Below are 72,089 nucleotides of genomic sequence, written 5' to 3' on the forward strand. Positions count from 1 at the left end.
TTTTTCCACTGCTCAAACGTAACAGATGTATGGAAACTAAAGCCGTTTTCAGGACTGCCAGCAACCATTGTAAGAAAGCAATAAGGAACACAAGAGAGTTGTATGCTCAATCTGTTAAGTCCAAAGTAGCTGAGCAGTGGCTTGGTTCCCACCAGTTTTGGCAAATAGCAAACAGAATCCTGAACAGAAGCGTGTGCTCCATCCCAACTATTATCAATGGACCTGAGGTAATCTCGTCAGCATCAGACAAAGCCAAACTCTTTGTCAAGAACTTTGCAGCTAATTCTACCCTTTGCGACCAAGACCGCCAACCCCCAATATTTCCTCCTGTATCAGAAAACACGCTATGTGATATACGTATATCTGTACGTGATGTTGCGAAGCTAATCAAAAACCTTGATTCGAGTAAAGCAACTGGCCCTGACGGTATTCCAATTATAGTACTCAAAAAACTTCAACCTGAACTAGCGCCCATACTTACACAACTGTTTAAACGTTGTCTTAAGGAGCATAGTTTCCCATCTCCCTGGAAAATTTCATCAGTATGCCCTGTATATAAGTATCCAGGTGATCGCTCAACCCCCTCTCAGTACAGGCCAATAAGTCTCCTGTGCGTCATGAGTAAGTTGCTAGAATCTGTGTTAAATACAGAAGTAATCAAACATCTCAACAAAAATAACCTTCTTAGTGACACTCAATATGGTTTCCGTTCTGCTAGATCTACAGCAGATGTCCTTACAGTTATATCGCATAGGATTAGCAAATCTCTCGACGGTGGCAATTTTTCTAGGGCAATTGCTCTTGACATATCTAAAGCCTTTGATAGGGTATGGCATAAAGGTTTACTTCATAAGATCGCTAGCTATTGTATAGCTGGAAAAGTCTTCTCAATTATTAAATCATTTCTTTCTGATAGGTTCATAAGAGTAGTAGTTAGGGGGCAAAAATCAGAAGCTCACAGTATTAATGCCGGTGTCCCTCAGGGATCCATCCTGGGCCCAACTCTTTTCCTGATCTACATTAATGATCTTCCAAATCATATCCTTACATCATTTGTAGACATTTATGCTGACGACACTACCATTTATGGTACCACATCTAAGACAGTAAACGACCAAGTTCTCTCCAATTCTCTCTCCTCTGATCTTGAGCATGTAGTACAATGGGGAAAGGAGGGGCTGGTTACTTTTAATGCATCTAAAACCAAGCTTCTCTCTTTACATCATCAACATTCTAATCCACATTTGTCATCAATTCAAATGAATGGCTCTCGTCTTCAGGAGGCCTCAAGTTTTGACAAGCTTCTGGGCTTGACCATTACTCCTGATCTTAAATGGAACACGTATATCAAATCTGTTGCCAAGGCCGCTGGAAAAATGGTGGGATCTTTCTACCGATCCGGTAAATATCTCACTGCTGATGCAATTCTCTATCTATATAAGAGCCAGGTACGTCCAAGGATGGAATACTGTTGCCACATCTGGGCAGGAGCTGCTAGAAAGGACTTGTCCTGCCTTGATAGAGTTCAAAATTGACTTCGTAGCCTCGTAGGAGATGTCCTTTTCTCCTCCTTGCAACCTCTATCTCACAGAAGAGATGTTGCGAGTTTGTCTCTGATGTATCGTTATTTTCATGGAAAGTGTTCAACTGAGCTTCAATCTATGGTCCCCCCTCGCCAAACTTTCACAAGAAACACTCGTCTAGCTGTAAACACTATCAATAATTTCCCCCACTCTTTATCTGTGCCTAAACCTAAACGTAGATTCCATGAACAAAGCTTCTTTCTTATAACTGCACGCCTGTGGAATTGTCTTCCGTTTTCCTGCTTTCCGGCTGACTACAATATGGTTGTGTTCAAGTCTAAAGTAAATAAGTTCTTGATGAGCCGTTCCATATAATTTATCAAATTTACCGAATTTTCATTACTAATTATTACTATATTGACCAATTTCTACTGTACACTCTTTAACCCTTATCCTTGAGTGGCCTCTGGGCCTTGATAATGTGGTGATGCCTATGTAAAAAAAATCGTATTTTCCTCGATTTAGCTTTGATGAATTAAATTCATTATGCTTTTTGCTCTGTATTTAGCCGGTGTAAAATTCTTTATCCTCTGTAAAATTGTCACACACACACACACACACACACACATACATACATATATATATATATATATATATATATATATATATATATATATATATATATACAGCATAATCACATTGATATACTAGTCTTTGTCAGATCACCGAAGTTAAGCAACGCTGAGTCTGGCTAGTACCAGGTCGGTGACCGTTTGGGAATTCTAGGTGTTGTATATATATATATATATATATATATATATATATATATATATATATATATATATATATATATATATATACGCTGTACGCTGCTTTCGTCAGTTTTTCACGATATATCATGATATCAGTTCAGATCACTGATGTCTATAGAAGAGTGAGTAATAGTAGAAGTGAAAGAAAAATGTGGGGGTTTCACTAATCTAAAATCGATGCACCAAAACTGTATCAAACGTTAATGATATCGTTATGATTTTTTTTCATATAAAAAATGCACGTAGTGCCTCTCTTAATTAATAGTGGATTTTCCTTTAACCTTTCTAAAAGTTTTCATGAAAAGGTCATCTAAATTTATGACAAAATGAAAAAAAACATCTTGTTGATACAACATATAGAAGGGAAAAACATTCATTTTTTTTATAAACGTTGACTGTTAATCAAGCCGATTGTTAAAAGTTCAGTTTATTATATATATTTAATGGTGCATATCTTTAATTGTGTTTTATAGGCTGGGAATGTATTGAGTTAATTAAGGTATTTTATCAATAAATTATATATAAACGGTGAATTTACTTGCTTTATGCTGCTAATCATATATTTTCTTTATACCTCTTTACAGAAGCACAGTTTTAATGATAGGGAAAATATGGCTGTCCCTTTTCCATGTAAATAAACAGAATTGAGATAAGTGAAAATGAGATAAGGATAAGCCTAGAATCGAACCCTGTCGATTGTTCGATTCTTTTAAAAATCTGAATATTAAAATGCCAGTTTAAAGAATGGAAAATGTAAATTCAAAATATATTGTTTAAAAAGTGCGTTAGGTTAAAAATAGGTTAGGCGAGGAGTCTTTTGTTTGCCAGAAGTGTGTTACGACACACATACGAAAAGCCACGTGAAATTAGTCACGTTTGAAAACACACTTCTGATGTCATAGACAAAGGACATTTCTCCATATAGGATTATATGAGTTCGGATTTTTGAGTCACTCAGAGAGACAGAGAGAGAGAAAGAGAGAGAGAGAGATAGAGAGAGAGAGAGCATAATTTTTTGTGATATGTGGTGCTAATTTAATACAAAGACAAATAAAGAATTTTACTGAGGGAATGTGCTTATATTATTTATGTGTGGACTAAAACGCATGAATTAAACCTAATGATAAATTAAGAAAACCAAAGGAAATAAACATGAAAAGTAATTGTTACTGAATCGGAACATATTCATTTATATGATCATGCAATGAAAAAATAAAATAGTTCAAAATATAAAATGAATGATAATAAATTTCAAGTAAAAATATTAGTGTTACATTGGAATTCAAAAGTAAATTATATATCCTTCTTCAAACTTAAACTGATTATTGACAATTAAGCACATACTGTTATTATCTCTTTAAATTGTATTTTTTACCATGAAATTTTTTATTCACAAAACTAAGTACGTATATACACAGGAAGACATAATTTTAAATTGCTTGGATTACGACTTAATATAATTTGATTCAATGAAATGATAAAAGATTAGAGATTTTGAAATTATTTATGTAAAGAGAAAATAAATTATAATTGTCTTGCATCTAAATAATGTAACAACAGTATTAATAATAATGATAATCATAATGATAATAATAATACTAATTATTATTATTATTATTATTATTATTATTATTATTATTATTATTATTATTATCATTATTATTATTATTGGCTCACAAGGAGCTTTCACACAGGCCATAAAGGAGTTATGCTTGGGAATAATTGTTGTGTTCCCTGGAAGTTGGGTGACAAAAAGTGTCTCCAGATTTTCAGTACTCTTTACCTCCCTCGACAACATTTGCAAATAAATTGGCATTATCGCTACAGCCACTTACCATTGAATTATCGCTAGCAGCCGCCATTGGTCTCCACTGGAGTTTGAGTTGCAGTTTCTATTCTCTTGCTATTTGTCCATTATTGTTTTTGTTGTTGTTGTTGTTATTATTATTATTATTATTATTATTATTATTATTATTATTATTATTTCTGTTGTTACATTTTGTGTCTGGCTTCAGTTATTACCGATTTTATGTTGGTAATAACAAATGACCATCGGTTATCAGCACCTACGTATATCAGGCCTCGAGTGTTTTCCGAAAAATCTTTCTGTTCCAGACAAGGCAGCTCTCTGAAGCACTCCAGCATTGCAATGGATCACAAATTGTACAATTCACTTGTCACATAATGCTGTCATACTCCCAGGCTTCCCATCATAACAGGTACAGTTTCTCCCCATTTTCAACTTTCACAATATTGTTATCTCCCTCTTCAAGGTTTGTTTTTCCCACTTTCTCGATTTGTTTTTCCTCCCTATTCTAATCAGCTGGTACTATTAATGATTGCTGTCATGTGTTTCTTTTTTTAAGAGTGTTTTTATTTGTCCGATTATTATTATTATTATTATTATTATTATTATTATTATTATTATTATTGTTATTGTTGTTAATTATATTATTATTATTATTTTATTTTTATTTTTATTATTCTATTTTTATCTTTATTCTTTTTCTTCGTATTATTATTATTTGAAGTAAGAGTAGAAGGAAAACAAATAGCTATAAAATAAAGCATGGTTTTTATTGTCCCTTTTCTGTACTTTAGCACGTGTTTTCGATTCTCATTAGCAGTTAACTTGATGTTGCATTCTGCTTGCTTGTTGTTCAGAAACGATAGTCTTTCCTAAATTTTAAAATAGTATTCCGCTATCCCAGAAATTATTATTAATATTTACCAGCAAGCGCCATATTAATTAATAATTTATGCGAAAGGTCGATTTTAAAATAATTATAAAAAGTAAAGCATCATATTAGAAATATTGTTTTGATTGCGTTTTTTTTTATTTTATCTATTTTTTCTGCACTGCTTTCACCTTTAATAAATAGTTACTTGAGCACACTCATATATATATATATATATATATGTGTGTGTGTGTGTGTGTGTGTGTGTGTGTGTGTGGGTGTGGGTGTGTGTGTGTGTGTGTGTGTCAGTGTATGTGTGTGTGTGCGAGAAGAGAGAAGTTTTGCTGTATTTCGGTAAAGTGTAGATAACTATCATATCTCAATACTATAACAATCGAATACAAATATAAAATCACATGAGGAGATTGTACTATGCAATTTATTATTTAAAGTATCCAAAAACACAATGGATTGATTAGTTAATACAATAATATACTAAATTATTTATTTTTTGGCATACCCATTCATGATTTATTAATAAAAACGACAGATATTTTACATCTATCAGTTTTATCATTTATATATTACTTAGCAAACCGCCCGGCGTTCTTCGGTCGTAAAATACACGTATTTATTATATTTTAATTAATGCAGATTTCTCATGATTTCTCGAGGAGAAGTACCGTAGGTATAAAAAGTAACGTTAAATTTATTAATGAATATGAAGTAAAAACGAAAAGAAACTGAGACATATGCATGCGAGTATTATTTTTCTTTTTAAACAGTTCATTTCTTGTAAGTCAAAATAAAATACGCGAGTTGAGATCGAAACTGAAACCTAAAAATAGTGAGGAAAATAAGATACCCATCAGACCATCTTGAAACGACCTTAAAACGTGTTTAAAACCCACTCATTCTTTACATAAGGAATCTTTCATATGAACAATGCACGCATGCGCATTCGTGAAACAATTAACAAGCAGATTATAATTTGATTATTCCAATGTAACACATTTTCAATTTCGACTCGTTAGCAATTTTTCCGGATGAAAACCGATTAAAAAGTTTCCCACATGTCTGATTACTCCATATATAAACTTTAAAGTTTGTAGAGGACGATTAAGTATATAGATAGAGAATATCTTCTCACATATATATTCTCACTTTTACAGACATATAGATTATATTAATATATCTTTTCATGCTTTTATTTGAGATTTTTTTCAATGTGGATTTATATGAAATTATGTTCACAATCAAACAAGGTCGCGGTTCACACTAGGAAGGAAAGCCACAGAACGAAAGTCAAAGAATTGAGTTTTTATTTAATTGGATTCAGAAGTTGTGCGTATTCCTTTTTAAAATTCTACATAATTATGTCGAATATAGAAATACAATCCATAGTTAAATGAAACCAATATTCTAATAAGAAAACATTAAAAAATTGATTTTGAAGGTGTATGCAAATCAGTTAATATTCATATAGTCGTTTGCACAATCATAACTGAGTATATTAAGAGGTTGATTAGAAAAATTAGGTTTTTAATATCAAGGTCGGAACAACAGAAATCATATATATATATATATATATATATATATATATATATATATATATATATATTGCCTGGTCTAGTTGGCGATCCACCGCGGTGCATCCCGACAAAATTACACATACCTTCATGTAGTAACTTAATTCACAATACATTCTGTTAAGAAGCTGCTGTTGATTTTATAAAATTATTTTTATATAATCGTTTGAAGATATGTTTAAACAGCAAAAGACAAGTATCAAAGACTTATTCAGCTCTAATGAGAAGAATTTATTACGGACACGCCCCTGTCATATCATGCTGAGACATTCTGTCTGTGCGTTAGGAAAACTTCACAGGTAAACTGATATAAATCTGGATAAGTCGTAATATTTATTAAAGATCGATTGTTCCTTCATTTTATCTATTTTCGAATATCGATACTTATCCACTACATTTTCATATACATACCATCTATGAACATTGCCAGGCACATGAATACATTTGTGTGGATTTTACACATAAACGACCCAGCCGTTTAAGAGATGCTAGGAAATGATCCCATACATACAGAGACAAATGTTTTTAATATAATAGTAGAGATACGTATATATATATATATATATATATATATATATATATATATATATATATACGAGTAAACAGTTAATAAAACATGTTAAAAACACCTTGAAATGAGTTAAAACATATTTAATCTGAAAAGGAAACACTAGATGTGGATAATCCTTAACAAGATGCAGCGGGCAGCACAGCTCATAGCTTCACTATATCTCACTCCCTATCACAAATTGTTACGTTTCCAACCCGTTTCCCTGACCAGGAAGAACAACACGCATCACTTCTAGATCTGTTTTTGACCACAGCTCCCGATGACTGCATAACGAAGGCCCACAACCCACTCGGGAACGCCGATCATGCACTGATAATGGTTGAAATCGCCCTAAACTCTAGAGCCAAAACTGAAGAGCCAGTGCTCAAAACAACGAGATATTATAAAAAGGATGACTGAGAAGCCATCAGGGAACTAATCAGAGATGCCCCATAGAGAAATATTTTTCTCTCCCTGCTGAACAATGTGCAAATCAGACCACTGACTGGTTCAAAAAGTGCAATCGAAGCGCATGTTCCCATGCGGAAATTTTATAGTAAGCCCCACTCTCCCCAATGGTTTACGTCGACTTGCGCAACTGCCATTGCTCAAAAGCAGCATACATACCGTAGGTTTAACCGACATAAGTCCAGTTCAAACAGACTGAAGTATATAGAAGCTAGAAATAACGTTAAGAAAGAAATAGCGACAGCTAAGAGAGAATTTACTGAAACAACTAAAAAGCGCATCGCAGCACAAAAACTAGGAACTCGAGACTTCTAGAAAATCTACAACAGTTTAGTAAATAATGGGTAATCAACAATTCCTCCACTAACCAACGATCACGAGGTTGTCTCCTCAGCAACCGACAAGGTGTACATGCTGGCCAGTCGGTTCGCCTCAAACTCCACACTGGACCCTTCCAACAATCTCTACCTGACTTTCCTATGCGGACAGACACCAGGCTAGATGATCTGAAAACCACCCCTGCTCAGGTGCATGCTATCATAAAAAACCTTGCCACTTCAAAAGCATGTAGACCCGATCTTATCCCAACTGTGCTATTAAAAAGGTGCTCAGCCGAAGTAGTTCCAGTTCTCTCCAAACTCCAAAACAAATGCCTTAACGGAGCTTGCTTTCCGGGCTGTTGGAAAACTGCTTCTGTGGTACCAGTATTCAAGAATTCTGGCGAAAGGACTGACCCATCAAATTATTGCCCCATTAGCCTCCTCCCACTTTTTGCCAAAATATATGAGACCTTAATTAACCATGCTCTAGTCCGTCAACTTACAGATGCTAAACTTCTGACTGACAAACAATATGGATTTAGACAAGCCCGTTCCACAGCAGACATCCTAACTGTGATCTTTGAACGTATATACCATTCACTGGACAAAGCGGGGGAGGGCAGAGCGGTAGCTCTAGATATATCTAAGGCTTTTTACAGGGTATGGCATGAGGGTCTCCTCAGGAAAATGAGATCATACGGTATCACTGGTAGAATACTTAACATAATTAAATAAGATAAGAGAAAAATCCAGGTTGTCCTCGACGGTCGTACATCTAAATAATATGATATAAATGCGGGGGTGCCCCATTGTATCCGTGGACCTCTATTGTTCCTGATATTCATAAATGACTTCCCCGACAAAATTGCCTCTGAGATGGGTATATATGCTGATGACACTATACCCTATGGGAGGCACGACAGGAAGACGAATGAACACATTTCTAAAGAAATGGCAGAAACACTAGAGGAAGACCTCCAATTTGTGGTGGAATGGGGACAAAAGTGGTTGGTCGCGTTCAATGCTGCCAAGACTAAACTAGTTTCATTCAATAATTACAAGAAACCCTCTCTACCACCCATAGCAATGGCCAACGACATTTTATCTGATAGTAAATCTTTCAAACTCCTTGACCTAACGTTCACAGGAAACATGAGTTGGAAAAATTACATTGAAGGCATTGTCAGGGCCGCTGCAAGAAAGGTGGGCTCTCTCTAACGTGCTAGAAAACTACTTACATCCGAAAGTATCCTGCACCTCTATAAGGCCACCATTCGCCCATGTATGGAGTATTGCTGTCACATCTGTGCTGGTGCATCTGCTACTAGTCTCTCGCTCCTTGACAAGGTTCAAAAGAGAGTCGCAAACCCGATAGGTCCTTAACTGGCATTTAAGCGTCAGCCTCTGTCCCATCAACGAAATGTTGCATCCCTCTGCCTTTTCTACAAGTATTTTAGTGGTGAATGCTCTGACGAACTGCAATCACTTGTGCTTCCACGACGTGAGCACCCTCGACAAACCCGACAGGCTGCTAAATCCCACCCCCAACACTGTAGAGATCCCTAGATGTAAAAGATCTTTTTACTCCAACAGTTTCTTCCCCAGAACCGCTAGACTCTGGAATTCCATTCCAGGTCCCTCCTTCCCCAACAGTACTGACGTTCAGAAGTTCAAGTGTAACGGGAACCGACATCTTGCTGCCAAAATCACTACATAGTATCCCAGTAGTTGTTGCCCCTGATAGTAGCCCCCTACACCAAAGTGGCAATTTGCCTTGTTTGGGGTTAAAATGTAAAAAAAAAAAGTTTCGAAGAAATACTTTCGTTCTCATCAGAGGGTAGGAATTAGCAAAATACGGTATCGGATTTTGCATGCAAAGTATTTAATGAAACAAGTAAGTAAATATCTTACTTGATAACAAAAATTAAGCAGAGGAAATATGGTGAAGAAATAGGTTATTGCACGTGAATGGATAGTCTGATGAAAGATAAATAATCCAGTAACGGTAAAATCTAAATATATAACTTAAAGAAAGTTAATTGAATTTCAATTTGTACAAGTAAAATCCAAGGAAATCCCGTAATTGGAAGATGGTCCAAAGTAATCCAAAGGCAGAAATCCATGGAATAATTCACAAAAATGTGTACAAGGGAAAAAAGATAAAACAATTCCAATAATATTAATAAAATAAAAATAAAATATGCTTTTGACTATACTGCAGAGACATAAATTATTGTTTCATGTATATATATATATATATATATATATATATGGGTGTGTGTGTGTATGCATGTAAATATATGCAACTGCATATATATATATATTTATATATACATACACACATGTGTATATATAAGCATCTCTCTCTCTCTCTCTCTCTCTATATATATATATATATATATATATATATATATATATATATATATATATATATATATAAAGTGCGAAAATGAATGATATATAGAGATGCGAATATATTTGAATTAAAAATCTAAATCAGGTAACTGCCCCAAAGATTGAATTAGCCAACTGTTTGAAATGCCTTGACTCTTCGAAATAAAAGTGTCTAAATATATTCCTCAATTCGCCAGGAGTTAATCGTGTGTGCACAATAGACTGTGTAAATCTAACAAGGTCAGGAATAGACGTCGTTTCAGTGGGTCATTAATAGCATTTTAAATTGAAAGACACAATTAAAAAGGTCTTACAATAGAAAAATCTAAATTGAAGACAATGGATAACATGAAATAAAGGAAAAAAGAACAAAAGCAGACCTTAAAAGTAGGGAAATCGAGAATATATCAGGGGGCAAAAGAAAGAAAAGGATAGATAAAGAGGTGGAGGATAAAAAAAATAATCGTGTTATGCGGTGTAGAAGAAAGAGTTAAGAAGGTGCAAAGATAAAAAGCGAACAAATTAAAACGAAAAAAAAATAAATAAAAAACAGTAAAAAGATACTACCAACCTGAACGTGTAAGATGTGAAGAAGAAAGAAGAAGAACGTACAATACATACACAATAATAGAAGCCGACATTCGCCCTCTTTTTAGCTATTCAAACAAGAAGTAAGTATATATATCCATATATATATACATACATATATATATACATATATACATGTATACATATATATATACATATATATATACTTACTTCATTTAATCACATAAATTAATATACGTAAGTATAAATTTATGCGTAAATTAAAGTATTTTCTTCAACAATGCTCAATACACAGATAGAGCTAGGTTGTAAGTAAGAAAATATATATTGCCATTAAGCTACACAGAATATTCCGCGTTTCATTTACGCTAGGTTTCATCAGACAGGAATTTTAAGTGTTTCGCGTTTTTATATACGCACATTCTATTGAGTTTTTGTTAGTCAATCAGATTTCTAGTTTCCACCGTACCCTTCCTAATCAGCAAATGAGCAGGCACTTACAAGACAAAGGCCCAGTTGACCTCCGGCTAACTCCTTCCTTTGTGTGTACTATTTAAGCGTGGAGCGTATGTAGCTAGTGTTCTAACCTATTTTAAACCTGGGTTAAATGTGTGTTTTTTTTTTATCTTATGTAAGTTTATATATATATATATATATATATATATATATATATATATATATATATATATATATATATATATATATATATATATATATATATATACTCATGGGCAAAAAATGGACCAGGAGTAAAAGAAGGAAGAAATCGAGTTTTCAATATTTTTCGATGAATTCTTGTTAATTTTAACTGAAAATTTAGATTTTTTCAGATCATTATTATTATTATAGCATATAATAATAAGTGGAAAAAGTAATCCTAAAAATGGTAAGACCGCATCTTGGTGAATATATGAAAACACCTAATTGTAGGATTAAAGCAGTCCAAAACTACTTACAACCATATTTTTGATATTTTAAGAAAAGAAAAACTGAAAACATCTCTTTCTGTAGTGAAGCGAATTGGTCAAAGGTTCGAAGTCGAACGCTTGGTAAAAAGCAAATCTGGATCTGGTCGCCCTAGAACATCCACTTTGAAGGACGACCACATGCTTAAATTAACTGCTTTGAAGTATCAAAAGAAAACTTTTGTTGACCATAGCAAAGAATTCAAAACAGCGGCTGAAAATTCTCTTTCTAGATATACAATATCTAGACAAATGAAAGAAATGGGATTTTCTTGAAGCCATTTTTGTCTAAGAAGAACATCAATGATAGAAAGAGATTTTGCTCGTGTAATTGCAATAAAGATACAGACTGATTCAGGAATGTATTCTGGTTTGATGAATCAAAATTTTGTCATGTTAGGGATGCTCCTGATGCTACCGAACGGTGCAATCGAAGAACTGGAGAAAGATTTTGAACAAGTTACATAAACATGACAGTTAGACAAGGGAATGGAGGGATAATGGTATGGGAGACTTTTACTGCAGCAGGAGTTGGCGAACTTATTAGATATGAGAAGTCAATCAATGCAAAGGAATGCATTCGAATATTAGAAAGAGGACTGTTACCAAGTATCTAGAAGCTGAAAATATCCCAGAACATTATTTTTCAACATGATAATGTCCCTGCACTGCTGAAGTCACAAAAAATGTGTGTTTCTGATAATTCAATTGATGTGATGTTTTGGCCAAAGGAAAGCCACGATTAAACCCCAATTGAGAATATTTAGCCCATAATATCTCGTGCATTGGCTGGAAGAACTTTTGCGAACAATGACAAACTGTGGGAAGCTGTGCAAAGCGAATGGAATAACATTTCATCTTTACAGTGTTCCACTTTGGGTTAAAGCATGTCTAAATGGATTGATCTTTTAAAGAAATCAAAAGGGAATGCGATTCCATCCGAAGCATTTATAAAAGTAAATGTCTTGTTCTGTGTTATTAGTATCGATATAGTTTCCTTGTTCAATTGTTTATAGATAGCTTTTAGTGCAATAAAAGGTATAACATTTGTTTGCCCCATTTTTTTTGCTCACGAGTGTATATATGAAAATTTATATATATGCACGTTTATTTTATTTATTCATTTTCTATTGTTATTGTTAATTAAAAATTATTTTGCCTGGCTATCCTAGAGTAAAGTTTATCCTCTGAACACAGTTGTTCGCTATTTCTCTCCTACAGTTTAATAGGTGTTGAGGTTATTTAAAGTATAGGATAGCAAATTTTTCATGAAGGCATAATCTACACGAAGAGACGTAGAGGATCCATGTAGATTATTCCTTGTATATTTTACTATCTATCAATCTCTCTCTCCCACAATAAAATATAAAATACATTATGTTCAAACGTTTAATGTTTTGTATTGTACAAAATGTAAAGTATTAAATAATGAAGGTTTTTTTATAGATTCATCTAATTGCATATGTGGTAAAATGATGTTTATTCTGACGTATTACTTTCATAAACTCTTATGAGGAATCGAACGTTTTCATTCAATAATACCACCTGCAAAATATGAACAGCTAGTCAAGCATTACAGCAAGCTACCATATCTATACGGGCTTCCTAAAGATGAATTCATAAAGACGGTATTCGATAATGCCATAGACCGAGGTTCAGCTTTACATCTCTTGGGCCGATTCCTTGTAGTTATAATCAGTCTAAACATAGGCATATCTCCATCTTATGTCTAGAATTTAACTAGCTTTGTGGAAATGATCAACAATGCCTCCAATCATTCTTTCCTGGTTGTAACCTTAGATGTAGTGACTACGTTTAAAGGAATATATACTCCATATAACATAAGAGCATTATAAAAGAGCGATTCGACTCTCATTAAACAGCATGTATATGTCAAGCCCCCCCCCCACTGAAAAAAACTTTACTAAGAACTATGTCTGTGAAACCCCATAAAAATATCGAACACTATACAAAATTTAGCCACATCGCCCACTATTAGTAACTTAAGTAAAACATCGAAAAACCGCAATATCCAGAGAAATGTAAAAGTTGCATATTGGTGACCATATATCGAAGGAAAATAGAAGCAATCTCCTATTGCTGGACTATAATATACAAAATATTCGCAGTGGCGATTTCACCTGAACATATGATGACAAACGTGTTTAATCTTTCATATCGTACGGTTAAATCGTTTAATTTATTTTTGTCTGTGAATATGCAACCGTGCTTTAGCAAGCAAACAATTCGTTTAATCCTCCACACAAAAAACAGAATCACCAATTCACGCTATATTTACATTTTTCCTTATAGCTTTTTGACATTCACTTTTCATCAGATCTATGGAGGCCTAGAAGAGAACGGATTTACTTCATTATCATATGCGCATCGATGCCGTATAAAAACTATTTGATTCAAAAGATTTCTCTATGACAAATTTTTATCAAAAATACAAGATTTAAACTCTCCTACATTTTCACTAAACATTTTAATAAACAATAATACATTCAGAAAACGTTGTTTGTTAAATTGTATGCTGGTGTTGCAGATCGTTTAATTTCAATTAGATTCAATTTTGTTTTCATAGATTTAAGTGTTATATATATATATATATATATATATATATATATATATAAACATATATATATATATTGTAGTTATATATTGTAGTTATATATTGTAGTTTTTAAATCTTTATATATATATATATATATATATATATATATATATATATTATAGTTTTTAAAGCTTTTAAATGTGCTGTTATTAGGCAATTCTGCTTATTTTTTCTTAGATCTAAAATGAAAAAAAAACTCACATATGAAAACGAAAATTTTCCCAAATTAAACTAAACTCGGAAAACACGGGTTTACTCTTCACTATGCATTATTTTAAACTAGTCTAAACCTAATACTTAACCCAGACTGTATTACTTTTAACCAGATTTTAAATGAGTTCTTCTGATCTAAATTAATAGAAAATAATCCGACTTCTCAAATTGATAAAAGATCCTTATTATATTTTAATTATAAGGTAAATATGGCCTTAACTCTAGAAATTAGAACATTCTAACGCTAGAGGTAGATGAAACCAAAAAATCATAAAAACGTTGACACTTCAAAGACTTGTGGACTTGATCTCATCCCGGCTGTGCTATTAGAAAAATGCTCTTCCGAAGTAGCTCCAGTTCTCTCCAAACTTTACAACAAATGCCTTAACGAATCTTGCTTTTCGAACTGCTAAAAACCTGCTTCTGTGATACCAGTTTTTAAGAATTCTGGTGAAAGAGCTGCCCCATTAAATTATCTGCCCATTAGGCTCCTCCCACTTTTCGCCAAAATATTTGAGTCCATAATTAATCAAGCTCTATTCCATCATCTTACAGATGCTAAACTTCTGACCGACCAACAATATGGATTTAGGCAAGCCCGTTCCACAGCAGACATCCTAACTATAATCTTTGAACGTATATACCATTCACTGGACAAAGCGGGGACGGTAGAGCGGAAGATCTACATATATCTAACGGTTTTGACAGGAAAATCAGATCATAAGGTATCTCTGGACAAATATTTAACATAATAAAATCCTTCTTAGATGAGAGAAAAATGCAGGTTGTCCTCGACGGTCGTACATCGAAACAATATGATATAAATGCAGGACTGCCTCAGGGATCTATCCTTGGAACTTTATTATTCCTAATATTAATAAATTGCCTCCCCGACAAAATTGCCTGTGAGATGAGTATATATGCTGACGACACCACACTCTATAAAAGACAAAACAGGAAAAGAAATGAACACATATCTAAAGAAATGGCAGAAGCACTAGAGGATGACCTCCGATCTGTAGTTGTTCAATGCTGCCAAAACTAAACTGGTTTCCTTAAATAATTACAAGAAACTTTCTCTACCACCAATAGCAATGGCCAAAGATTCATTGACTGAAAGTACTTCTTTCAAACTGCTTGGTCCAACGTTCACATGAAACATGAGTTGGAACAATTGCAGTAAGAGCATTGCCAGGACTTCTGCGAGGAAGATAGGTTCTCACTAACGTGCTAGAAAGCTACTAACGCCCGAAAGTATTCTGTAGCTCTATAAGGCCACCATCCGTCCATGTATGGAGTATTACTGTCATTTGGGCTGGTGCACCTACTACTAGTCTCTCGCTCCGGGAAGAGGTCTAAAAGAGTCTCCAACGTGATAGGTCTTGAACTGTTATCTAAGCTTCAGCCTCTATCCCACCGACGAAATGGTACATCCCACTGTCTGTTCTACAAGTGTTTTAATGGTGAATGCTCTGGCGAACTGCAAGCACTTATGCCCCCAAGACGTAAATACCCTCGATAAATCCGACAAGCAGCTAAATCCCACCCCAACACAGTAGAGATCACAAGATGTCAGAGAGCTTTCCACTCCAGTAGTTTCTTCCCCCAAACCGTTAGACTTTGGAATTCCATTCCGGGTCCCTGCTTCCCCAACTGTACTGACATGCAGAAGTTCAAGTGTAAAGTGAACCGCCATCTTGGTACGCAACTCCCTACATAGTGTCCTAGTAGCTTATGTCCCGGATAGTAGACCCCTACACTAAAGTGGAAATGTGCTTTTTGGGGGTGAAAATGTAATAATATTCACATATACATATATATATATATATATATATATATATATAGAGAGAGAGAGAGAGAGAGAGAGATAAATATATATAAAAGTGAACGTGTATCTGTGTCTCTGTCTGTCTGTATGTCTGTGTACATTTCCCTACCCAATGACTCTGTCAATTTTTAGTTTACAGACTCGAAATTTAATATACAAGTACTGAGATTTGGGTAAATCTACGTGATCGGTTTTCGGCCAGAAATTTGGTTGGTAAGGGTCAAAGTTAAAAAATTTGAGCTTTGAAAACTCTACCAAACTTTTCCGCCAATTTTGGGTCTAAAAACTTGAAATTTTAGATATAGGTTCCTAGGACATGGATCTAACTTAATAACTTAATTTAAGCCCAAAACAATAAATGTTAAGGGGTCATAATAGGGGTCAAGTTTTAAAAAAATGGCCATTTTTTTATCACATCCACCTCCAAACACCCCGGCAACGCCGGCCACCCATGCTAGTATATATATATACCATTGTGCCCGATATTATTCATACCCCCCCCCTTGAAAATTGAGTTTATTAGGTGTAACTTTGTAAGAATTTATTGTTTACGTCCATATTGATACATATTCTTAATAAACCTCTTCTGATCATTTTCGTCATTTTAAAATCTCGGGATACTTGTAATAAAAGAAATATACAGTTATTTATAAAATTTGCAATGTTCAAAAATAATCATACCCCCTTTTTTTTCAGTATTAATCGAGTTTCTGACTATTTGTTTCCTGTTTGATTCTTATTTTGAATGCTTTTATACAACCTTTGATTAATTTCATTTCGTTTTTTTCATTTTTCAGAAATTAAAATGATATCAACTGAAAACCAATAAAAGAATAAAAATTATTAGAATGGGGAAGAAAAAAGAGCTTAGTAATGATCTTAGGACTAAAATTGTGAATTCACATAAGGATGGTTTAGGTTACAAGTCAATTTCCAAGAAATTTGAGGTCCCTACAGCAACAGTACAGAGCATCATCAAAAAATTCCAGAGCCACCACACAACAAACAACTTGATTGGTAGAGGAAGGAAAAGGAAACTGTCTGCTAGAGCCACCAGGAATATTGTAAGAAGTGTTAATGCAAATCCAACCACCACTACTAAGGACATTTTAGAAAATCTGGAGTCTTCTGGCATAAAAATATCAAGGCAAACATTGCAAAGGACTCTGCATGAAAATGGTCTGAAAGGAAGAAGACCAAGAAGGACTCCATTGCACACCGGAAAACACCTTGCAGCACGTCTAAAGTTTGTTAGGACCCATGTGAATTCTCCAGAGTCCGTTTTCTCAAGTATTTTGTGGACTGACGAAACAAAAATTGAATTGTTTGGCCATATGGATGCTTCTTACGTTTGGAGGAAGAAAGGAGAAGCTTACAACCCAAAGAACACCATACCCACGGTGAAACATGGTGGTGGTAGCCTAATGTTTTGGGGCTCCTTTTCGGCTAGTGGTCCAGGTAGTTTGGTCAAGATAGATGGAACCATGAAGAAGGAGCAATATTTGGAGATACTCCAGAAAAACATTAGACAGGATGCGGAGAAGCTCCATTTAGGACCAAACTGGGTCCTTCAACAGGATAATGATCCAAAATATACTGCCAAAATAGTCAAGAAATGGTTTGAGGATAATCAAATTAATGTTTTGGAATGGCCTAGCCAGAGTCCCGACCTGAACCCTATCGAAAACCTCTGGCACATATTGAAAACTGAGGTTAAAAAGCGGAAACCTAGAAATTTGAGGGATTTGGAGAACTACTGCATTGAAGAATGGTCAAAAATCAGTGTTGATGCTTGTAAAAACCTTGTTGATAAATATCCAAAACGGTTTCAGGCAGTTATTAAGAATAAAGGGCATGCTATTGACTATTAGTAAGAGAGGTATGAATAATTTTGCACTAGTGCCATTATTGTTTTTCTTTGTATAATGTTTCAAACTTGCATAATTTATTTATTTGTTGAGTTTAAATTAAATGCTTATGCTTGATTTATTGTTTGAAATCCCTTTAATATTGTCTACCTTCTGGTTTGAGCAATATTCTTATAGAAATCTCAAAGATCCGAGGGGTATGAATAATATTTCTTGTCCTGTTTTAAATCTCGGTTATGTTTTTATGTTAGTTTATATATATATATATATATATATATATATATATATATATATATATATATATATATGTACATACATATATGCATATATATATATACATATATGTGTGATCGTTCATGTTTATTTAATTTATTTATTTGTTTATTTTCTATTTTTTTTAGTTTTAAAACTATTTTGTTGTTCGCTATTTCTCTTCCACAGTTTAATAGATTTTGGGGTTCTTTAAAGTACAGGATAGCAAATTTTTCATGAAGGCATAATCTACATGGGTCATCTAGATCCGTACACGTGGTAGGTTGTCTTATTATTTTCCATTCGACTATCGGCGAATATCCGCTTTCCTTGAGTTCCCAGTATTTATTCGCTAGTGTTGTTTTCATACGGTGGTTTTTATTGTTGAATGTACTTTTGTGGTAATAGTATCGAGGTTTGAAACCTAAGGATGACATACCTACGTAATATTTCTTCTTATTCGAGTTTTCTTTGCAAATATTGTGGCCTGGTAAACTACGCTTTTGGTGACATTTATTTTGAAGTAGGCTAAGTGTGCGGTGTATGCAGTTGCATTTATCTTGTTCGTCATTAGTATTTTATTTCTAGTATGGTTGTTCTTTTCCAGGGTTGGTTTATTATTATTATTATTATTATTATTATTATTATTATTATTATTATTATTATTGTTAGCACTAGCAGAAATGATAATAATAATCATAATCATAATCATAATAATAATAATAATAATAATAATAATAATAATAATAATAATAATAATAATAATAATGGCTCTTTGACGGCTAATAAAAATACTTCATTTTTGGGACTATCTTACCATATTTGTCTAAAATTTTCTGTGTATGTCTATTAAGCAGTTTTGCATTGTGCTGAACTCAAATTTAAATGTGTTAAAGCCTAAATATACCGGGAGGGGGAAAATGATGGACACTCATTTCTTTTTCTTTTTCTTTTTTGCATGGTGAAGAACTCAAATTTACGTATATTAAGGCCTAAATCTTCACCGTTTGTTCATTTTCACCAGGATTTTACGTCCCTGAGGATAGTTGGGGCTTAATAAGGGGGGGCAATGCTGAACGTAGTAATTTTTTATGCCTCGTTAACTGTTAACTCACAGGGTACTAAGTATGATTCACTTGCTTTTAAAACTTTTCGTCCCCAGATACCGTGTTTTTAATCATTCCATTGTTTTCTATATTTCAATTCTTTGTTAGTTTATTATTAATTTCAAATATCTAGATTCCTTAAATCGATTCTTAATTTTTCTACGGAATCTGCATTTCCAGTCTCTTACTGTGTGTCTAAATTATCTCTTATGCACACTAATCTTTCGGGCATGCTTAAATATACTAACACAATCGACGTATTACTAACACATGGAATTATCTGGAAGATCTTCCTAAGCGAAAATACTACTTGGAGTTTACTATTCGCCTACATTACCCTGGGGAATTATGTTTCGTTTTTTTTTTCAGAATGCTATTCAATGCCTTAAATGGACAACTTACAAAGTATGAACTTTTTCTCTTTGTTTTCTTTCTCACTTACACCTCATTATCCATGTTTTCTCTCTTATTTTGTTCTATATAATATAATAATATGATAATGCTTTTTCCCCTCTACAAAAATGCATTATAGTATGTGAAACACGAACAGCGCATAAAAATTAAATATGTTTGCACTAGATGCCTGTATTTGATCCATGTCTTTCTGTTGTTTCTCCCACCCAACCCTTTCCCGCCAAAGACCTAGAACTGGTACGCTCTTCCTTCCCCATGATACTAAAGAACCCTCACCGCCGCTAGCAGACCCATTAACCCACACTCGCGCCTTCGCTCGCAACCCAACTACTATTTAAATAACTCTAGTCATAATTTCCACCGAGTCTCCAACATAGATTCCTTAAGATGTGTAGATGATTATAGTTGAAATAGTTAAAAGTTAAAAACTGCGGACATTTCGAGAAGAAAAATAAGTTTAGACCATACATCCATATCTTTGACGTATATACAAAAAAGGGTAATACGAAAAATCGAAAAAAATAAATACGGTATTACAAAATAGAAGCTTTATGTTGCCTTTAACAACGTCTGTTTATATATATATATATATATATATATATATATATATATATATATATATATATATATATATATATTATACTAGGAATCATGACATATCACTCTAAATATTTTTTTAATAATTAATTTAAAATTAATAATTTCAGCATTCTTCTCAATCTAATTGCATATTTGTTTATAATTGCGAGCAAAATGAATGCTGACGCTAAAAATATATATACATTTTGACCCCTCTCTTTACTTAAAATTTCACCAAAAATAAGAAAATTTACCCATTTTATAAAATTGTCAGTATTAATTAAATAATGATCGCGAAATATCAACTAATTATTTTTTATTCAAATCTTAGTGGAAATATAATATTTTTTTGTTTAAACAAAATAGTATATTTCCACTAACTTACTAAAGTTATAGCTTTCAGTAGTAACTAAAAACGCAAGAATTTATTTTTGCTTTTTTATATAAATAAAGCTCATAATCTGTCGCAATGAAAATAAAATAAAATAATTTTTACAGGAACATTACGAAAAAAGCCCCTAAAATCCGTATTAATGAATTTGAAGAATTTAATGACTTTCTCGAATGACCGATATTACCATTAAATTAAGCATTGTTTATTTAATATTTTCATTAAAAAAATTATAATTGCAAAAAATATTTCTACCTTTTTAAAATTACAGGTTTCGTATAATTTTTATATGCAAGCTTTTAATAATTTCCTTGCTCGCAAGCATGCGAAACTTTCGGCGTAACATATTTTTTATATAATATTGAACAATAATTTAAAAAAAATAATTTAAAAAGAGGAATATACAAGAATAATAAAATAAAAAAATGGAAAAATTTATATAAACGTTGCATGTCATATACTCGGTTGCCTATTCTTGAAAAGAAAAGGAAACCTGTCCGTTTGACCACTCCACATCTGCCCCTACCTTTTCCCTTCAACTACCCGATGTCATTTTCAGATATGTTTCAAATTGTGTGAAGTCGACTTTAAATTTCACGTAAACATTCCGATTAATTATAACGTAATTTGCATTTTTCAATTTAAATGTTAATTTTTTCAATAATTATAAATAGTTACTTTTCCACTTTGAATTCTGTATCGATATTAATAAATAATAGTGTTAACTTTTTCAATTAATAAATTGTCAGTATAATTAATGAATTTAATTAACATTTATGGCGTTTAAAGTTTATGAAAGTTTAAATTCTATTAATAATTGTGTGAACTTTTATAATGAATAAATTGTCATTGTAACTTCCTGAATTAAATTCACTGAATTTAATTGAGTCAATTAAATTGGCATTCCAACACTTAAATTAAAATACATTTGTAGTTTTATTAAAAAAAATAATTCATCGACAATGCAAAAACGAGGAGAAAAAAACAACAGAAAAAAAAAACAAATGAATATTACCAATACCAACCTATGTTTCTACATAATTAGATCATTTTTTTTTGTGTGTGTTGTAACTTATTTTTAAGTGTTTTTTCTATTAAAAAATAAAGCTATCGGAAAGCCTGCAGAGTTATAACTGTTTTGGAGTTGCATAACTTTCGGTCAGATTTCTGGAAAAGTATAATGTGTCAATTATATTATATGATCATTAATTAATAAATACTTTTCATAAAAATTGGTTGGTTTCCTGAATTTTTATGAATTTTTAAGTGCATGGAGGTGTCTGCAACTGCAAAACAATGTTCGATAAGACGGAACATTGTTAAATAATAATAAAGTTATGTCATTAATGTGCTTTCGTGCTTCTTTGATTTTGCCGCCATGACTTATTTTGACACAAAATTAATCTTTTTGCTACCATGGCCATATTTTTTGATAATTATTACCCTTTTTAGCAAAAGTTAAATATTGTATTAATTCATTATTTGAAGACTTTAACTTAGTACTTCACTTGGAAATAATTCCAGAAAACTTATATTCCACTTGCCAGAAAAATGTAAACACGATGTTTTTCATGGTGACCTTTTACGTGAAATATACTGTTTATTATTCCATGTATTTTTTATTTTACACGCTATTTGTTCTTTGATATATTAACTTTAAGCTGTAATCTTTTAAACATAATCAAAAGTAACCGAAATTTAAAAAAAATAGTATGAATAACCGGCGTTAACAACCAGTTTCCATACCTAAGCAGCCATTAGAATACCTATTTATTTAAGATTATATTACTCTGTTTTCAAAGTATAATCGTAATCTTATCGCTCACGTAGATTATTGGTATACTATTAACCTATAATATATATATATATATATATATATATATATATATATATATATAAATGATCCGCATGTTTTTGAGTAGTGTGCAACGAAATATTAACGATTAAGTATGCCCAAATTTTTATTGTTTCTATTAAATAAACTTCTAATTGTTGATATTTACAAAACGAATAAAATCGGACGGTAAGTTCAACCGAGTACATTAATTACAATTTTTGAAATACTGCGAAAATACTCTACAAAAAGATTACCTCAGACCATTTTGTCAATGCGAACTTATCCATCACTGCCATGGTACCGATTCGACTACATCTCGTTTCAAACGCGAATCTCGTTAGATCGTTATCTTGACTGCCGTTTAAGCGAACACTCTTTTGTTGTGTCACTTGGCCGCATGCCACTGGCCGAAAGCCAGCAGTTAGACAACGTTTATGTAGATAATCTGCCTCTGACTACCAACAACCATCTCACCCATCTGCTGACCAGTCACCCACTCGACACCACCGTTGTAAACGCTTTTCTATTGCACTTCTCATTTCCGTTTTTAGCCTGATCAGAACTGTAAGCCAATGCAATGTACATCGTGTGTTGACAAATTAGTTAACATTAGACGTGATCGAAGAGCAGCTTAGAAAAGAGAAGATAACGACAGGAAAGAACCGTGAAAGAAACTTACGAAATAACAATGACACAAAACGCAGAAAGATATAATGATTCAAATTAACCATTGACTCTTCATCCTTTGGTCATTTAAATGCTTCACCAGATTCTGTCCATTTATCTGTCAGGATTTAGCTTGAAATGACATTTCCATCAATATACACACTTGGTTAACAGCCACATCCTTTTTACAAGTGTGCAAACATCTATTTAAAAGCATGGCTGCGTGGCTTGACTTGTAAAATATTAACTTTTAAATAGCATTTCCCAAACCACTAACCGGGAGTTTTCGCTTGGCAGAACAAACCCAACACATCATTACTGAGATTTCATATTCTCTGTTGACTGAGATATGTTTCTGGTACTGTGTAGTTCTAGGAGGTTCTCATTCCAAAAATATGCCTCCTCCCATTGAGAAAATGACGGCTGTTACAAATCATCTGAGGCTTCGCTACCGGAGTATGGTGACATGCATTTTTAAAGGCCAGAGAACTCTTATTCAATGATGGTGGCTTTTTAAATCCAAATTCCAGATTTTCATCTCACATAATCCCACCCTGTGATGGAAATAAATCGCATGGTAGTCGGATATAATTTTACATGCGGATAAGAAGCTCGAGAGTATGGTGGGCCCGGCTGGCTAACACTTGTTTTGTGAAATAATTTTCTTAGTTAATTACGTTTTAGTTTAAAATGAAATCTTTACGAGATGTTAAAGAATTGCCATTTTGAACTCTTATTTTGATGTATAATATTAGTCCCTTCTGGCGATACATAAATCTTTTTATCGAGAGTCGAACTTTGTAAAAATTCGTCGAGTTGTACTTTATGAAAGTGTCGTCGTCGTCGAAAAAGGCAGCGATTAAAATACGATTTGGGTTGTACTTTGTTAAAAGTGTCGTCGTCGTGAAATTAAGAGATTAAAATATAATTCTAAGAATTTATAAAAATGCCGTTATTGTAGAAATCAAACAATTTTTCGATCGGACTTTTAAGACGAGCGTCGTATAGTTATGGAGAGAATAAAGTGAAAATTCAGGCCGGATAGGCGTCGTTATGTAGTGAGTTCACGTTGTGTCTAGCCGTGTAGTGAGTACTATCTGTGTCTAGCCGTATAGTTTGTGTTAGCTATGTGTAGCCGTATAATGAGTGCTAGTTATGTCTAGCTATGTTGAAAGGGTCAGTTGTGGCAACTGTGTTTGAAAATTCTAGCTGTGTCTAGGAGCCCTGAGGATGTAGATTGCGGATCTGGGCACTGGTTTATGGAATAATTTTTAAGAAAACAAAGGGTTGTGTATTTTGATATGCATTCATTTGCATATTAAATTGCGAGCACTGGCGTTAGCGGCCCAAAAAAACATATGGTTTCTACTGTTGACATGGCTGGTAGTAACAGCTGGCGGAATCAATTGTTGGCGCTTGTGGTTACTGGCGATTAGTGTTACTTTACGGCGGTAAAGTGCATTTACAAGTGTCACTGGCGGTGCATAACACTGTAATTTATTGCTATATTTAGGCGGTTACTCTTGCCCAAGCAACTCGTCGTCACTGCCATCAATTGTCAGAGAATGGCCCGAATCGAAAGTTATATTTCTGAAAATCTTATAATTCATCAATTTCTACCTGAGAAATTGTTTAATAGCTTTAGGCAGAAGAAGCTGAAGTAGAGAAAGGAAACACAAGTAAACAGAAAAAGCAAGGAAAGAAAATCAGAAGAAAAATAACAACCGAAAAATAAAAAGAAGAAAAGGAATAAATAGAAGCAATAAAAAAGCAAGAAAAGAAACAGAGGAAGAAGAGAAAAGAGGGTTAAGAATAAGAATGAAGAAGAAGAAGATGAAGAAGATGAAGGAGAAAGAGAAAACGTTGCAAAAGAAGATGAAGAAGATAATCGTGAAAACGAGCAACAAGAAGAATACGTTGAATAAAAAACGATGATGATGATGATGATGATGATGATGATGATGATGATGATGATGATAAAATCTTATCACAACTAATATTAGCGGTTTTTAATGATGATGATGTAGACTCAGAAAAAGCAAAAGAAAGGGAAATTGACATAGTAGGAAAAAAGATTTAAAAGAATTCAAACAAAAAGGAAAAAAAGAATTCCAATTAAGAAATGGCAGCCTAACAAGAAACACAAGCAGCTGGTTGATGACCAATTATAAACAACGGGTTTGTTTGACTACGCGCCTTTAATAGAAATCATCACTCTCGCAAACGCCCTCGTGTTTGCTAGGCATATAAATGCCAGCAGAAAATGTAGAAAAGAAAAGGCAAGCATAAGTTTGTAAGTCGCTCATTGGTGAACGTACACCATTAATTTGCACATGTACACAATTGGTAACTGTTAAATCGGACGAATTCTAAAGCATAACGGTTGAATTGAGTTTTCTGTTGGAAAGAGAATGAACGGTGGAAGATGATATCGAATACACGAGCATTTATTGCAAGTTGAGGAAAGAAAGGAAAAAAGACTTCCGTGCGTTGTATCGAAAAGAGGATTGTTTGACACTGCTAGCTTTTTTGTTTGTTTGTTTTGTTTCCTTTCCATTTTATAGCGCTCCAACCAAGAAATGATTATGCGCCATCTATATTGTGATGTATTCCACTTAACATAGATAATTCACGATAATTTAAGGTTAAATTTAGCCGGAAGAATTGGGGAAAACTTGTAAAAACGATAATTTATGTATTTTAAGTTGTGAGAAAACTTTTTCTTTCGGGTATCGTGTTTGATAGCGATACTGAGGAAGGCGTAGCCGTGGTCCGAAATCGTATTCCGTTAATTGAAGAATGACTGTTACTAACGCTACAGTTTTTCCATCATTCTGCTGAACTTAAATTTAAAGTAGAGTTCCCTATTTCCTTAATGCTATGCGAACGTAATGTTTATGAGGCACACATTTAATAAGTTGGATAATAAAGCGGTGTCTTGTAATTGCGTATTATTTTTTCATAAAAAACGGTGAATTAGAGTTTAGTGGGAGGGCTGACATAACAGAGAGATAAAATATTTGCTACTACCCGTGTGAGATTACGTTAATGAGAGTGAGTCAAAAAGGGGAATTATAACTTTTATGGGAAGATGTGCGTATTTTTGCACGCTGCGATATAAGTTTAAAATAGTGAAGGAGAAAGTTTGCACAGGAATTGCCTAGTTGGGTTTGGAGGAAATATGTAATCATTCTATAGAGATAAAAGTGCTTGTTTAGTTTGTCATAGTGTGTGTGGTGCGATTTTCCCTCACAGTTCTGACACCCGAAAATTGTTAGTTAAGAAATAGCGCAAAATACTCAAATAATGACGAAGTTGGAAACAATATGGATGAAAGAGTTAATTATAGTTTACAGACAGAATCACGATTTGAAAAGTAGGTGTTACCTTCTGAAACCGAATAAAGATAGAAAGTCTAAGATGAGGAGGAAATTGGAATTATTTAATTCCGATATTCAGCTGATAGAATCTGTGAAAACTCTTAGTATTTCGGGCGAGGATAAATGTATTTAAGGAACAGAGTAAGCTCGAAACATTAGACAGTTTCAGCAGATCATTTCGAGGAAAACTTCTAGAGAATTCCAGAATCAACGGCGGAAGACATATCCTAGCGGCGGGGAAAGTCGTCACTGGAATCGACAGGAAAGGATAATTGTTAATAGACAGCGGTATAGGTCTCTAGCAAAGAGGACATCACATACACTAACACTAAAATCTAAAATATATTAAGATAAACGTACAAATGTATATATACATATATGCATGCGTTGAAGAGCAGTTTAATTGCTTGCAAATGTATTTCTTTAAAGTATGACCCCTTAATAAGTATTTTAATAAGATAAAGACTCACAATAAAACGGTCCACAAGGAATGCAATTATTTGAATCGCCTCGTGACGCTATGCGACCTTACGTCTCGGGGGACAAACAATTCGAAAAAATAAGGTTATATTGACAAACAGGCAGACAGACAAACATAATGAGTTTTATTAATGTGATTTATGTGTCAAAAATTTATTTCTCTTAAATCCAGCCATATATTATATAGGTTAATAATTTAATATACATACTATTTTGGACTTAAATTGTATTAAATGTGTGAAGAAAAATGTTTTAAATGGAATTACTATTTGAAATAACTATTTGAAATAAGTCCTGGGTTGTAAATTTTTAACTTACTTGGGTAAATCACTAATCTTACAAAACGAATTGCCGTGTTCCGTGATATGAAATAATTGTTTATATGATCTAAAATTTATTTGTTCACATATAATCATAATTATAAAATGTGCTCATACTCGACAGAAAGAATATTTAAATTCCCATAACTATGCGGTTTACCAAAATATAACATTTTATCACAACTAATATTAGCGGTTTTAAAACTCTATTTGTCTTCTTGTTTTTCCAAGATAAGCTGTCAATTGTTTCAAACCAATATGTTAATATGTTGCTTATTCAGTTAGATTCATCATCAGACCAAATTTAGGGGATTTTTTTTAATCGCCACCCGTGCAAAAGAGGTCATGTATAAATCAGTCACTTGGTACAACTAAAAAAAAATTAAGGAAAATGGTACAATGAAAATATAAACATGTTTTTCTAATATACATAGAGTAAATATTAAACTTTCTCTAATTTCCATTCACTGCCAACTGGTGATTGTTTAAATTAATTAGTTGTTACAATAGTGTAACTGAAAAAATCGTTTAGAGCACTGTACTAAATGGTTTCGCCTGCTGCTTAATAAGCGTAACACTAAGCTTTTTGTTTGTTTGTGAATAAATAAACAAAAATAGTGGCGAAATGTGTTACATTAATAGACATTTGTTGAAATCATTTGCTAGCACCAATTCCAAGAGTCAGAGGAGAGAGCTGTCGACGATCAACTAGATGATTGTAGTTTTGATTCCTGGCTCGAAACGAGTGCAAGACAATCTGCACAAAATAGTTGATATTGTTACTCCTTTTCCAAATTATTGGTAACAACTTGCATACGATTGTTTCGGCTCTATGTTGGCATTTAAGTTCATTAATTGTAATTTTATACAATTTGTAAAATTATCAGCCGATAAAACACAATTTTACAAACTTCCACATCTTATAAAAAGCACACTGTATACATTTTTTTACACAACGTTTAGGTCATGCTTAAAGCAAACTTTATAAATATTTTATAATTAAAAGCATTCGCCTTTACATTAACCCGACACATGTACGAGTACCATCTTTTCTTCGATTGCATTTGGCAATGATTTATATTTAAAATATTCGCTAGATACGGGATTATAATGCCAGGTTCGTGGCATCATTTTAAAAGTCACTTTGTGGGTTTGAGTTCCGACACGGCTGACCCTATCTTTTGCAATATTTACACAAACGTAATGTATATGTCTGGCAGTGTTCTTCGAGATGTTTTGTACAGAAATTAATCCGATAAGTATCAAAATCGAAAAAGCCTGACCCTAAAAGTGTCTTTCTCATAAGTGAAAAGAATTTTTATAGAAAAATATTTTACGTTAGATCGACAGGGATGATAATAAATCTAAGCAAATAATTTCTTCCTAAAAAAAACACAGGATTATTGAGATCTGAAGATATAGCTCAGTGGTAGAGCAATCGATTATAGATTGAATGACCCCTTGTTCGTATCCGGGTGGACATCGCCATTTAAAAAAAATCTCAAATAAATTTAATTTACCATAAAAGAGAGAGCACTATTTAAAATCGCCTGAAATCATTTCTTAATTTGCATATAACAAAAACTAAACATTGATCAGAAGTGACTTTTGCAGAGCATCCATTGTAAAGTAAGAATATGAGCTGATGTGATATAGTAAACAAACACTGACAATTTATGAATTACATTATTATTATTCTTTTCTTTTTCATTTTATTAATTTCTTTTTTATATTATTATTTTCTTTTTTATATTATTATTTTCTTTTTTATATTATCATGTTTTTTGCGAATTAGTCCACCGGGAAAACTATTCCTAATAATATATAATATCCAATAGAAGATTTATTATATAATAATATAAACGCAATCTCAATAAATTAAAATATTATGTTTAAGCGTATTGTAAGACAGGGTTACGCAAGGCGTTCAGCTATATATATAAATTAGTATATTTAGGCGGCATTCTTTCATTCAGCCAGACATTATTAAATACAACCGATATAAGTCTCTTTATAATTTTTTTCACCCGTTTTGCTGTATGAACTTTTTAATATCACAATCCAAAATATTGGTGAAAGTCCCATATTTATGACAGCCATTTTTCTTCTCGGTTGCGAATAATCTACGGGTGTTAATGATGTGAAAGTGAGTAGGATAAAAAACGGAAAATAGAAAATGTGAAAAGCAAAACATGCAATTAATTGGATCGAGTGATGACAGGTTAAAACTATATAAAAACGTCGATTTAAAGTCAATTAAAATCTGAGTCGATCAAAAAATTTAGTATTTAAATCAACTGGTCTGTGGGTTAATGTTAGCAAAGCACTTCATTTACCCGCTACATAATTTAACACATTGCTACTCTTCTCGAATATTATTATATTAGGATGATGGGTCCTAATGTAGAAGGCTTCAAGTATTTTAAACTTTATAAAATTGTTTTCTTGCTGTACAGTTTTTGGATTATCAATTGAAGGGGTTATTTATGTTTTTTTATTAATTGTTGATTAATGATGAAGACTTTGTTTAAATTAATTTGTTTAACGTTAAAAAATTGTTTCAGTTTCTAACCATTTATTACACATATTGAAACAAATTGCGTCTTTTTTTGTGCCGTTTGAATTAAACGCTAATACGTTTAAAAAAAATGTTAAATACAAAATTAAAAATACAACATTCTTCTTAAACAAACAACAAAAATAATATGCGTGAGCTCTTTCGAACATTGTTACCAGGAATGAACCTGTCCAAATTATAAATTTTCAGTTTTTATGTTATTTTTGCGTCTTTCTTTTTAATTTAAATAGTTTTTCTGTGACTAAATTGAGGACCGATTGAAATATAAAATTAAAATATTAAATATAAATTGAATTAACACCTTTTCCATGCAACGAAAAACCTTTATAAACTTCAAATAACCATTCTAGAAGTATATATGGGGTTTTAACACACACACACAAACATATATATATATATATATATATATATATATATATATATATATATATATATATATTTATAGCTTAATGTAAAAGGAAAAGAGAAAATTACATTTCACAATTTACCTTTAATTTTGTCTTTATTTCTATCTTTAATTTTACTTCTATTTTACTTTCAGCTTTATTATTACTACTATTATTATAATTTTCAGTATTATAATATTTCGTACTATTATAATTACCCTACTATTATTTGGTATATTTTTACCACTCTCATAAGTAGTAACTGTTCCTTACTCCTCCATTTTGACATCAATATGTATACTTAACCTTTTAAATAGAGTTAAATACACTCATAGTCATTGCCACACCAATCTCCGACCGCTCCCTTATGATCATACCCCTATATCATAACAGTAGAAACTTATAAATGTATTGCCGCATATTACCTTTCAGTTTTACAACCTTGCATACCCCCCTCAAATTATAAGCGTTTTTATAGCCGCCATTTGCCGTTTAGGTGGCACTAATCAAAATTACAGTTAAAATAAATAAAGACGCAGCAACAATGCACCCCCATTTAACCATAATACATACACCCCTTAATTTCAATACTATGTTAAAGACCATATATAATCTTATATATCATACTATATATAACAGGCTTCTCCTTATTTATTTAGAATTCAATAAAGCTTCCCCCAACATTCTATAATTCCTCTTAAGCTTTTTCGTCCCTAATGAACCTTACGCTAGACGCCGCATCTTCCCCATGGTACCTAGCACCTTATCTACTCTTCTGATGAGAAGCATTAGGCTTCGAGGTGCCCTGGCATAAAGAGTCCCTTCTATCTCCCAAATTTGCCTGTATTCCATTATTCAATAAATGATCCATTCTATATCTACCAATATATAGATGTGTGTCTTCATTTCATACTCCTGTTGTCCTATTATATATATATATATATATATATATATATATATATATATATATATAGAGAGAGAGAGAGAGAGAGAGAGAGAGAGAGAGATTATTATTATACAAATATTATTGGTTACATATGTGCATACATGTTTCAGTGGAATCCAATTCAAGGATTACACTTCATCAGATCAAAGAAGAAACTATATAGAAACGGTTGTCAAACTTACATTATTATTAATTATCAAGATATTAGCGTGTGGTTCACATTCTGGCAGGAAGTGGGGTGTATACTTTGTGCATATGATCAGTAAGTATTTTGGAGGGAGGTGTAGTGAAAAAAGGGGAGTCGGGTGATGGAGGAGGGGAAGGTACGATTTCGCAGTGGGTAAGTCTTACTATCTTTTAACTTTACGGTTGTTTATTGGTCTTTGTTTTCGCTTTAATCTGAAGTAATACTATATTCTTATCGTCGGTCCTTTCCTATCTTAGGTTTTTTTAGGTGTTTTTTTTTCCTTTTGTATTAGCGATTTTATTTTTCTATTGACAAGTTTGGTTGATTTATTTATTCATTTATTTATTTATTTTACTTATTTATTTGTTTGTATTCTATACATCGCTTTTTATTTGTTCATATGATTCTAGTTTTCTAAATTTTTATTTATGTGTTTGTTTATTTATAAGATATATGTCAATATGGTCAAATTAACAGGTAGTTGAAAAGATATATGGACTTATTTATATGATTAAAATAAAGGTGGTGTAGCGGCAATTATATTTTCCCTCTACCGTGGCGTTTGAGAGAATTATCGTGGCAAAAGTATTTATATCTAAATATAAACTTAAGTTCATTGTCAGTTATTTCATTAGAGTTGTTTATCCTGTCTCCTATACAAGAATATGTATATATTTGATAAATTTTATATACTTCGTTTTAGAGATAGGTTCTTCAGACTATACACAGGTAAGCAGCTGCATAACAGCATATATTTATCAATATTTGTGGCGTATTCTGCTCCAAGAGTGTTCTGGTTAGAGTGCTTAGTTATCGTTTGGGATCAATTATGTGATTGGTTTCCTATTGTAGTGCTACTTAACGATAATACTTCTTGAAGGTATCTATTGGCATTCCAATTCGAAGCGTGCCAGACTCATAGGTTATTTTAGTAAATCGATTTGGGGTGTTTAATTATTATATATACAAAGTTTACTCACCTTTATCCAATTGCTGGCAAATTGTGCTTCTGCTCATTTAGTCTAGTATTAAACACAACTTTATATATATATATATATATATATATATATATATATATATATATATATGTGTATATATATGTACATATATAAAATGTTGCAGCTTAGCATTAATAATTACTACTAAGACATATGAACCTTTATAATTACTTTTGTTACAAAACAGTTTTCTGTAAATATTTCTGTTATTTCACAACAAAAATATATTATCTTTTAATATTGTAATTATTTTCGTAAAACCGAAAACATATGATGTTCAAATTATAACTGGACTATTTACTATATATGTGCCATTAATATTTTATTTTAATAATCGTAGCGCATATACTCTCATTGGCAATACGAATATAAAGTGAGAAAAATCAGTACTAAATTAAATTAAATGTAAAATGCTACATTTATAAGAACATTTATACATATCCACAATAGGGGGATATCCATTTGTTTAGTTAATCATACACTTTATTAAAACCAGAAGGGATTTCTCTGTTCGGATAATGTGATAGAAATTGGTTAGATTTTGAACGGATAAATCTTTGCAACTAAAGCGCGTCTATCGAGCGAATGCTCATGTGTTTACATTTATATTCTAACGTCTAAAGTGATCGTCGACAACAAACGGACCATCTGATTTTCACTGCATGGAGGCAATATAACAGTAGCCATACCGTATGTTTTCTGATTTTGACATTAACATTCAACATTCGATTATAATACTTTCACAGAAGGGTATCAACAATCATTTCGCCACATTGTCTAAAACAATCTAACATATTCGTAAGATGATCGAATGCAGGTAATCATCATCATCATCATCATTATTATTATTATTATTATTATTATTATTATTATTATTATTATTATTATATTATTATTATAATAATATATATATTATAATAATAATAATAATAATAATAATAATAATAATAATAATAATAATAATAATAATAATAATAAAAAAATTAAAAAAACAGAGCAATAATAACAGGCCATTACATTGGAAGAAATTTGATACTTTATGAAAAATGAGATTCCTATTACCTAAAAGAAAAATGTAATTGATAGGATGAGTGACAGTGGACATGTATTTCCTAAATGAGACAATTGACGGTACGATTTACCTATGGATATTAGAACTTTCAATATGTAATACTACACACACACACATCTCTCTCTCTCTCTCTCTCTCTCTCTCTCTATATATATATATATATATATATATATATATATATATATATATATATATATATATATATATATATATATTGAGATAAATATATGCATGCATGTGTGTTTCTGTTTTTTCAGTTTTTTATCCAGCGGTATGTCTCACGTGCACGCTCTCCCAAGTGATCTACTTTACGATTCATCTGACTTTGGGGAAAACGATAACATAATTTACCCTCTACATAAATGGAGAATAAGTTAAACTGACTACTATATGGAATATACACGTAAGTATAAAAACTATTTGAAATAGTTACCCACAAACATGTTTAAAGCGTTCAGGAGGTCCGATATCTCGAATTTTCTTATTAATTCCATAATGTTACTTCCACTAAAATCAGTTAAGTAGAGGATTTCCCGATTGGAGGAGACTGTACTGTAACGGCTGTAATACGTCAGTTGAATAAACACAATAAACACGGTAAAGACAAAACTTCAAATTCATATTGGCATAGCTCAACTTAAATGAAAATATTCAAGTAAACAAACACCCGTTTTATAATTCCGTCTCCAGTAACCGACATAGACAATTTTCTATCACCAGGACAGCTACCTCCTTTTTATTCTTTACACCCGACAACTGCGCACAAAGCAAGACGCCACTAGGATGCGCTTCTGCAATGATATACACCGACTTTACGGTAACATATCAAGTCATCGAATAGTCGAAACTACCAGAGAAAACTGCCTTTACACAACGCATAAAGCAATTTTCTTTGTTTTTTTTTTACACAGTGATCACCACTTATCAAGGTCCGGAAGCCACTCAGGGATAAGGGTTATTGCAAGTACATTACGTTAGTGTGGAGATTTGATGAAGTGTTTACTTAAGGGGCGGTTCATTAGGAATTTGTTAACGTTGGACTTGAAGACATCCAATTTATAGTCCGGTGGGAAGCAGGCAGACGGAACAGAGTTCCACAGGCGTGCAGTTCTAAGAAAGAAGTTTTGTTCATGGAATCCGCGTTTTGATTTAGGCACAGATAAAGAATGGGGGAAACTTTTGACAGTGGATTCAGCTGGACGGGTGTTTTTCGTGAAAGATTGACGAGGGGGGACCAGAGATTGGAGTACAGACGTGCACCTGCCATGGAAATAACGATAAAACAAGGATAAGCTCGCAATGTCTCTTCTGTGGGAGAGAGGTTGCAGGTTAGAGAAAAGGGCATCCCCCACTAAGCCACGAAGTCTATTTTGTACTCTGTCAAGACAGGATAGTCTGTTTTTAGCAGCTCCTGCCCAGATATGGCAACAGTATTCCATCCTTGGACGTAATTGGCTTTTATATAGATAGAGAATTGCATCAGTAGTGAGATATCTTCTGGAGCGGTAGAAGGATCCCACCATCTTTCCAGCGACCTTGGCAACAGACTTGATGTACGTGTTCCATTTCAGATCAGGAGTAAAGGTCAAACACAGAAGCTTGTCAAAACACGGGGCCTCCCCCAGACGAGAGCCATCCACCACAATTGATGCCAGCTGGGGATCAGGCGTTGATGATGTAAGGATAGGAGTTTGGTTGTGGATGCATTAAAGGTAACAAGCCACATCTTCCACCACTGAATCACGCGCTCGAGATCAGAGGAGAGAGAATCAGAGAGAACTTTGTCATTTACAGCCTTTGATGTGTTGCCGTAGATGGTCGTGTCATCAGCATAGATGTCAACGAATGATTTAAGTATGTGTTTAGGGAGGTCATTGATGTGAATGTTCATATTGGTTTGTCCTAAGCCAAGGATCGTGCTTACTTTATTGCCCCACTCCTTTTTCACCCCAAGTACACTCGAAACCTATTGTATATACGCTTTTCTTTACTCACATCTCTACATTTTTACATCTATATTTTAATAATATTTTAAATATTCTCATTCTTATTTTATATTTTTATTCGACATCGCAAGAAATTAATTGGTGTCCCCATGCAAGTCTTGGTTTTATCGTACTTTACAATTGAGACTTCATCTTTAATCACGTTAGTTAAACCTATTGACTATATGTCCTCTATTTTATCAACCAAAACGGTGCACGTCATAGTTTTGCCGTGTGTAGTCTCCCCTTGCTATCAGCCGGTTTAGGGTATTCTGCAAGTATTTTCACAACAAATAATATTTTTTGAAGCATGCAATTATAAAATAAATAATGTGATCTTTTTGTTTCCTGAACAGATTTACGCTTTTTATTCAAATAAAATAAGTTAAAATAGAAATCATGATAGAATAATGAGTTGTATTAAAAGTAAGGTGGGAAATGAATAAGGGAATCCATAACAACATTAAATGAACTTTTTGCGCTTTTGCCTGGTTTAGTAACTCTTTCTTTTTATGTGTTTTTCTCTACCATTTACTAAGATGTATCTAAATTACATAAATATACGTTAAAAATCTATAGAAAATGCGAGCATGATAAGTAATATGGTTAGGATTAAAGTAAATAAACTAGTTATTAAAATTGGAAAAGAAATAGATATTCTAGTAAAAACTATAATAAATGTTGAACTTAAAATATCGAAACATTCAGAATTTTCTATAAATTCAACTGAAAATTATATAATTAATTCTTAATGCTGCAATATTTTAAGTTATTCATCTATTATATTTTTAATAGGATTTCTTGTTCTTTCAATTTCCAGTTTTAACACCTAGTCTATTCCCTTTTCTAAGCTTAATCTTAACTATATTACTTTTGATGTTCGCATTTTCCTATGCAATCCATGATTTTCCATGGCTTAGCTTTGAAATAATATTGTGTTTTTTATGTTCAATATCATGCGTATTGTAAACAATAAATGAAAATATTACCAACTTCTTAAATTAGCTAAATAAACAATTATATTGAAGTAATTAAGTAAATAAAGAGAAGGAAAGGATAAAAAAGAGAGAAAGAGAAACAGATTTAACGGGCTGCGTCTTAACCGAATTATTGTTAGCCCTAGTACGGCAAAGAACATCACTTTTGTTAACTCTCTGTATATATATATATCCCAAATATAATTTACGAAGGTTTCAGCGACAAAAAATGCTATGGTAATCGAAGAAACCTTACTAATTCTGAGGACTTTGGAACACTAGTAATGTTATTATAAATGTGGTTTTAATGAATGAAAATTGAATTTTTTTTATTTTCAAACATAGCTGAAACGATAATCTCCGATTTATTTAAACCACCAAAATATTAGTTGCACATACACACGAGCGTGACAAATATTTACACACATATATATGAAGTAACGCGAGGGGGCTCCCAATTTTGCCCGGTCGTAAAATACGCTTAAATATGTTATATTAATTTACTAGATATCGTATAATATACTATAGAGTCGTGATTTCAAATATAAAAATTTGGGCGCAATCAACTAGAATCGAAACCGAAAGCAAAACAGTAGCATTCAAAGATGTCAACGTAACCACTGCACCAACCTTACACGCACATAAACTGATAACAAATTAAAAATAAACTATAATGAATGTACAAAATGTAGATTTTTTTTCAATTTTTATCACTTCATAACCCTTAAAAATAAAGACCCATAAAAACGGTTCGTAAATAATCCAATACTATGAGGCTCCTTGTACTGTTCTGGGACTTTTCGCTGCGGAGAAGATAGAGTTTTAAACATATGGAGGCAGAGAAACAGGTTAATAGCCTTTTATATAATAGACTAGCGGAGAGGGGGGGCGGTTTTTCGCAGTCATAAAAACGATTAAATATGATATTTCATTTCGACCAGATTTCGTATATAGAGCCGTGATTTCAAAAGTGCAAAAATAAGTATTTGGGTGTTATTATATAAAATCGAAACCGAAAATAAAACCGTAGCTTTCAAAGGTAACAACATTACCACTGTACGAACGTGACATGCACATGAAGAGATTAAAAATGAAAAATAAACTAAGTTGCATGTACAACATGTATACCGATTTTTTTCATTTTTTACCCCTTTTAGACACCTTAAAAACTATTTTCACCGCATAATGATCCATAAAAGAACAATGTGTAAAATATTCAATAATTTGAGTCTCCTAGCGCGAGTTTTAGTTTCGGAGAAAATAGATTTGAAAATATAGAGAAAGACAGACAGACACTTCGCCTTTCATATACTAATGCCAGCGGGACGCCAGGATTTGTGCGGTCGTAAATACGTTTAAATATGGTATTTTAATTTGGTCAATTTTCGTATTTGTTTGGCCCATTTTTTTTCTCACGAGTGTATAGTCGTGAGAAAAAAAAATGGGCCAAGCAAATTTTATACATTCTATCGCACTAAATGCTATATTGAACAAAGAACAATTGAACAAGGAAACTTAAACGAGACTAATAATACAGAACAAGACATTTACTTTAATAAATGCTTAGGATGGAATTTTGATTTCTTTAAACGATCAATCCTTTTATACATGCTCTCAACCAAAGTGGAACACTGTGAAGAGGAGATGATATTTCATTCGCTTTGCACAGCTTCCCAGCTTTTCATTATTCGAAAAGTTTTCCATCCAAGGCACGAGCAATTAGGGACCAAATATGCTGGATTAAGGTTAAATTGGTGCTTTGATATTTGATATTGCCAAAATATCACATTAATTGAATTATCAGCAAACCATTTTTCTGACTTTAGTAGTGTGTGCACGGGCATTATTATGTTGAAAAATAATGTTCTGGGGTATTCCCAGATTCTGGATACTTGATGACAGTCCTGTTTCTAATAATCGAATGTATTCCTTTCATTGATTAACTTGTCACATCTAATACGTTCCCCAACTCCTGCTGCAGTAAAAGTTCCCCATTTCATTATCCCTCCATTCCGGTGTTTAACTGTCTTTTTTATTCAACTTGGTGAAAATCTTTCGCCAGTTAATAGATTGCACCGTTCGTGAGCATCGGGAGCTTCGGAAGCATCGGGAGCATCAAAAACAAGACAAAAACTTGATTTATCTGATCAGGAAACATTCCTGAACCAGTATGTATCTCTTTCTATCATTGATGTTCTTCTTAGATAAAAATGGATTTTTTGCACACATTTTAGAAAAAAATCCTATTTCTTCCATTCGTCTAGCTTTTGTATATCTAGAAAGAGAATGTGCAGCCCCTGTTTTGTATTATTTGTTATAGTCAACATAAGTTTTCTTTCAATCCTTCAAAATAGTTAATTAAAACGTGTGGCCGTGCTTCAAATCGAATGCTCTAGGGCGACCAGATCCGGATTTCCCTTTTACCAAGCGTTCGACTTCGAACCTTTGACCAATACGCTTCATTACAGAAAGAGATATGTTCATATTTTCTTTTCTTAAAATATAAAAAATCTGCTTGTAAGTAATTTTGGACTGCCTTACTCCTGCAATTCGGTTTTTTATATCCTCACCAACATGCGGTCTTACCATTTTTAGGATTGATTTTTCCAATTATTATTATATGCTATTGTAATAATGATCTGCAAAATAGAAATTTTTAGTAAAAATAAGCAAGAATTCATGAAAAAATATTGAAAAATTGATTTATATTTAATTTTTACCCCAAACAAGGCACAATGCCACTCCGAAATAGGGGGCTACTATCGGGGACATAAGTTGCAGGAATATTATGAAGGGTGATGAGTAGCAAGATGTATGTGCACATTATACTTGAAATTCTGCAGTTGGGAAAGCAGAATCCCCGAAGGCATTTCCAAAGTCTAGCAATTCTGGGGAAAAAATTATTTTAGTAGAAGGCTTTCCTACACCTAGGGATCTCTATGGTGTAGGAGTGGGATTTAGCTGCTTGTCGGGTTTGTCGGGGGTATTTACGTCGGGGCGGTACAAGTGTAGAATAGACAAAGGGATGAAGCATTTCGCCGATGGGACAGAGACTGAAGCCTAGATGACAGTTCAGAATCTATAAGGTTGGCGACTCTCTTTTGAACTCTGTTTAGGAGTGAGAGACAAGTAGCAGATGCACCAGCCCAAATGGGACAACAGTACTCCATACATGGGCGAATGGTGGCTTTATAGTGATACAGGATACTTTCAGGCGTACATAACTTTCTAGCACGGTGGAGAGAGCCCACATTCTTCGCAGCAGCCTTGACAATAGCTCTCAATGTATCTATTCCAGTGCATGTTCCCTGTGAACATTAGACCGAGAAGTTTAAAGGAAGTATTTTCAAATAATGTGTTTTTGGTGGCGGAGAAGATTTTTTGTAATTGAAATAAGCTTAGTTTTGCCAGGATTGCATATGACCTTCCATTTGCGTCCCCATTCCACTAAAGATTGGAGCTCTTCATCTAGTGTTTCTCCCATTTTCTTAGATATGGGTATATTTGTTTTCCCCCTCGTGCCTGTTATAAAGAGTGGTGTCATCAGAAAAATATACCCATTACAGAAACAATTTTATCAGGGAGGTAATTTATGAATATTATGAATAATAAAGGTCTTAGGATAGATCCCTGAGATACTCCCACATTGTTTAGATGTATGACCGTTGAAGACAATCTGGATTTGACTCTTACTAAAGAAGGATTTAATTGCATTATGTATTCTTCCAGTGATACCATATGATATGATTTTCCTTAGAAAACCATCGTGCCAAACCCTGTCAAAAGCCCAAGATAAATCGAGGGCTATCGCTCTACCCGCTCCTGCTTTGTCCAGTTGGCGGTATATTCGTTCAAAGATTACAGTTAGTAAATCTGCTATGGAACGAGCTTGCCTAAATCCATATAAATTATCTGTCAGAAGTTTAGCATCTGTAAGATGATAGACTAGAGCTTGATTAATTATGGACTCAAATATTTTAGCTAAAAGCGAGAGCGGTCCAAGTGGGCGATAATTTAATGGGTGAGTTCTTTCGACAGAATTTTTGAAAACTGGTGCCACAGAAGCATTTTTTCAACAGTAAGGATAGAAAGAGTCTTTAAGCCATTTGTCGTAAAGTTTGGAGAGAACTGGAGCAACCTCAGCGAAGCATTTTTAATAGCACAGCCGGGATGAGATCGCTTCCACATGCCTTTGAGGTGTCTACGTCTTTTATACCATTCACCTAAGAAAGTGTCATTTTCAGATCATCTAGTGTGGCGTCTGTCTGCAAAAAAGTCAGAGAGGGAGTGGTTTGCCGGGTCCCATGTGGAGTTTGAGACAAACTGACTGGAAAGTATGTTAGCCTTCTCGGTTTTCGTGCAAACAACCTCATGATCATTTGATAGTGGGGGAATCGTTGACTGCGCATTATTTACTACACTGTTGTAGATTTTTCAGAACTCTCGGGTTCCTAATTTCTGTGCTTCGATACGTTTTCTGGTGATTTCACTGCATATTATTATAGAGTCGTAATTTCAAAAGTTAAACAATATTTTTGGGTGGCATCAGTTAATATCGAAGCCGAAACTGTAGCGTTCCCAGTCGGTGATATTACCGCTGTACCACCGTCACACACACAGGAACTGATTGAAAATTTTTAATTAATAATAAACTAAGATGAATGTGCAAAATGTATAACGATTGATTTTAATGTTGACTAATTTTTGACCCGTAAGAACGATTTAAACGAACTAGTTACCCATACAACGACGATCCGTAAAAAATCCAATTATTTGAGGAAATTAGCGCTGCTCACGTTACTTTTCGTTTTGGAGGAGATAAAGTTTGGAAATATGAAGATGGACAGACAGACATATAGCCTTTCATGCGTGTATATATATATATATATATATATATATGTGTGTGTGTGTGTGTGTGTGTGTGTGTGTGCGCGCACTAGCAGAGAGGGCGCCATGTATGGCCCGGTCGTAAAATACGCTTAACTATGATTTTTTAATGTGTCCAGATTTCATATACATTATTACAGGGTCATGATTTCGGGTGTCATTATCTAGAATCAAAACCGACGCATTCAAAACTGGTGACGTTACCACCGTACCCACGTGACACGCATATGAACGGATAAAATGTATAATTAAAAATAAATTAAAAATAAATGTACAAAATGTGTAAGGATTTTATTCAATTTTGACCCCCTTTTTACCCTGTAAAAACGATATTAACTGGTTAAACGCCCATAAAAGATTGATACAGTTAACTCCCCAATGATTTGAGGCCCTTACCGCTGCTCTACGACATTTAGTTTCGGCAGAAATAGAGTTTGAAATACTGAGACAGACAGACAAACAGATAGACAGAAAGACAGACAGATAGTCATACAGATTTTTAGATATTAGATATGCACATACACATATATACGCAAACATACACACACGCATATATATATACATATATATATATATATATGTATGTGTGTGTGTGTGTGTGTGTGTGTGTGTGTGTGTGTGTGTGTGTGTATAATCACGTATTGATAGAATCTGGAAAAAATAATGGAATAATAACAAAAACGTTCATAAATTCAATCTTTTAATGGCAAATTAACAGAGAAAAATGAATTAAAATTTCCAAATAGAAAATAAATCGGAAACACCCAATTAAACCTGTGAACTAAGATTTGTTTCTCTGCAAGTCATAGAAGACCCGTGGCACTCATTCATTTTTAAATGTAAAATATCCGTCAAAAATGTTCCAAAAATAATTTAAAGATAATAAAAATTAAAACAGTACATTTAGAATAGTGTTTGTTTTCCTTTGTCTGCAGTGTATATGATCATCATGGCAAGTGTGGTTATTACAATTATTTTATGTTGGGCTGAAGATGGAATGTTTTAATGATAATATGCGAAATATAGTGGGAGTTAATGAAATGGTGACAGTGTAATGTGATATCATTTCCTACATGGTATGGTATAAAATTTAATTGCCTACACAATGTCTTTCTTTCGATTATATGTTAATGGTAAATTCTCTTGTCTGCATTTATCGGCAGCCAGCACCCGTATAAGCAGTCACCCTGTAAATCTCATTCCCCCGATTTCAAACTCTCTCGAGCTGACTTGGTACGACTGCTTCATATATGAAATGAAAACGGCTGCCTATATCATGACGTGCACCTATCCTATATGTCGGGATTCTAAATGCGTGTTCTGTTGGAACGATCACGCTACAAACGTATACTGTAAACTTGGATCAAACGGCCACAGAAAATCCATGGCGTAAAACCCGCTTAATCTTAATATACGACGTCTGACGTTGATAGTTTTATTTTGACTGCGAACCTTGTATATTTCAGTTTAACTGTAAATGTATTTTGTTGCAACTGTACACGATTAAAAAAACTGTCTGTGTTTTAGAAGAAAAATAACATCAGTTCACTTTACAGTGGAGTGGCATATTTTGAACGATGGTGGTATTGATCGAGTAAGGAGGGAAAATCGTCATGAAGTTTTCTGTTTCCGACCATATGGCATAGGTTGTATATGTCTATCTCGTCCAGAAAATTGATGGTATGTATGCCACATTGAATTAAGAAGACCAAATTCTCTGAGCTCAACATTGATTATTGGATAGGTCATACCGTACAAATAAGCCCTGCCATTTTACTGTTCGTACAATCGGCGGTTCTTTCGTGAAAGAATTCTTAGAGTTTGGATTTTTTTTGAACCCTTGTTCGGTCTGAGAAGTGAATAATAAATGCTTCCAACTTATCCAACGCGCATACATATATAATTGTTATAGTTTTATTTAACACACACACACACACACACACACACATGCACACACACACACACGTATATATATATATATAGGTGTGTGTGGTAAATAAAACACGCACGCACACGCACATACATATATGTGTGTGTGGTAAATAAAACACACACACACACACATATATATATATATATATATACATATATATATGTGTGTGTGTGGGGGGGGTGTTTGTGTGTGTGTGTGTGTTTGACAGGAAAGAATTTTATACTATTGATGAAATCTAGTTAATTCTAAGTTAATAAAGGGCATTAATTTATTCAAAACACTGATTTGCAGGTTCTAGCCACACACATCGGACGAACATTAACCTGAACGCAAGAGGAGAAGATGGTGAATACTCTAACATTAACTGTTAATCGTATGTATATTCTCTACAAGCCTACATGCGGATATGAAAGAAGATGGAATACATTTTACAAAAAGAAAGAGTAGCGAGTAAGAAAAGAATCAATTTACATGATATAAAATTTGATAATAGTATCCGAAAGTTATGCGTATAGCTAAACGTTATAGTAGATAGATTAAAAATGCCAAGCATTTATAATTCCAATGTACAGAAAATAAGTAATGTTCATTTACCCTCAGAATTCTTGAATTTCTTTGTCCACATGCGAATACAATGTACATTATATATATATATATATATATATATATATATATATATATATATGTGCGTGTGTGTATGTGTGTGCACGTGTGTGTGTGTTTGTACATCACAAACGCATATATATACATATATATATATATATTTATATATATATGATATACACACATGCGCATATATGTACATCATATGTATGTGTGCCTGTGTGCACCATATATATATATATATATATATATATATATATATATATATATATATATATATATATATATATATACTCCAAAAATGGTATATTTTTTATTTTGTTCGATGAATAGTACCTTTAAAACTTTCACATAATTCATAGAATACTGCTTGTTAATTGCTGTCAAATATAAAATGTCGCTAACGTAATAATTCACAAAATATTATTGTCCCTGAAGCAATTATTTATAATTTTAATATTCAATTAATTTTTGAAAGAGAAAGCAAATCGAAAATTCACGTAAATATAATATTGTATGTTAATAAAGTGTCTATATTTCAATTTTAAATTTTCCACAGGGACTCAGTAATCTTCTCGCAGATCAGTTTGTTTAAAGAAACTAACTGCCCATTCGTGTCACGTCTAACTGACTTTGCGTAGGTGTGTCAGAAACTTCGTGAAAAATATTTGATAATTCGACCCCCTGTCTTTCCAATCTCAAACTATTAAATCGATTAAAAAAAAAGGTTTTAAACTACGGACTTTACAGCTAACTTTCTAAAAAATACTTTTTTTTTTATTTGAATGTATCATTTATTGATCTTTTATCTTCAATTTGTGATACATAAAACGTTGATGAGTAAATTAATTAATTATTTTTTAATAGACATTTACAAAATGGGGGGCGTTAATTAATTCGACCCCCTGTCTTTCCAAGCGTATAACTACTGGAAAAATAAAATTCAAAACTATTAATTATTTACTATTTAATAGACATTTCAAAATAGGATGCTATGAATTTAAAAAAAAACAATGTTTGTCTAAAATATTATATTCGGTTTATTGGAAAGAGCATAAAATTGTACATTGACCCTGAAAATATCGTAAAGCTAGAATCAGTAGAAAAAATTTGATAGATTTTTTAATTTTTAAAATTGAAAAATACTGAACTCGTAAAATTCAATTAATTTCTTTTAAAATAAAAAAATAATAATATTTCTATTACGTTTTATACAGCTTTATAGAGCTGTATTTTGGAAGTACAATCAATAAAGAAAATAAACAACCCATCTTTAAAGGAGAAATTACGAGTTTTTTATATTTTATTCGCAGTTTCGTGTTAGGGGTGTCAAACATTCCTACAAAAATTCTGATACACATAGGCGTATGTGTTTCTCGATACTTCTCTCAAGTTGTATTTTGCATCTACTTTTATTTCATAAAGAAAGTTAGTTGAGAGATTGAAAGTATTCTTGACACATATGCATCCTAATTTATGTTATTTTCGGATATGTATATATATATATATATATATATATATATATATATATATATATATATAAAAATGGGTGCCTGTGCTGTCCTAAATTATTTACATATGTTTAGGTATGTTTTGTCTCAGTTAAAACCTGATAAGGTTACGTATTGTTAATTGGTGACTTTTTTTCTTTTTTCACTGTTAATCATGAACGTCAAAACAGGTCTACTTGTCAAGATATATATATATATATATATATATATATATATATATATATATATATATATATATATATATATATATATGGGAGGGGTTTATGAATTAAAAATTGTGAGGAATTTAAATACTCAGACCACTTCAAAGTTTTAATATAATAATACCATGGTTAATACTGAATAGTTTATTCTGGCAGAATATATTCATAGAATAAATTTAAATAAGTAACTCATGATGCATAAGTGGTGTGTATAATATATATATATATATATATATATATATATATATATATATATATATATATATATATATATATATATATATGTATGTATATATATATGTATGTGTGTGTGTATAACTTTGCAGTATGTATGTTTGGTACACTACATTAATAAACTAATTGTAATTTTTGATTTCGGTATGGTAGTGTATAAGGGTAAAAGAAATAATTTGTTATGCTTGTATTAAGATTAATTGATAGAAACAAGTATATAGAGTCATAGCGGTTTAAATTATGAGTGGTTTTTATCTATTCCGATAAGAAATTAAAAAATAAATAAATAAATTAGAGTTGGGAATTGGAGATAGAATGTTAATAGAACTCAATTAGGCATCACAAATATATCAATAGCATATTTGCTAAACAATATTTAATCGTCGTTATAAACATTCATTAAATATAATTAAACAAAGGAAATATTAAACATAGTTGAGTATAAATAATGTATTAACAGAAAAGTATATTCTTAATGTAGCCAAGGTTATTAGATAATGTTACAAATTTTGTGTCTGTTTGTATATAAAATTTCTTTGAATAATATATATATATATATATATATATATATGATTTTCCGTCTCCTCGAAAAAAGGAGGGATGACTGTGAATAACCCTTTTCTGTTTGTCCGTTTTTCTCTGTCGGCACTTTCTCAAGAACTACGCCTTGGAATTTTGTGAAATTTTGCACAAACATTAAACATAGTATGAGTAAAAAAGTAACAGAAGGAATTTTCCAGGAAAACTTTGGTTGACCCTCTAGGGGTGTTTTCGTATTAAAATGGCTTAAATTGAGAATTTTGTACTTATTAAAAACATTTATGCCTTTATGAAAAGTCGTAACTAACTGATTTCTATATAATTTTCTTCGTCTATATTTCGTGATAAGTTTTGGGTGGGCCCCAGAGGCTCTTTTAGGGCTAATGAAACCTCTCCATTTTTGGGACTATTTTACCATATTTATCCAACATTTTCTATGCCTGTCTATTTAGCAGTTTTGCATGGTGTTGAGCTAAGAGTTACATATATTAAGGCGTTTGGGGCCAAGTGGGGGAGGCAAATGATGGACTTAATACTTTCTTTTTTTTCTGCATGGTGCAGAACTCAAATTTACATATGTTAAGGCCTAAAACTTCAGCGTTTGTTTATTTTCACCAGAATTTGACGTCCCCTGGGGTTATTTGGGGCTAAATCAAAGGGGAGCAAATGCTGAACTTAGTAAATTTTATGCAACGTTCACTGTGTACTGACGGGGGACCATGCATACTTCAGTTGTTTAAATAAAAGTAAGTATAATTTATTCTAGCAATTAACCAAGTGTTTTTTTTATGTCAATTAAAGTTTTGTATAATGGATTTTATTTGATTTATAATAGAATGAGAAAATAAAATAATTAATAAGGATAAACAATAAAACAGAAATCCAGATATAATATAATAGAATGATCAGTGTTAAATAACCCTTAATTATCACAAATTTAATTCAAAATTCACAGTGTAAGATGTAAAATCATAATAGGACTGGGTACTTATTTACAATACTTCCCTACGGGACAGAGTTAGATACCAGAGTCGATTTTAAACGTGGAGATCGAACAAAAATAAAAATTGACTCAGTTCTGAAGGAGTTCTCCACCATTGACAAGAAATTGAAGTGTAGCATATGAAGAAGAGATAGTACACTTTTGTACTGTCAATAGTTTTAATATTTTTATTTAAAAATTATGTTCCAGACCCTAAATCTTAGAATAACGTTGTCAGTAGGGATGAATTGACCTTTCTTTTATTAAAAATATATATTAAGTCTACTAAAATTGTAGCAGAAAATATATGTTTATAAAAACTTAGTTTTATTCCTAATATAAATATCAGGACATTGTAATAGTTAGTTTTATGAGTAATATTTTTTTTGCTTATATGAAATAATACATAAATAAACTTTAAAACTGTAAACAGACCCAGGAATTAAATTTTAGTTTCATATGAAAACGCAAATGCATTAATTACAGATTGGTCCATTTTTTAGATAACTTTAAATAAAAATATTAATTATTTTAAAATAACATAAATATTGTAATATTAGATATTTTAAGAACGGTTAAAATAATATAAATAAAGTATATATTGATAGGGAAGTCCTGTATAGCTCCAGTAATAAAATCAAACCGGAATCTAATATAGCATGATGAAAATAGGCTTCTGATTTATATGATCATGCAATTTTATTTTTTATATTAAGTTAAAAATGTCCTTCTTTTCTTAGTGTTGGAAACATTCAATATATATTAACATAACAATTATATGATTGTTCCTGCTCTACGAAAGAGACACTGTCAAGAGTGGACTTTCAGACATGAGCAAATAAATAAATGGAAAGATGAAGAACATCTTGGATTTAGGAATACAGCTGTTTTGTCATCTATTTGTATATAATCTGTAGTTACAGTTTACATGCATTGAATTTCATTAATAAAATGGAATGGTTAAAGGGTTATATATGATTGAAAACACACACACACACACACACACACACACACACACACACACATATATATATATATATATATATATATATATATATATATATATATATATATATATACATACAAAGTGGTCCCCAGTATAAAGACTCGAAAGTTACTCAAAGGTAAGATTAATAAGTATAACGCGGTCACTGGGCCAACTTCTTAGTGATCTTATCTAGGAAGAAATTGGATAAAATATGATTAAAGAATGCATAACAGCAAGAACAGCAAGAAATTGGCTTGGAAAACGACAACGTTGTACTCATCGGAGAAGTAATAAAGCGGATATATATATATATATATATATATATATATATATATATATATATATATATATATATATAAATATAATAAAAATTACAATTAATTTTACCAAAATAATCCAAGATGGTAAAACTTAAGTATATTATGAATATTTAAAATTTAATCTCAACCAGATGTAAAAGCTTGATAAAACCAAGTAGGAAATAGAACTTATAATAAGAGCAAATAGTTAATAAAACATGTTAAAAACATTTGGAAAAAGAGTTAAAAACATATTTAATTTGAAAAGGAAACACTTAATAAGTGGATAGTCCTTGTGGACTATCCTAAGTGGAAACTCCGCGGATTAAGGACCATCCACTTATTAAGTATATATATATATATATATATATATATATATATATATATATATATGTGTGTGTGTGTGTGTGTGTGTGTGTGTGTGTGTGTGTGGGTGTGTGTGTGTGTATATATATATATATAGAGAGAGAGAGATAGAGATAGATAGATACATAGATAGATAGATACATAGATAGATAGATGTAAAATGATAGTCTAAAATAGATTATAACGCAAACTCGCAAAAACGCAGGGAAACTGATATAAGGTAGACAGTTTAGTTGGAAGCATGTTGTATGTTATTGTTTTTTAAAATTTCACGTTTTCTTCCAGGGTTCGTTTAGTAAAGCATTTTATGAATTACAAAACTGTTTATGCAGTGATGATCATTCCAAAAAGTATGTTTGAGAAAAAAATATCGCAAGTTGTGTTTCTTATTATGTGTGTAAGGGCCAACCATTCGCAAGTATCAAGTATATACATACGGTGTGTGCCGTGTCAACTGAAGTGGATGTTCATGTGAAATTGTTTTCGAATAAAGAAAATAAAAACGCAATATCTGCGAGGTTTTAATTCCCTCGTGAAGATAACCTGCTTAGCAAGTGCCAAGATTCGACTACACTGCAGAGACAGTGCAACAACGTGTTTTTTAACAACAAAGCATGTCATACAATGGTGAAGGTTTCTATTTAGCTAGAAGAAGTCAATGATACTGATAATATAATAATACTAAGAATACTAGCGGACTTGATTCGTTTTCACAAAACAATGCGTTTAGCATGTAGCCACGCTAATCTCTTAAGATCAACTAAGATATTGCATAGTAAAATATATCGAAAAAGAAGTATTAAGACGTTTAATATTGTTAAACTAAGGAATACCATTAACAAGACAAGATATATATATATATATATATATATATATATATATATATGAACATAAACATCTATATATAAATTTGTTACACGCTCTTTTTCTCTCTCCATTCACATAATTTATATATAATAATAAAAATAAAAGATAAAAAATAGAAAATAATTATTTATACTTCAAAATATATGTAGATGCATATATATATATATATATATATATATATATATATATATATATATATATATATGCGTGTGTGTTTAGTATGAAAAATTCATTAAGGTATTTTGATAAATGTACTTAAACTTGCATATATACAATGTGTGTGCGTATATTTCTGTTTCAATTATGAATTTAAACATTCAAAATGTATAATTATACACGTTTCTCTAGTAACCATTGTATTTAATTCCTAAAACCAAAAAATAATGTGCGTTTTATATCACATGAATGATATATAAGACATTGATTTAAAACATATGTAAGTTTCAAGTGTCATATATATATATATATATAAGTATATGTATATATTTATATACATATACATACGCATACATAAATAAATGTAAACCTATATATATATATATATATATACACAGAAAGAGACAAAGAGAGAGAGGGGGAGAGAGAGAGAAGTTGAAATAGATTCTTACGAAAACAAACTCGGATCAAATAAATTTGTTTAACTTCAAATATACCGCTCGTATCTTTATAACAATAAATATCTGCGAAATTCGATATGGTGAAAAGCATTGTAGATTTTTCAACTTAAAAAATACATATTAGTTCATATAATATAGAATATTATTGATATAGACTCAAGTTTGTTCTGTGTTTTATCCTTACTTAGGTTTAGAAATGCATATTAATTCCTACAATTATTATCAATTTCATTGACTTCAAGAAAAAATCTGAAAACATTAGAATGAACAAGAAAATCAACAAATGACAATTCGAAAGAAAACACAGTTGTGCAAGGAAAAATATGATAAAAGTTAAAACAATCTATCTACAGCTAGTATTTAAAAAATAAAATCCTAATAATTTGTACGAAAAACGCAGGCAAAAACGGTTTCATATTCTTAAAATGCCTTCTTGTTAGTTGTTTTTGTCTTTTTTTTTTTGTAGTGTTTTAGTTTGACTTCAATCTGCGAACGTTTTCTTGCTAAAAATACTTGATTTAATGCAGGTTTATTGCTGTAAAACATAAATATATGCATATATCAACTACAAAATAAATTGCAAGCGACATATTTGTTTCTGAAATTCGTTTTCTACAATATGACTGGACTTGTTATCACTGTCAGTCGATGTAGAAACTATATATACATATATATATATATATATATATGCATATATACATAAATTTATGTATATATGTGTATGTATATATGTATAGATATAAATATATATGTACATGCATATATATATACATATCTACAAAACATGTCTCAAATCAGAATTGTTATAGAATGAAGAAAATTCATTTAAGTCTGGCTTCACAAAATTGGTTTCATTTATAATATACAGATGTATTTAAGAATATTCAACAATAACGTGAATGGGCGGCTAGTGTCTGCAATGACCATCCATTTTTTAAATTTAAGCTAGACCATATTTTCCGACATCAAACAACAATTAAATATATTTGCAAAGTAAAGTATATCATAACATATGTTTTATAAAAACAAGAAAATACATAGCTCAAAATGATTACATCTATGACAAAAAATAAAAGTCAAAGTTAAAAGACTGACACAAAAGAAATATACAGAATATTGCACCCATTCAGAACTTGATCTCTTAAAAGAATTAACATGAGGAAATAACTCATTGAAATTTCCCTGCCAATATTACTATTTTGACCAAATATATTTTGGTCAAAATAATTAAAATATTCATTATTATTATATATAAATGTATATATATATATATATATATATATATATATATATATATATATATATATATATATATGTGTGTGTGTGTGGGTGTGTGTGTATACATATAGGTGTATGTATGTGTGCAGTAAGTATATATATATATAAGATACATATATGTGTATGTATGTGTGCAGTAAGTATATATATAAGATACATATATGTGTATATGTGTGTATGTATGTTTGCGGTAAGTATGTGTTTTGCGACAAAAACGAGCGAAGTGCAAAATTACGTATGAGGAATATATAACACAGATAACTGAATAATCGTTTAACATCGATATATATCTGCAGTTTTAAAGCATCGTTGACACCGGAATTCTGCTGGTTGATCAAATGAATGTTTTCATGATATTTTATGTACGATAAAGGTATAATATTGTATAATAGGTAATATATATATATATATATGTACATATGTATATATATGTATATATATAGATATAGATATAGATATATTCAGTACATTACACCTTACAAATACACGAATAATGAATAAATATATAATTAGTTTTATATAGATAAGCGTTTACCTTTAAATATTGAGGGTCATATCATATCGCTGGAACTGCCGGTATAGAAAAGTAAAACATTGATGCTTCCACCCTGTTCTTAAAATATATATTCTGTGATTAGTAAGGATCAGTTCTATAGTTCATTATTTTACATAGCACATGCATATTAGTATACGTGTGCACCGATCCTTTTCGAAAATGTATTAATTTAATTGATTATTTTTAGTGCAAAGCGTGTTTATGTTATAAAAACTATTATATTTAAATTATTGTTTATATAAAGGTAGGCGAAATATAATGTATCCATATTCCGTACCGTGTTTTGAGAATCTATTTCAAAACATATAATGATACGTTAACTTTAAATATCCACATTAAATGAAACTAATTTTATATATGTGCATGTTAAAAGAGATAACCTTTACAAATATAATGTGCTATTTTACTCAACATGATTTCTAGAAGATATATTCTGAAATTCCATAATCTTCATATTAGGATTATAACATTCGGCCTCATGGCAGCGTTTATAATTTAAAGTAGCAACCTTTTTTCAAGATAAAAAAGATAGCCGAACGTCGAAAGCATTCAAAGTTTTGATAGGATAACAACATGGGTAAATTGTACTTTTGTGACTGCGTGTAATCTGCGTGATTTTACCTGTGGCTCCAGATCGAGATCCAGATATTTAAAAGTATTGGCTCGCTCTCTTTGCAAATGAGGTGAGTTTTATATGATTGCTTGTTTTTTTAACTTCTTACTCGTGGGAAAATAATGCATTTGTGTTCCTTTAGTAGACCACAATGGAAATTGTTCGAAACTGGACCAAAATGATAGACTGAACTAATAAAAAACCTATTTGTTTTTTGTTTGCTTGATTTTTGAGTTTTTTTTTTTTTTTTTTTTTTTTTTGCTTTTCATCAAAAACCTGGTGGCATTAATTCAAAGTGCAGCATCGCATTTTAACTGCGAAGTCTTGACTGTGTTCCCAAGCTCCTATACCGATGACGCATAAATTTATGTGCCATACCCAGACTCTTACATAGCGTCTACATACCTACAGACGCTGTTTGTTTTAGCATCTAAGTGGGCAACAGGTTGGGATATGCTGTTCAACCCAGCAAAATTAATTGCGCTTTTTTCTTTTACATGAGTCTCTCCTAATTGCGCTTTTTTCTTCTACATTAGTCGAATTTGATTTTAAGACATATTTGTGACATTCTCGAAATGTCATAATTATCTGCGAATAATAATATTGAGAAATCTCAGGTTTGACGACAATTTGTTTCATGTATCCAACATGGTTAAAAGGGAGCTTTACCTATTTCGTATCCTGGGCTATTAAATTCCACATAAATGCTATTTACTTACTAGGCTTTACAAGGCAATAATATATCCTTACTTTGAAAACGGATTACTAGTGTTCGCTGGACTTGCCAAGGTTTTTCTAATTCTCTTAAGCGTCTATAATGCCGTAATTTCAGATGTATGTTGCATATCATCTGCCGCGACAATGTTCTATTTGGAGTATATAATATGTTTGAATTAGATCTGCTATTTGCTCGCCGGAATATGATAGCGACAACTTTTACCTACAAATTATTTTATTGCCCAACTGCAATGCTTGAATATCGCCCTATGTTGCCGCTGCACAGATCACACCTGCGATGGTACACATTCACATTAGACGCATTGCATAATCACACCGGCGGTAGCTCAGAGATGTACTGATTATATCTTTTTGTTGAATTTTTGTACATATTTTTTCGTTCTGCTCAGGTCTCTGTGAATGAACACTGTTATATTTTCGGAGTGCCGCGTTGTCCAACTATCGTGGTGTTACTAAGTTTTATGCCTACTTCAATTAGCTAGGTAGCATCCATCAATTGCGTAGGTGTTTATGAATAAGGTTTAACATACGAAAAAATATTAAAATATTAATAAAAGTCGGTTTCACAAGAATTTCTAAAAATATTTAACGATTACAAAATTCGAAATTATTCTGACAATTAAAGACCAGGAGTCAAACAATGTACAAATTAACTTATAAAATTGTTAGCGAACGAATTTGAAATAAAAAATAACGTTTAATATATAAGATGTTTTATGGAAAGTTTACAAATACAGTTAAAACGGCAGCAAAATAGCCTCTAATAATTTATATTTTGATTATTACCATGTTGTAATTTATAATCACTTCGTAAATTCATAAAGTAAACATGTGATACTTGTAAATATTAAAATCTTTATTTAGGTATCATTTTTTAACCAATAAATAAATAGTATAAAACGAATGTCCAATGAGTAGAACGAACAACACAGACGAAGTGTATACGATCTTGTAGATAATAGACTAAAATACATAAATGCTATGCGTAAAAACCATATTCTGAATACATCGATCATAAAGTTGCTGAAAGTTTTAACACGTAGAGCTTAACATAATAATGAAGAAAAATATAAAGGCAAAAAGATATTAACGTGCAGATAAGTGCAGGTAAATTGCATCTGGTCATGTATTAAACATGAATCGTGAATTGCAATTAAATGTTTGTGAAAGTTGTAAGTAAATAAGTGTTTGTGAGTGTGTATCAAAATTAAATTCTCAAATTGAAATGTGAAAAATCATTCGTGTCTGTTTTCTCAAAGTAATTTCCATACATACATATATATATATATATATGTATGTGTGTGTGTGTGTATAACTATTCAAAAGTATATATTCTGGAGATATTTTGCTGAACTTATTACAATAAGCCTCCAAACATAGTAAAGCTTTATATTATTATGTCCATATTGTACATTTAATAAATAAAATCACATTTCAATAAAATGGGCTTTCGAAATTTATGCATATTAAGTACCTTACTCATGACATATTTTTTTTTTAATATATTTCTTTTTATTTACATTTTAAATGGGATTATTAATAAAAGTATAAGTCTTCATATTTCATGAATAAATAAATAAAATATAATAATTTAATTGATGTCGGAAAATGCGGCGATTCTATTTTTCCTTGAATTGCACAGCTAGCAGCTTCGTCTACAGTCGGAGCTGCTACATCTAACAACAAAGCATTTCATATAACGGAATGAACTATTATTTTTTGTACAATACATGCAAACTCGATAGTCATTCTTTTTTTTTTTTGTCGAAAGTCACTTTGATCACTTTGAAACTGAAATCAATCGATACATCAGCACGTACAGCATTCCGCTCTGCTTACATGCTGCGTGACTATTTTATACATGAATTGGTCATCGTTATAAGCATTAAAGCAAAAGTGCTACCTCAGAGAATTTTACGAAGTTTTAAGTCACTAACTAGAATGTCACATTTTTAGTGATAGATGAAGATTTACTTCCAGTAATTTGGGATCCATGCATCGAGTAAAGTTGTATACAAACACAAAATAAAAGAATAAAAGAATAGGACGACTAAAACAAGATACGAAATTACAAGTCGTAACTCAATAAGAGTGTAAATATCATTTAAAACTTTTTAATAAACAATTCTGGCCAAAGTTTTATGAAAACTATTTTGGTACATGCACGAAAAGTTGTTAATTATTTATAGTTTGAATTTGTTTAATTCAAATTATTTTAATATTTGTGTGAAATAAAGAGATTTTATAATTTCTGTAAACATATACTCATTTACAAAACAGGATTAAATTTCATAATCACAATAGAGCCGTCTCTATAATTTAAATCGGTATACGTTCTCGAATGAAAGCACGTAACAGTAGTATATTCGAAGTTTTATCACAGTTTAAAACATATCCATTGGTCTAATTTGAACACTCGAAAATCATTAACCAGGAGCAGGAAGAACTGATGTTTCGTGACGTATAAAATCAGATAACTAAGTATATATAATGGAATTACGAATAAATACAATTAATATATAATTCATATCAGCCAAAAGAATACAAACACAACGTATATTTTGAAAGCAAGCGTTTATAAATCGATTTAGAATATTTTATCGTGAATTATATTTTACAGGATCCCAAAGATAGCGTCTCTATAAATATACATATCGAAGTAACGTAGCAAATCCATAAAACGTATATATATATATATATGTATATATATATATATATATATATATATATATATATATATATATACTATAGGAAATAATACCCTTCTTATATAATTTTATTTCTAGTCTTGTAATAATGATAAGAGTATTGATCATAATAATATATAGTATATATTAATTTAACATGTTAATATAGACTACATAATGTAAAATAAAATAAAAATAATGAAAAATATAGAAATTATAAATAATAAAAACTCATATATGTATCATATTGGCAAATATATATATATATATATATATATATATATATATATATATATATGTTATTGACAATAAATGAAGTAGAAAGATTTTTGACGGAATTTATGTTATGGTTAAGTGTCACAATTATGTTATAGTATGCTGTTTCGATAATTCGTATATAGATAATATGTAAGCGGCACAATGTCTGCTGCACTGACATCCTTTATGATATGAGTTTCAATGTGATCAGTTAAAAATCTTAACATAAAAAGAAAGCGATGAACAAAAATCACCAATGATTTGTATAACCATGGTATTTGGCTAGGTTCAAAATCATTGTACCCAATTGAGAAAATGAAAATTGCTTTCTTTTGTGGAAAATAAAGTCATTGCAACGTAATACTGACAAAACAGTTCAGTAATCACACAGAGAGAAGAAAAATATATATCAGTCAATGATAGTGATGTTTTATTGTGTAATCAATACTAGAAAATTGAATTAAAAATATCTGAAATCTCTTAAATGAAAAAATAAATAAAAATTTCAATATTTTAAGAAAATGTAAACACATAATTACACTAAAAAGCAGTATATGAAATGTTACCATTGTATCTACTGATATGTTTAAATTGTTTGCTTCGTTTTATTTGTAAAATTACGAAGACTATGGACATTTTTTTACAATTCTTGGGGTTTGGTACATTTAAACATATTTTTTATAGTCCTATACATATTATTCATAACTATAACTTTTCCGTTTTTAACAACAGATAAATAAAGAATTTTTTAAATTTTTTAACCATTTTTTTCGAAAAAAGGTGCATAAAATTTGAAAAGTGATTTGTTCAACAACGAACAAAAAAAAAACTGTGGACAAAACAAGGTTTTAAAGTTGAACACATTTTGTTTGAATTTTGTTGAATTTTTGTACATATTTTTTGTCGTCAAAAAAAAAACAAGATAAAAGGCAATTATAATATCATACAAGGCAGACAGCTAGGCTGTCAATCACTCTTATGCCACACCTCTGCACATCATCCTTTGGCTGAAACCTAAATTTAAAAAGTAAACATAGGTATAACCACACCCACCTCACAACCTTATATCCATGTATAACAGTGTACGTACATTTGGTTCTCTTTTTTCTTCTTTTTTTACTTTATCAGTTTAAATAAATAATCAAAATGTTTTAATAAAAGATAAACATGTGGGGATTTTTCCGGCTATTTGTAACAACAGTCCATCAAAAATGCATGCAGCATATTTTCAAACGCACGATTTTCCCAGGTAATTAAATGTCTGGCATTGTAAGAATATTTGCACTTTTTTTATACATTGAATTTTATTATTATTATTATTATTATTATTATTATTATTATTATTATTATTATTATTATTATTATTTTTATTATTATTATTATTATTATTATTATTGCTATATAGATGCTAACATACTCTTAATGTGCGATATAATTCTTACGCATCGATTTTTAAAAATAAAATAATACAAAGATAACAATAATTTGTTTTATAATTTCTTGTTTTAATTTGACATATTATTACACGTATTACATAACATGCGTATGGTTGGGAATATAATATATATTACTACTTTCGAATGTTTGATTGCTACTTTAATTTCAAGGAAGACCAAGGGTCGGGATCAGTGAGAAGTCACTGTCAAGCGGCTGATACAAAAAAGTGTAAATGTTATTGAAAAATGCAGAGAGGATTAGACATCTTAGAAAACTTATTTTCACTCAGACACGAGGGAGTGTCACCGATATTTATCATTAAATAATTTCTGATGATTTCATGCATAGAAAATTTAGAGAGTACATAAGGGGCACATTATTATTATTATTATTATTATTATTATTATTATTATTATTATTATTATTATTATTATTATTATTAAAAGAGGAAAACAAACACAAGCTCGTATGAAACAATTATTTAGAATAGTAATAGAACACAACACAAAAATGTCAAACATGTTTTACCAGTAATAAATCACTGAATATAATGGATATAAACGGAGTTAGCATGAATGCATATATATATATATATATATATATATATATATATATATATATATATATATATATATATATATAATGCGCATTGTTCATCATATATAGGGAGTATATATAGCTAGATATTTCTGTAAATGTGTCAAAACATTACCCCGAGTTAGCTATCTTTAATCTCTATAATTATAAAACTCATGTAACCTTGTAACGATGTATGTAACCCACTTTCCGGTTTACGACATCCGGTTGAACATGCGTGCATAACCTGCGCACTGAAATATCAACGTTATTATTTCGAAATTATTATGTAACATGGGAAGAGTGGGATTTAAAATAACTTAAACGTAATACAGAAATGAACGATGTAAAAAAAAAACAGACAGTATTAACAATTGTTTATTTGGATAATTTAAACGCGAAAGAAAAATCAAAAGAACAATTGGGACGCTGAAATATTAACGTTATTATTCCGGAATTATTATTTAACATGGGAAGAGTGGGATTTAAAATAACTTAAACGTAATACAGAAATGAACGATGTAAAAAAAGCAGACATATCAAAATTTGAATTTAACTATAATAAGTAGTATGATATCTGTTCAGTGCACATTTACCTATAAGTATGGCCAACCACTTATAATTCAGTAACTGTAAATTAAAAAAAACAATAATCAATTATAATAAACAGAACGACTCGTAGAAATCTATCCATATTATTTTTTCATTTTAATATGCTTTCATGTTTCTGTTACGTAAAAAACAACTATTTTCTGTATGTCACAAGTGTCACGCTCATACATGAATTCCATAGCTAATATAACATACTGGCCCAACGGGTCACGGGCAGTCAAGTATGTTACAAAACTGTAGCTGACCAAACACTCCGTCTCAACGTTAACATCACACAAAATGTTTGCGACAACTGGGAAGGATTAAAAGACAGAACACAGTACAGGCGACTATTGAAAGGACTCGCCTGCCTTATAGTCACTCAGAATTCTGCGAATGACTGCGATAGATTAGAGTATTCAAATGTGGTCGAAACAATATGCAATATTAATAAGTATATACTGCATAAATCTAAGAAGACTTATTATTCGGAATCAAAGGAAGACAATTTTGTTTTTTGCAGTGAGTGATATCGAAAAATAAAGTGTTTAGAAAAACATAGTAAATAATAAGATAATAATAATAATAATAATAATAATAATAATAATAATAATAATTCTGATTTCGTTTATCAACTTCTCTCTAGAGATGGATGGAATTCATTTCCAGAGAATTTCCCTTAATCCCGGCTTCAAACCAAGAGCTTCAAAGATTCCTAAGGATGTTGGTGGTACCTACAATTGCAGAGGTCTTAAGGCCGCCTAAAAAATCGGGGATTCGTAGTTTATTTGTAGTTTAATAATAATAATAATAATAATAATAATAATAATAATAATAATAATAATAATAATAATAATTTCTCTTATTTATGTGTGCGATAGTGCATGTTATATATCCCGGTTGTGCGAAATGAACACTGCCTTATGATCGTATTATAGATAGATATGCATAGGAATTTTCTTGCCATATAAATAAACATATCATGGGATTCACAGGAAATATTTTAGCCTCGTAATAGAGAGATGTTGCTACCCTGGACAAATTAGCCTCTATTCTGCGACGGTCGTCTACTCTTATTTCTAGTAACATGAATATCAGGGACCCAGCACTGTTAAATTGGAAAGATCAAGTTATTGAAGTAAATTGGTATATCACAAAAATGTAAATTCGTACAAGTTTGTATAATTGAAACAACTTATTATCTGAGAAAAATCATATTCGTCCGATATCATGGGAATCGAGTATGTCTAATAGGATTAGACTACTAATACTTGTACATGTCAAACAGGTGTTGTCCTAATTGATAATCGAATAATAATAATAATAATAATAATAATAATAATAATAATAATAATAATGATAATAATATAAACATATCCGAAACAACTGCCTTCCATATTACCAAACTATTATGAATGTTATTTCTGTACAATTCGAACGGTCTTTAAGCCAAAGATTTTTACAATAAAATAGTCACCATTCTTTCCACTTTTAAAAGCTTATTCGTGTATAGCTGTTTATTTATGATTATATCGTCGTTTAACCAAACCGCTTTTTCGATATTGTTATTATTCAGTTTTCATGCCTTTGCAAATGACTTTGAAGAAATATGAAACTCCGATTTCACTTTATTGTCTATTCTGTTTGTTATCAACCAAATAACTAATAATCACGGCCTTTGCTTGTTTTTTTAGAAACGTTTATTAATATAACTTTAGTTACTTTAGCAAATGAATGCTCCAAATCTTTCGTCAATTTAAGAGTAGATAAAAGCCTTCAATACTTCACTTTCATTAGTTTGGACTTTTTCAGCAGAAATTAATTCATGTGTTTTATCGATCTACTAAATATTACGTAGTCAAAACATAGTTGTATTTTATGGTCATACGGGTCCATGTAAAATCGTGTGAGAAATTATGTAACAAATTTTAAAAAAAATAAACAAGAACTAACACAATAGCAGAATAAAAATAATGACAAAAGTCTCAATACTGTCCTTTGAAAACTGCTAATAAATAATAGTCGTACTACTATAATTGCTAATGGTGTTATTAGTACAACTTCTACTATTACTGCTACTAATACTACAAAAAAAATAATAATAATAAATGCGCTAGATTTTGTTTCTTTTTAATGCATTTTTAATGTGTGACTTTGTTTCGAGTTCTGTCACTGTAAACATTAAGATTTATTTGGACTAATTCATTTGTAAACACACAAATAAATATGAAGCAGCAAAATGGTTCATTTTTTTGTATTCCTCCTTACATTAAGAATAATAAACGACCGGAAATAAAATAAAAATAAAAGTGGATAAAATATTGTAATGTGTTTAGCACCATTGTATTTTGTGGTCGGTTGATTCAGATACGTCCAATAAACTATTTCTGATACGTCCGTGTATGCAACGCTTATGCCTGACATAGCATTCCTTTCGGGTTTTGTAATCTCAATTTTGAAAAATCAATTGCCAGATTCCCCAACTGTTGGTCTGTCACGCTTGGGTTTGAAATTTATCTGCACGATTTAACTGGTTAATATAATGGACGCATTTGAATGATATTCCAAAACGAAAAAAAATGCTGGATTGTCTTTATATTATTTTCCCAGTTTTGGTAATAAAAAATGTTGTTTATTTGTTAAGGAAGTTCTCAGAATTGTATGAATGTATTAACAAAATGTTGTTCCTTTTCTCAGAACTCCCGAGTTCAGTCGGAATTATGTATTCGTATTTTATTTTTTTGATCACAAACAATTTGTTTTGTCGCGAACATATGCCTAGTAAAAAGAAATTGCCATTATTATTATCAGTAGTAGTAGTAGTAGTAGTAGTAGCTGTTATATATAATGTTATAAATATTAATATGTGGTTGATACGACACTTTTCAGGTTGTAGAATACTAAAAATAGTACCTGTTCACAACAAATTCACTAGGTAATATTTAAAGTGCGGTTACTTTTCCTACTAGTTACAATTAACGGTGGCATTCCAACTATTGGTTGAAATTAAACATTATTTGCAAACCACGTGAGACATTTGCGATTCATTCTCGCTTAATCAAACAAAGTGATATATTTCTCAAACAAAATGTCTTTTAACTGTCAGAAGTGCTTTCATATTAAGGAAGATTCGGATGCTTGCCATTTTTTTACGAATGGTAATAAGGGAGGCAATTGTCTCGCATTACTCTATTATTATTCATTTATTTGCCAGTCAGAGAATTACATTTTCAGTTAAATAATGGATATACAATCTATATTCTAAACTGAATATATTCTGTAAAAGATTGTGTATATATTAACAAAGGATTTTTATAATCAATATATATTAGTATGATATAAATATTTTAATATTTAAAAATCGAATTGATTTGTACTAAATTTGAGTACGATAGTAATTATAAAGTGTTAAATCAGTATTTCATAAAAAAGCAAATGTAGCGATATAGAAAAACAATTTCAAAATCAAATATGTGTGTAAAACTATTTGCCTTATGATATAAACATCATACATGTGTTAAGGAAATTATATAAATATATATTTTTTCATTCCCATACTTTACAAGAGAGTATTTCCTGAATTGATAATGTTCCCTAACCAGTTCTACAATTCAGTAGACATTTATATCTACCTCTCGTGATTAATTTAATTATTCTTGAATTTATAAGCATTGTTAGATGTTAAAATGCATTTATGTCGGTTGTATTTATTAGTACAATAGAATAAATAATCAGACATTTACAAAATCTCTTACCATATAAAGAATATGAAATCAATAATACATTTTCTAAAACCATTCGCACTTAATAAATCTAATACTTTAAAGTAAATGCCCAGAAACAAATGGTGTAAAGTAGCTTAATAAAAACTCTCAAAGTATATCATACTTATTTTATTTGTATTAAACCACTTTTAAAACTATTTTGCTAAGGTTATTGAAATTAAAAATGTTGCAGAAAATCTAGGAATATTTGTTTGAATCTCAAGTAAAAATCGCTTATTATCGTCTTCGAAAATTGCTCGTGCGCACGTAATTAGTAATTAAGTAAGTAAACAGGTAAGTAAATAAATAAGTAAATAATAATAATAATAATAATAATAATAATAATAATAATAATAATAATAATAATAATAATAATAATTAGCAAAGCATTTTCGTACAAGATTGCAAGATAAAGAACAGAAAAAAATGTCACGTGATGAAATATGAATTAGTAAAACTATGGAAATATAAAGAAGTAAAGGTGATTCCCATTATAATTAGAACGCTTCGGGCCATAATAGTAAGCCGCCATAAATACCTTTTGCAAAATTCATGCGTGTTAAGAACGGCGAAAATGCCCAGATACAAATCAAATGTTTAAATTAAAATTGACCTGATGTTGAATGAAAATATTCTTACTAAAACATCCAACAGTTGACTGCTATGAAGAATAAATAGTAATAGTAGTAGTAGTAGTAATAATAATAATAGTACTACTACTAACACTAGTAATAATAATAGTAATAATAATATTAATAATCTACTACATTTCCTTCGACTAAGATAAATGCGGTGGCATCCACAGCAAGGCATACGTCCATGGAAAGAACTTTAAAAAAAGAGCCAGACCGAAGAGGATGATCATTAGACTGGCCTTCAATGAAATAACCTGACTTGTACTTGCATCTCTAAGATATGCATCGTATCTAAACTTTAGAAAAACTCTCCACAGACTTCTAAGAAAACGCAATAGTAAACGATTGTTAATTCATGTTAACGAATACATGTATTTTGTATATGTTATTCTTAGATGGGGAAAAGCTTTACCAATTGCTATTCGGTTTGATACGCAAGCTTTCAATAATTAAGACGACCAAATCTTGGTTACAAAGTAGGTATTACTCGGCAATCAACAATTACATAATCAGTGCATTTTACACAGAAAAAGAAGTTTTCCAGCGCGTAGATTATATATATATATATATATATATATATATATATATATATATATATATATATATGCATATAGCTTACGCAGTACATATGAAAACTAATAGAAGTATGTTTACTAATTTAAATGTAAGAATTATGGGAGATCGTGTTTTCGGTACCGTAGAGGAGGCAATTTTCTCTCGGAATCCTCACGCACACAAAGATGGTAAAGAGTCGAAATCTCACAAGAAAACTCCAGTACATTAGCATGTAATGTAATTATTATTATTTTTTAAAATAAAGTATATAATAGAAGCATTAACAGAATTTATAATCGAGCACATTATTTTTAACTGACTTGCGATACATTACATATGCACATATATATATTAATCATATAATCGTTAGATATCCCAGGAAAAATTTGCATTACTAATATTATTGTGCACGTTCGTTTGAAAAAACGCCTTGTAACATGCAGTTTTTTTACACTGTTTATAACGGAAAATCAAGAAAAAACTGTTTACCGTAATTAGTAAACGATGCGTTACCTTTTTACTTCAAATATGTTTTTCATTCATATCCAATGTCTAACTGTATTTTTCATCTAAGGAAAAAGTTCACATTACGAAGCTAAATAGCAACAAGAAATAAGTAAAGAGAAAAATGTTCCGTAAAATATACAATAAACTTTCCAAAACCTAATAGTATTAGAATATTTTCCTATCACAGAATTTTATAAATTTTATATTAAGATTTATAATATATACTTAGTTTAATTAATTGTAAAATATTTTAAACCATGTGAGATAAGATTTTATGGATTATATGATGATTAATTGAAGGAAAATATTTGTACATATTGTAGATCGACATTTTAGATTATTACCGAAAATTGCGTAAGTCTAACATCCATAACATTATCATTAAAAAAAAGTAATCGCGGGATTTAAACTATTTAGAATCGATTTAAACTTTGGATTGAAGTATTTATATATTTGGGATATTTGTAAGGTGTTTTAATTATTGAAACTGAATGATATTTTTTTACTATAGATTTATGAAATAAAGAATATGCTGAACGTAAAATCTCAGACCTATGTATGTCGCATTTATTTCTCCTATTCAAACCAACTTTGCCGATACAATCTAATATGAATAAGTGTAACCTAAATGGTTTAATCATTTTTCATATAAGATCGTCTTATGTGGTGATTAATTCGAATTTGATTGCAACGTCAAAAATGAAATAAACATATGTAACAGCGATGTGTTTATTTTCTTGTGTTTCCATTAGTTTAATTCTATGAATAAAAGTTTAATTTTGATGTTGGGCGAGAATTTCAACAAGTTTTCATTTTACCCTTATGTATCGCTTTTCATAGTATAGTTCTAACATATCACATTTTCAAATAATTAATTATCGTAGTATTCACGTAACATCACCAAACAGCAAAACACAATTGGATGACGTGATGGCCCATCACCTACGTAATATTATTGGGAATGTCGTTAATACCGGATATTCCAGCAGAAGTTCTATTGGTTCGACCGACCTACTCAGTATTAATTTAGTGGGGTTTTAAATAATGATACAGTTTCATCTGCTATCCTATGATTATCAATACTTATACATGGATCACATTCGACAGCAGATTTATGGAAACTATGCCATTATTTAAAACCTTACTATACTTTAAAATTAAAAATAACAAAGGAAACGATATAAAAATAGCCATATATCTGTGACCATCAGTGGTTTGGGAATTATATTCGATTAGGTCATATCGTCAACAAACGACTTTCTAATTAAGTATAATGAAAGTTATCGTTTAATTTGCAACCTTATTATCAGACCCACACGTCAGTGACTATGTATAGTATGCTTTTTTCTCACTGGTTAAGAATATTTAACTTAGCTAAATAATTCAAAATGTTTACGATAAGTGTATAATTATTTACAAGTACGATGCTTTTTTAAATAAATAAAATTGAATTATATAAAATACGTTTATTTTAATATCATAAAATATTAAGTGAAAGTCAAAATTGGATACTTGTTAAAAACATAAGAACATTGCTCCATTACATTTGTTAATTACACGCGTTTTCTATAATAATTAGATAAGGTAACTAAGAATTGCAATATTGACATAAGAAAGCAACGGTTCAACGATTTACAAATCTATGTAAACGTGATAGAAGCCGTAAGTAGAATTATAATGAGATTTAACAAGATATCATGTTCGGTACACATTAGTTGCATACAAATTAGGTAAAGTTAAGCATTTTATTTAATTTATGATAACCTGTCGAGAATTCGTGAGAGGAAAACATTTGGAAAATATATTGTATATACTTTTTTTTCAATTCAGCAATTTATTACTCATTTTTTGAATTTTTCTTTTTCTCATTTTTTACATTTTTATTATTTTAGGATTTCATTTTGATTTTTTGTATTTTTTTCTATTCTTATATTACACCATTTTGTCCAGTAATCACCGGATTATTCATTTACAACAATAAAAAAGAAAAAGACACACAAAACAAAGGAAAAATTATTCTCATTCCAATTATCTACATGTGATCAGAAATGTTTACAAAGGTTAAAAGTCAAACATAAATGACTTAAACCCGATTTTTATTTTTTGATATTTTGTAATTTATAGATTTTTTAGCTTCTTTGTTTTCTCTAAAATGTTGCTGCCAGTTGATTTTTTCTGATATTTTTTATCATATTTTTGACAAATTTTACAGCTGTTTTCGAACTGTACAGAACAGTTGCAACAATCAGTAACAAGTACTCATTTTGTAAAAAAAATGTTTTGCAGTCATGCATATTAACATAAATACGAATAATAATAAAGATAAAGTTCAGAAAAAAGTAATATGTTTTCATTATTCTCGCCAGAAAGACAAAGTCTTTGTTTTTGTACATCATAGGTTTACATAGTTCATTTTCTTTTAAAAACACAAAAATTGAACTGTTTGGCATATGAAAACGTGGCCTATGAATTGTCATTTCTTTTTATTTTCAAAACGTATTATACCTGGCCACCATGTTATAATAACCCTTTCACCAGTATATTTCACATTATATTATAACACAAAGCTGATTTAATTAACAAATAAAGAACTTCAAATATTTTCCTAACCCATTTCAGTTTTAATTGTTTTTCCATAGGCATGCACACTCTTCGTAAAGAAAATTGCATATTCAAATACATATATACATGTGTCTAAATAAAATAGGCGTTACTTGACATGAAAATAAAAAAAAATATTATATAGTGCGTTCATCTTCAGTTTATCACTTTTTAGTATAATACATTACTTAAATTACACGATGCTGATAAATATGTTGTTCTATGTATTCAGGCCACTAAATGTTTTTATAATTATTACTGTACACACCATCACGTGATAGGAGATGTACACATTTTTGATCGGTGTTTTGTTTAATAGTCTTTTTATTGTTTCATTTAAAAATATTATTTTTAACAAAAAATTCAAAGAACAAATAAAATAATAATATTTCGTTTGGTCTTATTAACATTGTTATAACAATATGTAAACCAGAAACAGAGGATAATGTTCCTTATTACTGTGTGAGTAATTTAAAATATTCAACTCTTTGTATATTTTTAGAGGGTCAAAATTTTAATTAATGTGTATCTGTTCGTCAGTTATTTTGCATTTAAATTATTATTATTATTATTATTATTATTATTATTATTATTATTATTATTATTATATACTTCAAAATTAGAACTTCATAATTATTAAATTAAGATGGAGCAGAAACATTAAAATATAAAATAAACGCATGATGGCAACGGACAGAGAGGAAGCTGGCGTAAATTCGTAAAGTCGTTGTGAATATTTCCGCTTGAATACAAACTGATATCCTTTTCTAGAGACAATTATGAAATAAGATCTATCCTTCTCAATTAATAACGCAGGTTAATCTTCCATGTATATTAAAATATGGCAGATCATAGACGTCATATATATATATATATATATATATATATATATATATATATATATATATATATATATATATATATATATATGTGGGGGTGCATACAATATGTTATCGCTGAAAGGATAACACAATAATATTTATATTTTCTGATAACGCAATCGTAATAGAATTTTTTTAATATAATGCGTATTTCCTCGGAAGACTTGAAGTTTCACTTGGAAAAATTCTGCATTCTGCCATAGATGGAGGCAAATACTTAATTTGTTTCATAGCACTTTGCGCAAGGATATATATCGACAGAGTAAGCGCAATATATGAAGAACTTGGATGTTTTTCTACAATTATACTGGCAATAATATTTTCTATTTTCGTCATAGAGATTCATTGAGCTTCTACTTAATGTTTACAAGATAATAATTATAATTTTTATCAGCTAATCGTTGACTTTTGCAGCGATTTCTTATGATCCACTGAAAGAAAACTCATTGCGATTTTTCTGTGTATGCACGTGACGTGCAAGCCTAAAAATGCTCACACCGTCGACTATTTCGAGGATCACTATTCAAGGAAGTAATATTTAAAGGAAGGTTTGTCTAACACATAAGAATTTCGTTTTAATTGTGCGAAATTAAGTTTAGTATTTGTAAATTTTAGACAAATAAAACGAATTAATTTGTACTGTAAAATTTTAGTGAAAATTATGCGTATCAAACGTGTGTTCCGGAAATCAAATGTCTTCAATAGTAGGAAATGTCGTTTTTTGTTTTGTTTTGTTTTTTTCTGAAACATTTAAAAAATGAGAAATTGTAAATTTAGCGAACACACATTTTATCTTATTTTTATTGGCGATAGTGAGAGTGTGAGAATTCTACAATTTATTTGATTTCGTTAATAAATGATTAGGATTTTGCACACTTCACATGTCATGTCAGCATTGCATCCTCCGAAAATAGATGTGTTCATTGATTAAGTATTTAACATTTTGATTTTAACCTGCATAAAAAGTTAAACACTTTTCAGTACAATAAGCGGAAAGTTTCAGAACATAATGTTTTAGATTTGGAAGCGACTTACGAAATTTACTGAGGTGAGAAGCTTTAGCCACACAGAAGCAAAAAATGGCCAATAGTCAGAAATTAATTTAGGGATTAGAATTGTGAATATCATTTTTATATTTTCTATATTTTATACGTGGATGTGTTTATCATTCACAATATAAATCAGCAACAAAAGCAATAATTGTTAATATTTTTTGCATTTAAGCTAAGCAGTTTTTTTCTTTGATATTTAAAAAATATCTTTGAAATGCTGATGATGATGAAGAAAAGCGTACATGCTCAACAGTTATTTGAAATTAAAATGGCAAAAGCAAACAGTAAAAGCAAATATCTAGCGCATACATAAAAATAGCATAACATTGTTCAGCATAAATTAAATATGAAACGTAAGGAAAGTGCAAAAGCAAATAGCTTACTTCCCGCCAAACAATACGTCGATATCGCCAAAACTATTGTTTAGGTATGTCATATGCACACGTTTTGCCGAAATCATAGACTTACCTGATCTTGCAGAGACATCTGCGCCAAAATAGGTTCGCATCTTTAGCTTTTAAACATATTTGAAAGAAAAACAAATGCGTTTTATGTGGCGGGAAATAAAGTATATATAGTATAATTATATTTTTTTTGTTATTTCAGCAATTAAAAAAATATTAGACTGAAAAAAATTTCAAGCATGTATTTCTAAAAGCAAATTAAAAACTATTTGCATAGCAGTTGCCATCTTTTGTGTTTCTGCTTATTGTGTTATCACGTTTTGTTTTTTGTTGTTTTTTGTTTGCATTATTGGAATGGCTTTTCAAATTGCTTCGTTAAAATCTATTTTACGACTCGATCTGGAGTTTTCACAAAAGCCAAAGTCACGGACAAAACACACAACGAAAACATGTTACCCGCCCTAATGGGCCAACATTTGTTTATTACATCCTTAGCTAAAATATTAATATAACAAAAATATTCATAAAACATTTCAGCATTTAGATTAACATAATCCCCATACGTATACGATTGGCAATAACTTTCTTCATCGACTGTAAATTAACACATTTCTCAATAGGCAATATTTGTCCCAGTTTGATTTTATCCAAGATCATGGTCAGTCCCTAGACTAGGAAAACTTTCGTCTTGCGTTAATCATACAATGTGAGTTTGAAAAACATATGACATGAATAATACAAGGTGACGAACTGACTATAATCGCGTCCAGGTAAAACCGGCACATTTTATGTGGGTATGTATGTATGTATGTATATATATATATATATATATATATAAAATTATATATAGACATGCATACATGCATATATATATATATATATGTGTGTGTGTGTGTGTGTGTGTGTGTGTGTGTGCGTGTGTTTGTTATTGGTGTTTGTTTTAATATGTATAAAATAATGCCTTATTCATGAAGATTTCATTTCAGACCGAGGGCAGAAAAAACTGAAATATGGTATCATAACTAATAATAAGTCGATTGTTTTTTTTTACTACATGTCTATGTATGGGTATTTTTTTCATTCTTGTTGATTCATATACTAGTAGTGATTTTAATGATATAGCAGCAAAATATTAATAATATATTATTCCTAACATTTTTAAAACGTTATTCAGGCTGATTACTTTCGGAATTTTAAATCCTATTTTAACAAATAACATTACCAGGTAAGCTCTGGTTTCACATACTTTCCATATTGTGTTATGTTTTAATTTCTTTATGGCTCTTTTCAGCACTAAACTTTTAAATTTTTAGAGAATATATTTGAAAACATATTAAGAAACTGTCCTTCCCTATATAATTTTTAAATATTATTCCGTAATTTTAAGTTATGTACAAATGTATGACTTAATTGATAAATATATTTTACTTTGTTTTAATACCAACATATAATTAAAACACATTTATTATGCATTCGTCAGTTAACACACTATACTCTCATAGAACACATCCATCTCAACTTTTGCTCAATAACAAAACAGATTTAAGTAAAAAGTAAAAAAAGACGTTCGTTCTACACATAGTCATCAATTCAGAGTTTAAAACTTCACTCGTGTTTAACCTTGATCCACGGCGTATTCACATTACATAATTCAGATTGCATATAATAACATATCATACCCGTGATTGTTTCAAACAGGTCCATTCGCTTTACACAGTTTCCACCACGCATTGTCAATACATAATCCGGATTAGATATACGAACATTGCATAACCTCGATATTTTTAATGGATTATGTTCCATAAATGTTGATCCACCACACATTTAATACAAAATTTGAATTTTGGGTTAAGTATACAAACACTGCATACCATAATCCGAACAAATAAATTCATTTGCTTTATTTATCGATACATCACATATTTACAATACTTTATAAGATTTGGATATAAGATCATCGCGTAATATGTATATCCATTTTACACATTAATCCTCCAA

This window comes from Euprymna scolopes, chromosome 1, assembly GCF_053919585.1.
Source record: "Euprymna scolopes isolate OS-2025 chromosome 1, ASM5391958v1, whole genome shotgun sequence".
Taxonomy (NCBI): domain Eukaryota; kingdom Metazoa; phylum Mollusca; class Cephalopoda; order Sepiida; family Sepiolidae; genus Euprymna; species Euprymna scolopes.